Here is a 57,060-nt window from a genome sequence, read left to right as displayed (position 1 = left end):
TCGACAACTTTGGTCTTATCCCTTATTACGCTACCCCTCACTCTGTCCTGTTTCCTTATTCCTGTCAAACTTCTTTCCATAGCTCTTTGGCAGCGTTCCAGCTTTTCTCTGTGGTGTTTGGTGAGTGCCATGTTTGCATCATAAGTATGACCTGGAAGTATACCTGTGTTTGAAGACTTTTCTTTTGTTTGCATACTTAGCTCCTTGGATTTCATGACTTCTTTCAAAGACAGTTTTTTTCCATCCGTTTCCTATTCTTCGCTCTATTTCTTAGTGGTTTGATCTATGTGAGAAATTATCTGTCCCAAAAAATGTAGTCTGACACATACTCGAGTGGTTGTTGTCAATTTTTATAGTTACTGGTACGGAGTTAGTAAGCAGTTTTGTTTTTCTTTGTTCATGCATAGGCCCATTTCATACTTTCATTGTTTAGGGATTCTATCATTTGACTAAGATGCGTGTTTTCCTCAAATAGACTATATCGTCCGCAATCTTAGGTGGTTCAGTTTTGCACCTTGTATATTAAGGCCATATTCTTCCCAATCTAGTTGCGGAAGTATCTCAGGCAGCTGAGAACAATTTTGGTGAGAGAGGATCTCCCTGTCTTACTCCCTCTCGATCTGAATTTTTTTCCCAAGGTTTCTAGTTGGATCCTAGCTTCACCTTCAAGTAAATGTTCTTTATAATATTTATGTAAATTGAAGGTATCCTGCTGCTCTAGGCTATCCCAAATAGCTGTGTGCCTTATGCTGTCGAAAGCCTTGGAGTAATCGATGAATGCATGTATAGGTTCTTGTTATACTCATTATATTTTGTATTACTTGTTTTACTGCGTGTATGTGGTCTAGAGTGGAGTATTTTTGTCTAAAGCCAGCTTGCTCCGTGGTTGGTTTCATCTAGTTTTTTGCTTATTCTTTCCAGGATAACTTTGGAAATACCTTGTAGATATTCGACATCGACTTATGGTCTGTAGTTCCTATATTCCTTATGTCCTTTCTTATATATAGAATGATGTTTGATATTTCCACTGTAGAGGGATTAGACCAGTTGCTAGTATTTCATTGAATAATGAATTTTAGGCAATAGTTCTTCAAAGGTGCCTTTAAAAGTTCATTGTCCTTTGTCTGGACTGGAGCTTTTTCCATCTTCTGACTATATATAGCTTTTTCCACTTCCTTGGGAAGTATTTTTGGTTCATTGGCACTTCTTTGTGTTCTCTATTCACGTCTACCTCGTCTTTTGTTGTTTTTTTGCTTGTTGTCTGAATTTGCATAAAGGTTCTTGTAAAATTTTGTGGCTATTTCTTGTATGTTTTTTCTATTGAATGAGGTACTCTCCATTTTTTTTAGTTTTGGTATCCATTCTTTGTGTGATTCTTTTAGTTCTTTAAGCGCTTTTTTCACTCCTCCTGTTTTGACTATATGTTTTTCTAATGTTTGCACCCTCTTATCTTCCTATCATTTCTTATGTTCTCTTTGATTTCCTTACTTAATTTTGTTATAGATTTGATGTGATCTTTTTTGGGGTGTTTTTGAAATTAATAATTTTCTTAACTCTATGAGTTGCAGCGTTTTATCACTTAGTTTGTACTTGTTTCTTTCTGCTAATGACATCTTTTTCTTGAGTTAATAGTTTTTCTATTTTTCCATATTTAGTGTGAGTATCAATGTTACTTGTTGTTAGTTCATCGGTTGATTCAATTAGAGATTGTTTTTATTTTAGCTAAGATTTCCTTACTGTAGTGTCCTGTAGTGTGCGAGGTGAAATATTTTCTAGATTTCTTTAGTGGTTCTATTCTTATGTTGCTTCTTACCATACGATGATTTGTATTGAAATTGAATTTAGTCACAACCCCTGTATCTGTGAAGCTTTTGGAAGTTTGTTGTCATGTAGTCAATTTCATTTTGGTGTTGCCATCTGGGGAGATCCATGTCCACTTATTCTTTTGGTTTTTTATATAAACTGTTCAAGAGCGTTAGGTTGTGTTGCAGCAAGAATTCGACTAGCAATTCACCATGTGGACTTCTTTTTCCTTGCCCAAAATTTCCAAGACATATTCCTCCTTGCATTGCTTTGCTCCGACTTGAGCATTGAAGTCGCCCATTAAAATTAAATGGTTGTTCAAAAACCTTGTTATTGTTTGTGATAATTCTTTATAAAAAAGTTCAATTTCTGTTTTTGTTGCTTGCTCTGTTGGAGCGTAAATTGTACATTGTCCATAATTTTTTGTATCCCGGTATTTCGATGTTGAGAATGCTATTCGATCAGAGATTCCAATTATCTTTGTATGTATTGTTTCATTGACTTTTGATTATAAATCCCACTCCTCTTTGACCGGCTATTTCACCTTTATGGAATAGTAAGTAGTCGGTGCGTTCCTCTATCTTTTCGCCTAGTCTTCGCATCTCACTGATTCCCAGGATGTCCATTTTATGTCTTCAAGAGCTTTTTCCAGTTCGTGTAGGCTTTCTTCAGTTCTAAGAGTTCTCGTATTTAGGTTGCAATGTTAAGTATTCTGTTTCTTCTTTTTGTTAGGGGTGGTGGTCTTTAGCTCCCGCGGGGACCAGCCGTTGTGGAGACATAATGTTTTTTGTTTTTTTTATTAGATATATATGGTGCTACTATTGTTTGTATCCGATTTTCCGAGGCCATTACTAGTTTTTTGAAGCATTTGTTTGTGAATCTGAACCTGCTCGGTTTACATAGCTCAATATATTATTAGGTCTGCTAATCTCATTTTTGCTATTTTTAAGTATTATTTCTGGATGATTACTCGAGTCTTGGTTTTTATTTACTTTCTTCTGTGCAGATGACTTGGGAGAATCCGAAGTTACTCTTTTCCTCTTCTCTCTATTGTTGCCTTTCTGTTTTAACACTATCAGTTTGTCATATTTTATGTAAGCAATGTTTCCCTTCTTATTCTCTTCTTCTAGTTGAGGTTGTAGCTGTTTTCGCTTTTCTAGGATCTCCTTAGAGTAATCTTCTTTCACATAAATACCTGGCGGGAGGCTTGTCTTGTTTTTTAGAATAATATGTTTTTTCCATCGGGTCGTGATAGAAGCCACCACTGGACGATTCTTGTTTTTGCTTTTTATCCCGATTCTATACACATTACTGATTTCATGGCTGTCCATGTGGACTCCCATATCAACAATGAGGTCTTTAATGTAGTCTACTAGTTCCCCTTCAGATTTTCCCCTCTCTTCCATCCCAAAGAATACCAGGTTATTTTTACGTTTTCTCTATCTACTGCTTAAGTTTTTGTTCCAGTTCTGATATTTTATTTTTGAGGATATTGTTTTCTTCAATAATAGTTTTCATTTTCTCGTCTAGGGCTTCCATGACATTTTTAGTTACCGAATGAGTTATTTTTTCAGTTTGTTTCTCCAATTTCTCATCAAGTTTGTGGAGAAGAAGTTCCATGCTTTTATCCATTTATAGAAAGGTAGTTCGATTTATGTTGTGGTAACTCTAATTAGTGTGGGAGTTTTCTTAAAATTAATGGCAACACTGTACTTTCGCTGTCACTACTCGACGTGAGGTTAGCTTAGCACTGACAGATAGATGGCGGTCGAGACGATAATATTTATTAAAAATGTAGGGTAGGTAGCTTTAGGATAGCTATTTTGCCAAACAGTATTTGCGATTTTCCTGGCGAAGTTTCTTCACTAGCACTTTCAAAGTGATTGTTAATGTTTATTTTGGTGTTATTTAGTTCCTCAACACTGGTTTGACACTTTTAAGCACTATTTTTCGATAAATTTCGACTGAGACAAGTGGCGTACGTGTTAACTGATGAGCCGACGGAAACGAAAAAAGTATGGAGTTACGGGCATTCTAATAATCTGCGATTGTTAAGCAATCGATATCAATGTAAATACATTAAAAAAAACTATAGTATTATACAAAGGAGTCGGTTATGGCGCTTCGCCGGACGCTGTCGCGGCACGCTCGCTTCGCTCGCTCGGCTCGCTTGCTGTAAGATCACAGTACTACCTAACACTCGCCCGTCGCTTAGCTCGTCGTCGAGCCTAAACCAACCTGCCTTAGAGTAAAATTGGTAAGAAATAATAGAAGTATTCCAGATTATGCCAATAGTACATTATACCAACTGAGCTTTATATCGAACAAAGTTATATCCCATGTATGTTATATGTTATGACTGTTAGATTAATAGTTGTTATATGTCAAGTTCATTATATCTGTTGATAATTATATTACATGAGAATATCTCAAATGTTGTTATATCAAAACTGCAAGTCCTTTAATCGTTATATCCAGTGAAAATATTATTATTATATTTAGCCTATAACTGTGTCCCACTGCTGGGCAAAGGCCTCTCCTCTTGACTTCCACATCTCCCTATCCAGGTCATCTCGCCAAAATATATCAAATGTTTTTATATCGATCGTTATGCACCCATGAATGTATTGTACAACAACAAATATTTAAAATTTGACAAGCGTTATTCGGTCTTAGTAATTTTATAATATTGTCTGTTAGGGGCTGTACTTTATGAACTGGAAACGGTAGGTAGTTTGATGTTATGAGATATGTGGAACCCTCTGTGCGCGAGTCCAATTCGCACTTAACCAGTTTTTCATCTACTTAACGCTATAAACGGAAATATCTTTTACTTGAAATTTGATAAATTTAACAAAACCATTATAATGAAACGACATATTTAAGTACTCGATGTTTTTTTTATTATTATGCTCACAATCTAAATAGGTACAGTGTATAGTATTAACTACTGAATAAATTAAACAATTTGTTAATATTATAAAATGTTCTTCATGTGCATTGCCATTTTATAACCAAACATTATAAAACAATGTATGACAAAAACACCACCGATTTTTGTCCTGTTTAAATTTCAAAAAATTACGCTTTTAATATTTTTGTTATTATAATATTGCATTTTATAAATAAGAAATGTATTTTTTATGACAAAAACGAGCTATTTGAGACGAAAAAGTTCCAAACATCACAAATGGTCTGAAAACACTGATCTACATAGAAATATATGTTAGAAATAGAAGTGTAAGATGGCTTCGTATAACATACTTTGCATTTAAATCCCGAAAATAATATTGTTCTTGTATTATACAAGAAATAGTTTTTGATTTTACACACACAATAATATGTGACAGGTTTTAGAACAAACACGAAGTTTATTTTTCTTCAACTCTTAAACTATTATTACTTGCTTAGAATAACTAGTAGTAAATAATTATAGTTATATTATATGCAAATTTATACAATTTATATACACAGAAATCTATATACAAGTACAACGCTAACAGATCTTGATAAAGTTGAAAATGGTAAATTAAAATATTACAAAGATACAATTTATTTTCTAATAAACTAATGGTAAACATCACATAAAAGCGGTATATTTAAAATAATTCTAACTGAAGATTTCGAATTTGTTCTATAAAATATCAAATAACGATCAAGATTAACAGTCTGAAAACACACTTAGACTAGGGAAGTTTCTTGAAGCAAAAATGCAGTATTAACATTTATTTCGGGCAGCAAGGGCCATAGAATAAAATTAAATACAATGGTTTTATTAATCGTTTAAACGATGCCATTTATTTTACTTTCTTCTAGATACGAACGAATATTATCTAAAAAAAATTAAACTTCCCTAGTTTCAATGTCACTTCGTCAATCACCGCAGAAGTCAAGGAAACGAGTGATTTTGAATGTTGCACTTTACCTTGCAGTGAAATTTTATAAAAAAAGATGTTATAGTTGAGAATCTATTACTAATTCTGATTACTTCCTGTGTTTTCCAGTTCATTATAAATTCTGCTCTGACTGAAAACTCAGCATTACTAAATACTATGACGTTGTTGCAACCCGTTAGTCATTTGATATCGGGCAATACACAAAACATCGTAAACAGCGCTGAGGAATACTGAGAGTTGCCAGTAAAAAAGTCACATTTTTTTCAGTCAGGCAACACTAAATCGCGGGCCCTTTGGGCATTACGTGAGGCGACACTAGGGCGAGGGAGGGAGACTGTCATCACTCTCAAGGTACGTCACGTAATTGTCTTCTCCGTTTGGAGGACGAGGCGGAGGCAGTGAAGGCATGTCGTAGCCGTGCATCTGTGAACAAAAATAAGGAATCTTAGTATTTGCCATCTCTGTCGTGCACGTTACAATCAATACAGTAATCATTAAATTCTTTCAGGGAGGGCTTGAGAAGGATGTGGCTTACACCTTCTTCTTAAACATTTGAGGACATTCCTTTGCTTTATATTCGCATGTATAATATGCATTATGGTTATATACATATATATAGTAGTTTATTTATTTATTTATATTGTAGTTGGTTGTGCTACACATTCAAAGGATTATTCGCTGTTATTCTTTTAATTATTTCTTTCCTTAGATATAATGGATCCAGTATAAAAAATCGCAGTAGTTCCTGTCCTGACAAAGCAACTAGTGCCAAATATGGAATATTCCATGATACTCGTATGCGGTGTACTATCGAACAAATTGATTAATGGTAGGTAGGTGTACGCTTTTAATAATCAATCCATACTATACTAATATTATAAATGCGAAAGTGTGTTTGTTTGTGTGTTTATATGTTTGTCCGTCTTTCACGTCAAAACGGTGCGACGGATCAACGTGATTTTGGCATAGGGATAGTTTATGGGCCAGAGAGTGACATAGGCATAGGCTAATTTTTATCCCGGAAAAATGAACAGTTCCCGAGGGAACAGCGCGCTATAACTGAACTTCACGCGGGTGAAGCCGCGGGCAAAAGCTAGTTATGTTATAGTCGTAAGTATAAGTACCTGGTTAACAAGCTGTTGGAATGCCGCACTGTGGTGCGGCGCGCGGTCTAAGTCCGCGTGGAGGGCGAAGTCCGAGAGCGCCTTCCACGGCGGCTGGTAAGCGGTGACCTCGAGCGCCAAGCTGCCGGCTGGCTCGTGCCGCACCGGGGACCCCGCCACTAGAGGCACGCCCATCGACATATAGCCCATGCGACGGCTTTCCTGCAATTAGGGGTAGTTGATGGACTATGTGTCTACAATATGAGGTATGTAAGTACCGCTATTTTAAGGGTGTGGCTCGGCTTGGTTGATATAGCAGCATTTGATATAACTGTAGCATTTAGTAGCTACATTTGCTAGTACTCGATTCACTCAAGAAGTAAACTTTACAGAATCTTAATACCTTTGAACGAGCATTTCTTGTATATATGTATATATATTTCTATGTTATTTAGTATGTAGAGGTTTTCGGGGATGAAACATTGATCTAGCTTGGTCTTATCTCCGGGAAAACGCTTGTTGAGTTTTAGCCCGAGCAAAGCTCGGTCGCCCAGGTGCTTATTTTTAATCATATTTTATATGCTATTTTACTACCATGTCAAATACTAACACTCTTTTCCTTAAGAAATTAAGGTTATTTTAATAATATAAATGTATACCAAAGGATAAATTACCACCTTCTCCTGCTGCATCTGCATTTTCAATTGTATAGTTCGTTTCTTATCCTTACAACGCTTGTTTTGAAACCAGACCCTGATGACCCGAGGGCTGAGTCCCGTCATCTCTACCAGTTGCTCCTTCATGAGAGCGTCGGGCCGAGGGTTAGCTGCATAACAAGTTCTGAAACCAAGAAATAGGTTTTTATGAATATTTTTGAAGACTGGTTTTTATTTATTGATTGTGACATTTTATGTAAACAATAATTGGCAAGTCTGGTGCGAATCACTGTCAACAGAAGTCTATTCTTATTTAGTAAAGGATTATTAGGTTAAATAAATAAATAATCAGATAACAATTCATCTAGTCCCAAACTAAGCAAAAAGGATAACTAAGCAACGGATACACTTAGGTTTTTATTAAACTAAAAAACCAACATATAGTCATACACATTATTGAACAAGAAGAAAACATTATGAAGAATACTAAGCAATGGGTGAACTTACTTTTATAGCTAAAATACTAACGTAAATATTATTAAAGATTTAAGACTCGAAAACAAAAGTTCATATTCTTCATACATTATTATGTCCCGATCAGGAATCGAACCCGAAACAATATTCATAGTTAGGTTCTCTAAGCAATATGTTTAGGGTGTAGTTACAATTATTTTAAAATTGACTGTATTAAAAATGATAATTAAATTCTACCTAAGCGTATGTAATTGTTTTTCATTTAGGACAGTGCGAACTCTTGTAGGCTTCCCATCAGCAGCAGCGGAGGTGCGCGCCCGGCCGCTCTTGTGGGACCCAGACTCACTGCCAGAGTCTGAAATAACAAACATCAATAAAAGTTATAAAAATATCGACACAAATCCTTCAAAATTAAGTATAAATAAATTGTAAATTTCCCTGAATTGGGGAAACCAATATAAACTTGCAACACTGCAACATGTTACACAATGGCGGGAAAGTCTAATAATAAAATTCCTTTGATAACTTTTTATTACTGCTTTATATTGTAGGATGGTGGTAGGTAATAATAAATAAATATTAGTTATTCAATACAAATAGCTGAAATAATCAATTTCTAATTAACTAAAGCCGTTCTAAGTGACAGAGGGGTCAACCAAAGGGTTGGAGTAATTTGAGTCAGTTTCACACCTAGGCTAATCCCGGCCGGTCAGGGGAACTAAGTCCTTTGTAAATTTGTTATTCGTAGACGTGTCAAGGATTAACTGTATTTTAGTGATTCAGAGCTACAGGATTATGTTTTTGGAGGAAGTATTCAGAGCGCGTGCAAGGCGCGTAGATTGTGTAATTTACTTGCTTATGTACAAACTTAGAGGTCACATACATGAACTTTAAGATTTTGATGAATGCCTTCTAAAGTACTAAATTAAAATTAAAACAATCAATAATTATAATTGTCTAGCAGTCTAGACAATAATTTAACCTTGAGGAGCTCCTTTTGGATATCAAATCTAAGATTCATTTGATAAGATGTGCATTGATAAACACAACATAATTATTATTACGGTTGAGAAAACTGAATCATGTAGCAGGGTGGAACCTTAGTGCTACTAATCTTATGTTGACATCCCATACATCTGCCAAAGAAATGATAGCAGAATTGATTATGAAAAGGTTCCACCCTGGTACGTGATTTAGTTTCCTCGGCTATAATGTAAAATAATATACCTACGCATGCTACACATAGTTCGTCGTCATCGTACGGACCGAAAAAATATGGACTAAGTTAGTGGTGAAAGGAAAGCCCAGGCATGTAAAACTACGATACAATTTCCCAGGTTCATTTCAGATCAAAAACGAGTAAGTACCTATATTAGTTATACTTTAGAATATAGAACTGGGAAGGTGGTATCTTCCTTGTTTTATAAACTTTTAATGAAATAGAAAATAAAAGAAAACATGTAAAATATCACTTTCTGAAAGCCTACTAGCGCCACCTAGTATTATGTCTTCTAACACATTCCGTCTGTTGTACACCTTGTACGCGTCTTAGTTCGGATTATCGAGCATAGATGGCAGTTTTTTCAGCTGCTTGGATTGGAAGACGATTTTGAAGCTTTGATAATATTGATTGATTTATTTATTTATTCACCATAAATTTTATGTTTGTACATGAAGATCTTATTTAACATGCAATCAGTAAATGTATCAATGATTGTGATTGTATATTACGAAATTGATTACGAGGGCGATAAAGGTAATAAAAACATTTAATTTCGAAAATAAAGCCACGCTGCGTTTTATGTCAGCCTTGTAATCTAAGGGTTCCGTATTACGACAGAGCAAAACGCCGAAAAAGCTCGTGGGTATTGGTATGGGACCTTTAATATTATTATTTATTATTTTCTACTTTATGTCTAGCTGTACCCGTCCAGTCCTGGGGAACGATATAACGACTAAGGTTAGGTACCTATTCGAAATTTGAAATTCGACTAATATAGTTTTCTAGCGATACATAAAATTTTACCCCTGTATACTTAATAGTATTTTCAAAAAGTTGTTTTTTTTATTAATTTTCTTAATCTGGCAGCTAAGCTAAAATTGGACTGGGCTGGACACGTCTGTCGCATACACCCACAAAGGTGGGCTCGCGCAGTTACTTGGTGGGTGCCGGAGAACGGCCAGCAACCAGCGACATCGAGGCAGACCGAGAAGGAGATGGCGGGACGATCTGGACACGTACGCAAAGGACTGGCCTGACATTGCGTCAGAACGAGAGTTGTGGAGGTCAAGAGGGGAGACCTTTGCCCAGCAGTGGGACACTATACAGGCTTAAAAAAAACTGGCTGCACAACTATTTAAGACTGTTTTGCAATAAAAACAAATATGAAAAATATCAATTCCGAATACCATAACTGAAAAACTTAGTGGGGGTTAGTCTTTTAAAAAATCTGGAAAATCGAAAATATCTCGAAGCAGGAGAATCTTTTATTAAGGTCATTCTTCTATCTGGGGTAAAATACCTTGAATAATATTAAAAACCGTTATAATGGTGTAAGTAGGTAACCACCACGACGAATTATCTACACGACGTAGATATTTTTTTGGAAATTCCTATGGGAATTTACTTGAATCCCGGAATGTCAATTTAGTTATACTGAATCTTATTATTTACACTATTAATACTAATAAAAACGTACAGTCGAGTTGATAAACTAGTGAGAAAATTTGATCAAAAATATCTGAACACGCCGTGAACAATAGAGTCGTTTTCAGATATTTTTGATCAAATTTTTGCTCACAAGTTTATGAACTCGACTGTACTTTATGGTATAATGCACTTTACAACTTTTACAAGTAGGTAAGTTATGAAGGACGAACCCGTCGATACCTTTTTTGAGTGCAGAACCATAATAATCAGTCGAAAAAACAATAATTTAGCAAACACTACACTGTCATGTTCTTAATCTAATTGAGTGGGCAATGAAGTGATAATTTTGATATCCACGCTTTCGATAAAATCTAGGTATCTCTTTCAAATATTATCCAAAAGATCTATAAGGAAAACGCTATTTTGAATGAGCCCCGTTATCAATTTAATGCTATTAAGTACCTATAATTAATTAACAAATAATCAAAACTCAGGTGGCAAAATATTTCACAAACAATTCTTTAAAAGGGGACTCGTCCCTCAGTTGTATTTTAACTTAAATAATAGATAAAAATATATAAAATTGAGAGTCAGTTGCTACACTATTGTGTGTGTTGTGTGTGAGCGTTGCCATTTTTAACACATGTTGCGCTGGTAAGTCTGCATGAGAGCATTAGACCAAGCACAAAAACTAATAATGCGCATTTCCTACTTTTGAGGACTTTATAGTATGAACTTTTTAATAAAAACTGTGTCGTAACGTGCTCCCCCCCCCCTACCGCCCTTTAACGCATCGTAACGTTTTACAAGAAAAATTGTGTTAAGTAAGTACTTAATACTTGAACGCTCCCGAATCTACTGCCTTTATTATTTTTGACAGCATAACATCATGAGGCGGCCTGCTCACACTTGCGAAGAAATTCAATGGTGGTGACGTTTCCAATCCGCACCGGATGCGCAACGGCCCAAGCCCTCTCATTCTCGGAGGAGGCGACCGTCTAAATATTATGATCTACCTATATAGGTACCTGCTGATTAAAAAAAAATCTACTACAATATAATAAGTAAGTACTTATAACATATATAATTGGTATTGGCACGTATTGGGCATCGGTGTGCGATAGCCAGCAGTACCCTTAGTGTAAGTTTTCGGTTACAATATACGTCTCGATCGCGTTCGCGTTAAAATCTCAATTTGTATGGAAACACGAACATCGCAAACGTTCCGCTAGAGGCGCTGTTCGTGTTTGCATACAAATTGAGATTTTAATGCAAACGCGATCGAGACGTAGTTTGTAACCGAAAACTTACACTAAGGGCACAGGGCTACTACGAAACTCGAAACTTCGTTCGTATCGTACCGTCCCTCTCGCTCTCGTATTAAATAGTATAAGTGTTAGAGGACCGCACGACACGAACTTCGAGTTTCGTAGTAAGTAGCCCTGCTGGGCCAGGAGGCAAAGCGTTTTAATAATTAAACAAGTCATTTGTGTCAGAGGGACGCGTCCACGGCGCGTCACACTCGCAATCCCCGATGTGTGAACCAGACTTTATGAATAAAGCAGGCGAGGCTTTCAAGCCTCATACCGTGAGTTCTGGCCCTATACTACGAAGTGCAAAATTCAAAGTTCGTATCTTGCCGTCCCTCTGACACTAATATTATTTTGAATGACAATGAGGGGGACGGTACTATACCAACTTCGATTTTCGAAGTAGCCCCCCCAGTTCTCATCAGTAGATTGGAGTGAATACTTTTCTAACAAGTGAGTACCTATGTTTATTTGTTTGTTTGTTACACTTTAAATTGGTACTCAACTAGTTTCGTTTTTTAAATTTTAGATTTTTAAAATCATGTCAGCTAGGTACCATCAGCCCAATAAGTGGTCTATCAATTTATAAACAAGTTCCTATCAAATGAATACGTCGTTAAAGTCGAACTGGTGAGCGCGAAAACGGTGGCCCTCACCAGATCGTGCCGGCGATCGAACCCGGGACCTCAAGCTTTGTAGTCAGGTTCTCTAACCATTGGGCTATCCGGTTATCAATTTTGTCGGCTAGCGCCATCTAGCGATATCTACTTACATTACAATTACAACAATGCAGTGAAGGTGAAACGGTAAAAATAAAAATACAAAATCCTTAAGAATTTTTTTCCAAAGTGCAATAGCTAATTAAGCAAATAAAAGCGTGTCCAAAAAGAACTAGGATCACTAATATCGTCGATAGTTCGGTGGACTGTGGGAATCGGCCGCGGCGAGATGAAAGAGCGGCGGCACGATTGATCGCGATATCGGCAATCAGTGCGCAGGCGGCTTATCGCCACTTGACGCAGGGCTGCCACTTGACGGAAAAAAACCTGAACCCATCAGTGGCGGGCTGAGGTCTTTCGGGTTGTCCAGGACTCGATCGATAGAACTTGGAGGTATTTGGAGGCCCTTCCGCCCCACTGTCAGAGCGCAACTTTACCCAATACCTACCTATTACCTACCTACATATTATATACCTGCATATTACCTACATATTAGTGTCAGCTATTTTGTATGCCTTATGACGAAGCATAGCGATACCACCCAATTTTATGTAACACCTGTAACTCTAATAACCTATGTTCACAAATAAGATTTTAAGACGACCAGATGGCCTAGTGGTTAGAGAACCTGACTACGAAGCTTGAGGTCCCGGGTTCGATTCCCGTGTCGGGGCAGATATTTGTATGAAAAATACGAATGTTTGTTCTCGGGTCTTGGGTGTTTAATATGTATTTAAGTATGTATCTATCTATATAATTATATTTATCCGTTGCTTAGTACCCATAACACAAGCTTTGCTAAGCTTACTTTGGGACTAGGTCAATTGGTGTGAATTGTCCCGTGATATTTAAGTATTATTTATTTATTAAAAATGATATTGATTGATTGATTGATTCTTTCTGCTAAAGCGCTTATATCTGCAGGCGTTTCTTCGTGTCAATGGTGGCCTTAAAGGTGTTGGTGCGTGCATTTTTGTTACAGCCGCAAACTTTAAAAGTAGTGAAGGCCCTAATAAATATCATTTAATGTTGTTAAAAAAAAGGAGAACGTTTGCTCAACGAATTCCAAAGTATTTCTAAAACGAAAAGCTTTAGGTTGCATTTACTTAGGGTTATCAGAGTTCAGGAAGTTTCTTAACATGTCAAGAATTTTGGTCATTTGCCAGGCACTTATACATACCCGCGACTCCGTCTGCAACAAATCGTTTATCGCCATCCCGCGGGAACTATGCAAATTTCCGGGGTAAAAACTATCCATGTTTTTCCCAGGCTCTCAAAGTATTTTCATACCAAACTTCATTTAAATCAGTTTAGCGGTTTAAACGTGAAAGGTAACAAACAAAAAGCTGGAAAACCCCCGACTTGGTCCCTTCAAAGTTCAATATCTCAAAAACGGCTAAATCTATTTTAATGAAACATGTCTAAGAACCATCGCTAGAAAACCTCCATAGACAGACACACACAAATACACACAGACATACATAGCGGTCAAACTTATAACACCCCTCTTTTTGCGTCGGGGGTGAAAAATGAACACAGAAAGACCAAAGACAAATAAATAAAGGATAGTTCCCATCCCTGACCAACAAATCTGTGGTATCACCAAACCGCACGATAACAAACTAATTACTCGTGTAACGTAATCTCTACCACGCGACACTCATCGACTAATTCATATAGAATTGCCTGGAACTGCGCAGGATTCGTATTTCGCCTTGATTAACTAGAATTCATAGTTCAGTATTAAAAGTAATACTCGTAGTAGTTAGTACAAACACAGCCTAAGAAAAAGCCGGCCAAGAGTGTGTCGGACACGCTCGAAATAGGGTTCCGTAGCCATTACGAAAAATTAAGTAATATTTTTCTATGGATTTCGTATTTTATATGGAATCTTCCAAATTTAGGTATATTTTATACCTTAGGCTGCTTTTTACTCATAAACTACTAATAATTCTCAAGCAAACTTAGCCGTTATAGTTTTCCTTGAATGTTTGATGTACTTACTATCATCCTGTTTGTTTTTTAATTTTTCCACCCACCGGTTTAGTTTTAGGAGGGGGGGCACGCTCGATTTTAATGAAAATTTGCACTTTAAAGTTGAATATTTCGCAAACAAATCACTGAATCGAAAAATCGTCTTAGCAACCCCCTAATGGTGTTAATATACCTATCCAACGATACCCAACACTATAGGGTTGGATGAGAAAAAAAAACCACCCCCACTTTACGTCTATGGGAGGTATACCCTAAAAAAAATTTTTTTTGAATTTTTAATTATACCATTTTTTCGGCATTTTAGGCATATATCCGTGCAAAATTACAACTTTCTAGCATTGATAGTCCCTGAGCAAAGCCGCGGACGGACAGACAGACAGACAGACAGACAGACAGCCAGACAGACAGACAGACAGACAAACAGACAGACAGACAGACATGGCGAAACTATAAGGGTTCCGTTTTTGCCATTTTGGAACCGGAACCCTAAAAACTCAGGTGCTTTTGAGATAAAGACGAAGACTTGAGCCCTGAGCACACTTTTAGATCCACCACAGTTTACATATGGTAGGTACTATATGCTCGAAAAGTCACGTGCTAAATATAGATTCCAACTTCGCATTATTAAGAAACTATTATTACTACTACTCGTATCTATCTACTATTATCTTACAATCATTTCCAACATAATAATGAAGTTTTGTATTCCTAGTTTGCGGAAGTTCCATACCAACCACTCTAAACGGGTTTAAAGTTAATCAATTTAGATGGTGAATTTCTAAAAAAACTTTTCTTATTCCTTATGTACATCATAACATAAACAGATTCTGTACCTATGTAGAATTCCAGCTTCTAGGACTAGAGAAATATTTGGAATATTTGATTGGGCTGGGCATTGATGAGTCAGTCAGTCAGAACTTTTCCATTGTATACAGGTATGTGTTAATTTTATAAAAAGTGTTTTCAACTATGTCAAACGCACCCCCATTAGATAGCCATGAAAAACATCGGGGGGCCATATACATATAATAAAAGACAATTTGAAAATAATCTGGTCAGGATCGTATTATCCAATCCGATCCCCCATAAATTATCTATTTTTATTGCACAATAATGGTATTATGTATGTTTGTATGTATGTTTAGACGACCAGATGGCCTAGTGGTTAGAGAACCTGACAACGAAGCTTGAGGTCCCGGGTTCGATTCCCGTGTCGGGGCAGATATTTGTATGAAAATACGAATGTTTGTTCTCGGGTCTTGGGTGTTTACTATGTATTTAAGTATGTATCTATCTATATAATTATATTTATCCGTTGCTTAGTACCCATAACACAAGCTTTGCTAAGCTTACTTTGGGACTAGGTCAATCGGTGTGAATTGTCCTGTGATATTTATTTATTATTTATTTATGTGATGTGTTCAGATATATTAACTAAGATAACTATAGCCCAAGCCCTCTTGTTCTGAGAGGAGGCCTGTGCCCAGCAGTGGGACGTATATAGGCTGGGATGATGATGATGATGATGTGTTCAGATGGTAGGACCTTGTGCAAGGTCCGTTCGGATTGCTACCACCATCTTGCTCGCTAATCCTGACGTGAAGCAGCAGTGCTTACACTGTTGTGTTTCGGCATGGAGAGCAAGGCAGCCGGTGAAATTACTGGCACTTGAGGTATCCTATCTTAGGCCTCTAGGTTAGCAACGCATCTGCAATCCCCCTGGTGTTGCAGATATCTATGGGCGGTGGTGATCTCTTACCATCAGGAGACCCACTTGCTCGTTTGCCATCTAGTCGAATAAAAAAAAACATAATACATGATCCATTGCCGCGATCTACGTCCCACAGTTGAGACAGTGAGAAGACATATCCTATCTACATGATTACTGGAAGAAATAAAAAAAAAACCATAACTACTTAACTGTTCAGTTTCTTGCTTCGTTTCTTTTCAGTTGTCAGTTCCGGTAGCTCTGCTCTGGTAGAATCAGACATGTAAAGGAGCCCACGGGGCCTATTTTCTAAATATATTTTTATTTTTCACACCAGAAGAGCACCGAAATCACTAATAGCTTCAAGGGAACCCCATACGCGTACAAAAAGGAAGATATGGCACGGTTAAAGATTCTTAATAGTTCGAACTAACCACTCCACTTACCCGTTTACCGATGGATATACCAGTGCAAGTTTTTAGAAAAACTGTTTTATGGCAGACTTTAATTCGCCCGTCTTCGGAGATAGACCTCCTCTCTTATTCTCCACACATGACGATCCATTGCCAATGCATCCATCCACCTGCCTGCCGGCAGATTTCGTCCCTCCAGCTCATGGGTGATTTCCTTTACTGCGAGTATTTGCGTGGGGTCTCCACTCGAGTGTTCGTCTTGCCAAACCTTTGCAGTAGTTAATGTTTCTTGTAGTTTAGACAAAAAAGGTTCTACTCACCGGACATGGACTCCTGGAGAGGATGCGAATTGTTGTTGCTTAGTGTCGTGTTGTTGTTGCTTTCGGCGCCACTTCCTCCGCTAGTGTTCGCTGTCTGTAAACGGACGCCGTTTTAACCCCGTCCACTTCCTTTACAGGCAATTATTTAGTATTGAAAAGCCAAAGCCAACTAATTTTTAGGCATTGTATTTTAAATCAAGTATCGTAAGTAAACAAAAGATTACTTTGCTTCAAGTACCTATTCCATTAGAAGTTTTTATACTACGTGTTTGAAAATTTTGGAGCAAACATCTAAGAGAGTAATGGGCCTATAGTTATTTTGGTGCATCGGTTGGTCCACTTTTATGAATAGGATTGACCGTAACCGTCGTCTTCCGTGCGGTAAAGTGCCGGAACCGATGCTAAGGTTAAAGAAAACTGTCACATACAATAACAGGGACTTAAAATAGATTGGGGATACTGGCCTATAGTGTACTAATATTGTTATGCTTTAGTTTGCTAATATAAAGGGCTTACCATATACATACCTTTTCTAGTACATCGTGGTCTTCTCTACAATATAACGCGCCTCCCTCTCTCAACGCAAATTCGTCTCCTGCAAATAACCCAAAAATAAAACTACCTTCTCTTCCTTGAGTTTTCGAAATTCATTTGCGGAATTACATTTGAAATTTACCACGAGATTTACGGTGAAGGAAAACATCGTAAGGAAACCTACAACCTGCGAAGTAATTCAATGGTGTGTGTCATTCTGAGAGGTGGGCTGTGCCCAGCAGTAGGACGTATATTATATGGGCTGAGATGAATATGCGCCACTGCTAGGAAATGGCCTCCCATGTTATTTATTTGATATTTATTTATTTAATCTTTAGTGTGTAGAACTTTAAAGGCTATAATATAGATGGCGCCACTAACCAGGTATGAGTTGCCTCGCGCATGCGCAGCAGCGGAAACAATCAATGTGGTAGATCTTCGTCTTGGCGCGCATCACGAAGTCGTTCTTGCTAAACGATGAGCCGCACTTGTCGCACTTGGTGCCGAATAACCTGTGGGAAGGAGACGGCACGTTTTGATCGAGTCTGTCGTTGCATGGCAGAAGATATATCGATGGACTAAACTAGAAGCATGTATCTGCGACTGTTAGGTACCTACTATCGAATTATTTGAGTCTTGCTTGAACCACCGTAATACTAATATAAGTTTCAAAAACTTAGTTCGTGTATGAGTACGCAAGGATCGTGAGTTCGAATCCGCCTACCTCCTCTGAGTTTTCGAAATTCATGTTCGAAAAGAAATTTGTAATTTACCACGAGCTTTACGGTGAAAGAAAAACGTGAGGAAACCTGCACAAATCTGGAAAGCAATACGTGTGGAATTCTCGATCCGCACTTGGTCCGCGTGGGAACTACGGCCCAAGCCCTTTCGATCTGAGAGGAGTCGTGCCCAACAGAGGGTCGTATAAAGGCTTGCTTATAGGCTCGCTGGGCTGATATGGTCTAGAAATAATGAAATTTCCTAATATCCTGCGTTAGCAAAAAGCCCATAGCGATAAGGCCGCCTATTGCTGATAATGATGATGAGTCCAAAAACGGAAGCGGTCAAATACGCAGGCGCACTCGTCCTCCCTCTCCTTGGTTCAGTGGAACGGTAAACCGCTACGACTGAAGGAGAGTTCAGATGATGTGTCTGACCGATGGCAACTATACGCCCTCTACCATCGCCCTAGGCCATCCACCTTGCCTTGCTGAATCGCCGAGTCCGCCAAGCCTCTTTGCATATCTGCGCGAGGTAGCCTTCCTCGCCGAATCAGACTTTCAAGCTGCGCGGGAGGGGACCGCTCACTCACAAACAGTCGCCACAAGCTGCCTGTGATGACTAACTGCACTGTCGTCGCCTATTGTTAACCTTGTAATGTACCATCAACCAAATAAGTGGTCTATCAATTTTTAAACAAGTTCCTATTTAATGGATATGTCGCTAAAGTCGAACTTAGACACGTCTATTGGCATTATTGTTTTATGACATGCAAACTATTTCGAAAACACAAACCAAAAAAAGAGACCAGCGCTGGGAATCACACCCAGGTCCTCAGCATTACGTGCTGCGTGCTATACCGCTACACCACCACTGGAGACGAGTACAGACACAAATTCCTCCTATGCACCACATAGCTTGTTTGTTTCTTATTTAGTCACTTAAGCAGCGACATTAGCGACATCTATGCTTTAGCCCTCATCGAGAAACTTTCAGCACCCCATCGGAACTAACCGCTCACCCGGACAAGAGATGTCGCTATTAAGCAATCAAATTAAGATTGGTTTTTGGAGTCTTTTTGTATTTTTTATTTCAACTCCAAATTTTGTTACTTTTACAGTCATCCCGTAAAATTCACATTGAAAATACAAACTGAAACATAGATGCACAGAAAAACCAGAAAAAGAGACTAGCGCTGGGAATCGAACCCAGGTCCTCGGCATTCCGTGCTACGTGCTATACCCAGCGCTGGTCACTTTTTCTGGTTTTTCTGTGCATCTATGTTTCAGTTTGTATTTTCTATGTGGATTTTACGGGATGACCGTAAAAGTAACAAAATTTGGAATTGGAGTAAAAAATACAAAAATACTCCAAAAACCAATCTTAATGCAAACGATTATCAACTTCAGGGTGGTAGACCACATATTTTGCTGATGGTACTTTCTTTCTGTATCGCCTACTATTTCTGGTGTACAATAAAGAGTCATTGTATTGTATTGTATCCCCACTACTTTTTTTACCCTCTTTTACTTAATAAAATGGTCCCAAATCTTTTTGTCTTTAGATCCCAGCATAGTCTAGACGGCTCCTACCGCCCTGAATTCAAACTGCCTCGAACCCACCCCACACCTAGTGTATTCAGTGAGTAAGGAACCCCAAAACCTCTAAGCACATTTTGAGCCGAGGTTATTGACCGGCACTTAGCGAATGAGGCGCGCCCCTGGCAATCTGACTAAAAGCATTGCTAGGGTTGTACATAGGGAGTGTTGGAGCGACTAAGGGCATATAATATTTGGCGCCATTTCATTGAAGTGACAGGTGATAATAGGTGACATTACAATACGTTATTTGAGAAATCCTGAATTAGCCATCATTCTGTATATTATTATTATCCCAGTAATATTATAAATGTGAAAGTTTGTAAGTCTGTTTGTTTGTTTGTTACTTTATCACGTCTAAGCCGCTGAACCGATTCAGCTAAATAAATAAATATCATGGGACACCTGACACCAAATTTACCTACTATGGTTACTAGGCAACGGAAAAACATACTTATATACATATTAAATATCCAAGACCCGAGAACATACATTCGTTTTATTCATACAAATATCAGCCCCGGCCGGGAATCGAACCCGGGACCTCAAGCTTCGTAGTCAGGTTCTCTAACCACTTGGCCATCCGGTTATCTAAGATGAAATTCGGTATAGGTACAGATAGTTTGTGTCCCGGGGAAGGACATACTTAGTATAGTTTTAATCCCGGAAAATTGCATAGTTCCCGCGGGATAGCGATAAACTTATTCTGCGCGGACGGAGTCGCGGGTAACGGCTAGTAAACATATAGATAAACAGTGGAAAGAAAAATTAATTCTGTTGAAAATTTATTTTTTTCACCTAACCTAACCTTAGGTTACAATACAATTATGTTACCTAAGATTAGGTTTCGTTTAATAATCTGATTCACTGAATAAACTGACTTTTACAATTACAAAAATACCTGAATATCACCTAGTTTTATAGTTTTCTAACAAAACTATTAAGATTGGTTTTTTGGAATCTTTTTGTATTTTTTATTTCAATTACAATTTTTTTTATTACTTTTACAGTCATCCCGTAAAACCCACCACCACTGGACAAAACACTGGGTCCAGTGGTGGTGTAGTGGTATAGCACGTGGCACGGAATGCCGAGGACCTGGGTTCGATTCCCAGCACTGGTCTTATTTTTCTGGTTTTACTATGCATCTATATTTCAGTTTGTATTTTCGATAACAAAACTATAGCAACCAGATGATTTTGATGACATCAATAGTGCCATAGACAATCCAATGTTTTTTTATGTACTTGATTTCTTAGGCATTTAATATTTTTGTCACACCTGCCCTTATTTCGTCAACCCTAGCGCCGAATGTCGGGTGGAGAGGAGCGCAAAAGAGTTCTGAATGTTTCCGAATAAAATGTATCTCTAGCTACATTTAGGTAGATATTATATTTCAGTTCCAATTCGCGCTTGAATTCGCCGTTATCGTAAGGTTTTTGCTGAAATCGAAAAAGGCAGACGCAGTCACTTTATTTGCTTGTTGAAAATAATTTACGCATTTCTACAATAAATAAAATACAACACTAAACCATACAATATTGTCCCTTTTTTGAAAACCACATAGTTTTTTTATCAAACAAAAAAATCGGACTACCGAACCAGATTCGAACCCGCCTCTCCTGGCTGTAGGTACATACACACTAAATGTTGCTACCAACTGCATCTTAGGGCTCCAAAAATAAAAATAATCTTATGTAATCAGTTTCGGCTGTGATGAAGATTTCAGACACTTTTTTTCTTTTTTTTTAGCGTTTGGTCTACCTACTAAACTTTTATAGAGGAAATAGTAAGACAATAACGTGAAATATTTTAAAGCAAGACAAAATACAGTTAATCAAACAACCCGCCTTGCGTCAAAAAATCAAAGCATAAACAAACACTAAGTATGTATTTTATATCTACTTATTATAAATTAATTTTGTGATTCTGAAATTTTATGTCGATCTAGCTCTTTTTTTTCTAACTTATTGAATTACTATGAAGTCGGAATATTTATATAACTTGTAATTTGATCCTGTGCCTATTATTATTCTAATGTCAACTGTCATAATATGTCAGTTCATCCGCCTCCGCGACACAGCTGCTAAATGTGACCACACACATTGCGAGAGATAGCATAAAATGTTATGTTAAGATCACTTGTAGTCATACGTATATCTCATGCTTCTATGATTAATGACAAACAAATTATTATAGGCTAGTGTAGGTACTTAGGTACTAAAAATTGTTAATAGTCGCGTGTAATATGGTTTTTCCTACTCACAATCAAGAGCACAATTATTATTGATTCTGATAGTTTAAAAAAAAAAATATCCCCAAAAAAATTTCACTTTTGCGACGTTTTTTTCATACACTCAGTATGGGCCGTGGCAAAACTGATTCCTAAAATCATCATCATCGTCCCAGCCTATATACGTCCCACAGCTGGGCACAGGCCTCCTCTCAGAACAAGAGGGCTTGGGCCATAGTTCCCACGCGGGCCCAGTGCGGATTGGAAACTTCGCACGCATCATTGAATCGCTTCGCAGGTTTGTGCAGGTTTACTCACGATGTTTTCCTTCACCGCAAAGCTCGTGGTAAATTTCAAATGTAATTCCGCACATGAAATTCATAAAATGTTGTACTTATGAAAAAACTTTTTTTTGAAAACGCCTAGTAACAGAAAATATTGGATAGGAACGGTATTTTTTCCTTTCCTCTGTCAATTAAACTAAAAATGGTGGAAGTTTCGCGTGAAGTCACGCAGTGCGGCACACTTGAGCACGCATTTGACATTTTAACTTTTTTTCCTCTTTCTCACCTTTCGAGAAGCGGGATTTAATCTGTTTTTGATTTTAGTTCAAAATAAGCTTACATGACTCTATTCTGAAACTCATGTACCTAATGTACAGTCAACTCCATTCATATCTGCCACTGCCACAGCAGTGCGTGAAAATATATCTGTGCCCTTAGTGTAAGTTTTCATTTACAAAATACGTCTCGATCGCGTTCGCGTAAAATCTCAAGTTGTATGGAAACACGAACATCGCAAACGTTCCGCTAGAGGCGCTGTTCGTATTTGCATACAAATTGAGATTTTAACGCGAACGCGATCGAGACGTATTTTGTAACCGAAAACTTACACTAAGGGCACTGTTCGTGTTTGCACCAATTGAGATTTTAACGCGAACGCGATCGAGACGTATTTTGTAACAGAAAACGTACACTAAGGGCACTGATAATGTCCTAATGCAGCTTACTGTACATTGAAAATATCTAGATATTACATATTATTATTTTTCTTTCCTCATTGCAAATTGTGATAAGTTCACCTAAATGGTATATACTTAATTAATTGCCAAATATGAGGCAATTGCCTAAAAGTCTTACGAAATCTGACTTCCTTTGAAAGTGAATGGTCGCTTTGTAACTAGAGTGAAAATCAAGTGTAATAAGTAAGAGAAGGGAATTCAATTTATATGATTATTGAGTTGCAAAAAGCAAAATTACTTACTGACTTTGTACGGAAACAGCGCGTGAAAATATTGAGCATTTTATTTGTTTTGTCGTTGTTGGTTAGTTAAGTTAATAATGTATAAGATCCATCGCTAGAAAACCAGCTCTCAAATAAAAAAAACCGTATTCAAATCGGTCCACCCGTTTAAGAGCTACGGTGCCACAGACAGACAAACAGACACAAAGACACACAGACACAAAGACACACAGACACACATAGCGGTCAAACTTATGACACCCTCTTTTTGCGTCGGGGGTTAAAAAAGAGTGAAACTTTTGAATCGGTGTACAGTGGGCGGCAACGGTTTATCATTATTATATCAGTGAGTTTTCATTGCCCAATGGACTCATCTTCCCAGGCTGCTGGGCACTGGCTTTCTCCCGGAATCTATTGCGCGACTACTCAATTATGTTGATGTCTGTTTCCATACCCGATACCTACACGATGTTATGGGGTCCGGCTGCACGCTCGCTTTGCCTAATTTGCACAAGCACGTTTTGGACGTCATATAGTTTTTATGCCAATTTGTGCACAAGCTGCGTGGAGACGGACTTATAGATTAAGAAACTAAAGAGAAGTCCTTACTGTATCTATCTAATACCTTTAAACGAGCAATTTTTTATATATATATTTCGGGGATCGCGGAAACGGCTCCAACGATTTTGATGACGAATTTGGTATGTGGGAGTTTTTGGGGATGACAAATCGATCTAGCTGGGTCTTATCTCTGGGAAAAAGCTCATTATCAAGTTTTATTCCGAGGAAAGCTCGGTCGCCCAAGTAGGTCAAGGGCAAGGTTACAAAAATATGTATACACGACTTTATGCACTTAACGTTAAGGCCGTGTATACATATTTTTGCAACTTTGGCTGTGCTGGATTTTTGTACAGAAATGATATGGAACTTTTAGAATATTATGGAACGTCAAATTGTTTGTACTGTCACCGGCATTAATATCCTGCCACATCGGAGCATGCAAAAATATCTGACACGTCCTACCGGCCCTAGAAATAATAATAATAATAATGATTTATTTCAGGAAACTATAATAGGCGCGCGAATCCTGTATCTCGGTAGTCTGCGAGTGCGGATTAAATACGGCGCGGAATAAGTCATATCAGATATTTACGCACGCTTTGCTGTGTCAGATATTTCAGATATTGGTGTTGGTAACTGTACGCGGTAGCTCGTAGTCGTAGTAGAAATGGTGTGAAACTTCTGTATGATCATTCAGAGTTTGAGGTTTAAATGTTTTAGAGATAAAACTAAAACAACGCTACTACAACCTTGTAGGCCTACTGCCAACGTTATTTATAATAGCAAAGGTAATAGACTAGTTTAGTATTCCGTGGTAAACCGGTGTGATGCAGCTTCTCGTGCCGAAAAATGTTCAAAATACTAATATCACTCGTAAATATTTGAATCTCAAATCCAACTCCACCGGCCGTCAATCACACCGCCGGCGCCACTTTTTAAACAACACCAAAGATGAATTCACTAAAATAACCGCATCTTGTTTACCTTTTCACCCTTCCATCTCTCGGTAAAATATAGAATTACACATCAACAACATTATATTGTCTGTGGTATTACGCATTTACAAACATACGCGGCCCTGTTACCACGAGATAAGGTGTCAAATAGAACGTGTAAATTTAGGGATGAGTTTCACGCTCGCAGAATAATATTTGTCGTCTATACTCTGATGTGCCGAAGAGAAAACAAACTGGGTTTGACTGAGCATTATGTATTTTGGCGCCAAAACAAACGTCAGTTTGACAGCGCGGCGGGCGGCGGGAACCCGATATGCCTATGGTATGTTTGTTCCCGTTTACACCGGCCGGATAAGCGGGTTTTCGATTACGTTTTTTATCTTGTATTTTCTGTAAATAAGGTTGTTAATGCAAGTTTGGTTTGCCGCATCAACTTTAGTCATTATTAGAGTTAGCTGTCGTCATAATCATAATTGCGTTCAGTATTACTGTAGTATTATTGTAGTTTAAATTACATGACAGACAATCCTTTTTATCTAAGTTCCAGTTAAGATTAGATAAATTCCATTCATTTACTAGAGTTTTGTTTGTTTTTTCCTTAAATCAATCGGTAACGGACAATTAAAGAGAATACAGGAAGTACTTCACCGGTAAACGAATAAATAAATCGATTTGTTAATTAGTATGTTTCCGTTGTTTACTCGAGTCCGTCACTCGATACGGGGCATAGACTATAGAGTAAACAACTGTTTCCGTCCATCGCTACTCTGCGGAAGGGTTGAATTCAAAAATATTTTCGCAGTCCCTCTGTTGTCTGTTCTGTGTCTCGTCTCCAAGGTTAGATCTTGCTAAAACATTATTTAAGGGCTAAAATTTTATTGGAAAACCCTGATTCATCATCATCATCGTCATCTTAGCCTAATATTATACTGAGCACAGGTCTCCTCTCGCGAAAAAGCCGTGGTGGCTGAGTCGTTTGACCTATAGCCTCTCAAGCAGAGGATAGTGCGTTCAAACCCCGACTCGCACCTCTGAGTTTTTCGAAATTCATGTGCGTAATTACATTTGAAATTAACCACGAGATTTACGGTGTAGGAAAACATCGTGAGGAAACCTGCACAAACCTGCGAAGCAATTCAATGGCGTGTGAATGGTGTGTGTGTGGCGTGTGTGATCCGAACTGGGCCCGCATGGGAACTACGGCCCAAGCCCTCTCATCCTGAGAGGAGGCCTGTGCCCAGCAGTGGGACGTACGCTGGCATGATAACGGAGCGTGCAAAACTATCTGACACGCACGTCCTATCGGCCACAGAAATAGAGGCATAAGTCAGATATTTATGCACGCATGTGTCAGATATTGGTGCTGGTGATCGTACAGAAAGAAAATATTGCAAATGCACAATAAACCTATTGCTTACCTTAGAAAATCTCTATGTGTATACTTGTGTTTCTGTACTGTTACTGTATTGGTGTGCAATAAAGAGTTATTGTATTGTATTGTATTGTAAACGGATTTGAAGACCTTTGTACAATCACCAGCATTAATATCTGCCACAGCAGAGCGTGCAAAAATGTCTGACACGTCCTTCCGGCCCTAGGAATAGAGTCGTATCAAATATTTATGCACGCTTGTTGTGTCAGATTTTGGTGCTGGTAACTGTACTAGCTTCTGTGCTAGAACTGTGTGTTGTCTGGAAGTCAATTAGATAATCAACGTTACTTTTCGCTGCTTTAATTTAATACTGACACAACTGAAAATTCCATGGTAATTCCATTAAAATAAGTGACGTGAAAGTTCAATTTTAACGCCCTTTTTGTTAGGGTTCCGGAGCCAAAATGGCAAAAACGGAACCCTTATAGTTTCGCCATGTCTGTCTGTCTGTCTGTCCGTCCGCGGCTTTGCTCAGGGACTATCAATGCTAGAAAGCTGTAATTTTGCACGAATATATATGAAAACTATGCCGACAAAACGTACAATTAAAAATTCAAAAAATATTTTTTAGGGTACCTCCCATAGACGTAAAGGGGGTGTTTTTTTTTTCTCATCCTACCCTATAGTGTGCGGTATCGTTGGATAGGTCTTTTAAAACTGTTAGGGGTTTGCTATGAGTCAATTTTTCGATTCAGTGATTTGTTTGCGAAATATTCACCTTTAAAGTGCAAATTTTCATAAAATCGAGCGTCCCCCCTCTAAAATCTAAACCGGTGGATGGAAAAATTTGAAAAAATTCAGGATGGTAGTAAGTATATCAAACTTGCAAGGAAAACTATAACGGTTAAGTTTTCTGAGAATTATTAGTAGTTTATGAGTAAATAGCAGCCTAAGGTATAAATATACCTAAACTTGGAAGATTCCGTATAAAATACGAAATCCTTAGAAAAATGTTACTTAATTTTTTCGTAATGGCTACGGAACCCTATTCTGGGCGTGTCCGACACGCTCTTGGCCGGTTTTATTTTGGATTGTGTCATTATCAATCTAAAGCAGTGTTTTGCAAATATACAGATCGATTTATTTAATTTAAGGTAACGGTAGCTAAAGTTAACAGTAGTCAAAGGGTTGAAACTGTGCCCCCTAGGTTCCCGTCTGTAAATAGCGAACGCTGCAACGTGATACTGCGCGCGCGCATCGGGTTACGCTAATTGCGGGGCGCGGGAGTCAAGCTGAGTGACGTGGGGAGGATGCTGAGGATGTTGTTTCCTCACGGATCTAGTTAGAAAGGTACTGAAGTACTCTTGTATAGGATGATGGCTGAGGTAATGTTGCTGAGGTTAAGGTTAAGCTTACTTAACTACGAAAAAAACGGCCAAGAGCGTGTCGGACACGCCCAAAATAGGAATTTTCATAACCTAGGCTGCTATTTACTTTTAAACTACTCATAATTTTCAAGCAAACTTAACCGTTATAGTTTTCCTTATAACTATCATTTTCCACCCACCGGTTTAGAGTTTAGAGGAGAAGGGAGGGGGGGGGGGCACTCGATTTAATGAAAATTGCCTTTAAAGTTGAATATTTCGCAAACAAATCATTGAATCAAAAAATCGTCTTTGCAACCCCGTAATGGTTTTAAAATACTTATCTAACCCCCACTATAAGGTTGGATGAGAAAAAAATCACCCCCACTTTTCGTCTATGGGAGGTACGTTTTTTTTTTAAATTTTAATTGTACCATTTTTGTCGGCATAGTTTTCATATATGTCCGTGAAAAATTACAGCTTTCCAGCATTGATAGTCCTTGAGCAAAAGCCGCGGACGGACGTATAGACAGACATGGCGAAACTATAAAACTACACCCTGTCACCCACATTTCAGGGGTATATGGGAGTGGTATGTCAAAACACAGCAGTTTATTACCAGTGAAGAATATTGTGACGCCATCTCATTCGTCATTACATTAAGGCCAATGAGTAGTTTTATTCGGCATCGACTAGAGACCCTCATTAAACCAATCGTGATACCGACAGCAATTAAATAATTTATACATAGTGCAATTGGATTTGTCTTCCTGTATTAGTTGGTGTTTGCCGTCAGCCGCAGAATAAGAATAAGAGAATAGAAACATTCTTTGAATTAAAACTATCGGGAGACGCAGTCATAGCAGACGTAGTCAATTGGGTATTAAAATAGATAGACAAATCACGGTTGGCTTTTCGTTCGAGCTCAAATTGAGAAGGAGCACGGGTTCGCTCGAAACATGTCGGGTTGATTGGTTTAATTTTATGATTTTCGTCTCGTGATCATGGCACATGCAACTGTGCCGAAATATCGAGTTTCTCTAAAATCAAGGTATGCGGAACAGAACCCGAATTTAAATCATAAAACTATTATGGTCACCCAGTTATACAATAAAATAACCCTCCTTCGGGCAGTCGGGTAATAAAGCTTATTACTATTTCTATTTCTTTAGGTACTATGGCCAGCAAAAGTCCACGTAAACGTAAGGTGTCCATCCACTTATGCAGGCCATTGTACGTACGTAACTCTTTCCCATTTGGTAGACCTTTGAGTAGATCCTCACCTAGTATAGTCCCTTTTGCAATACGTCTTCCCGTCCCTCACGAAGCAGGTGCAGCTCTCGTCCAGGAACTGCCGACACTCCTGGCACTTGAGGCAGGCGGCGTGCCACTCCAGGTCCGGCGCCACCCGCAGGATGTACTGGTCGTGGATTTGACCGCCGCAGCCCACGCAGAGAGAGAGCCGCAGTTTTTCTGTGGAAAAGAAAGAATATTAAGCTTGCCTTCGAAATTCCAAAAGCTGGTGGTCCAAAAAATGGTTGTTTGATATGAAATGTGTACTTATATCTATATCAGAATTATATTATAACTCGTGGTGGCGTAAGGTTTGACCTATTGCCTCTCAAGCAGAAGGTGGTGGGTTCAAACCCAGGCTCGCACCACTGAGCTATTCTGAATTTATGTGCGAAATTACATTTGATATTTTAATATACCACGAGCTTTACGGGGAAGGAAAACATTGTAAGGAAACCTGCACAAACCGGCAAAGAAATTTAATGGTGTGTGTGTGTGTGAAGTTCCCAACCCGCACTGAGCCTGCGTGTCAGATATTTTTGCACGCTCATCTGTAGATTTTAATGCAGGTTTTGCTTTAACCTCGTATGCCCCCTCCCCTCAAATTTTGTAGACCAAATTTTGAAACTTAATGCAAATAAAAAACAATTGACTGCTTTGGCGTGTGTTACTAAACTACTAATTTTGAACGCCGAGTCTTTTTTAACAGCTTATACGGTGTCCCACTGCTGGGCAAAGACCTCCCCTTTCTCCTTCCACTCGTCCCTGGCTTCTGCAAAATATTGCTAGTCCGGCTGGAATCGCTCCAAATCGTCCCGCCACCACCTCTACCTTTGTGTCTTACAAGGTTGAAACTAAAATCCTATAAATACCTGCACAAAAACAACAAAATTGTACAAAAACGTAATAAAAACATGAATAACAAAGAAATATGAATAGATAATGTGGATCGATAATTTAGGTGGGCGGGGCGGCCACGCCTTCGCCGCTGTTGCCGTCCCGCTCTGGCGTGCTATATGAAACATTTTTATTGAATGGGCTATAGTAGGTATACTGTGTAGCTTTTGAATTGATACTTGGTTCAGGATATTTGGAGAAATAAAGATTACCTATCTGCTTTTGGAGAAACTATCCTAGTAATATTATAAATGCAAAAGTTTGTGAGTATGTTTGTTCACCTTCCTCCTTGGACGACCGGATAGCCCAGTGGTTAGAGAACCTGACTACGAAGCTTGAGGTCCCGGGTTCGATATTTCTATGAATAATACGAATGTTTGTTTGCGGGTCTTGGATGTTTAATTTGTATTTAACTATGTAATTATCTATCTATAGTCTGTTTTTAGGGTTCCGGAGCCAAAATGGCATAAACGGAACCCTTATAGTTTCGCCATGTCTGTCTGTCTGTCTGTCCGTCCGCGACTTTACTCAGGGACTATCAAAGCTAGAAAGCTGTAATTTTGCACGGATATATATGTAAGCTATGCCGACAAAATACTACAATATTTTTTTTTTTATAAATATTCTAGGTTAGGTACCTCCATAGACGTAAAGTGGGGGTGATTTTTTTTCTCATCCCACCCTATAGTGTGTGGTATCGCTGGACTGGTCTTTTAAAACCATTAGGGGTTTGCTAAGACGATTTTTCGATTCAGTGATTTGTTTGCGAAATATTCAACTTTAAGTGAAAATTTTCATTAAAATTTAGCGCTCCCCCCTCTAAAATCTAAACCGGTGGGTGGAAAAATTTGAAAAAATTCAGGATGGTATTAAGTATATCAAACTTTTAAGGAAAACTATAACGGCTAAGTTTGCTTGAGAATGATTAGTAGTTTATGAGTCAATAGCAGCCTAAGTAGGTATAAAATAAATAAAATAAGAAATCCTTAGAAAAATATTACTTACTTTCTTCGTAATAGCTACGGAACCCTATTTTGGGCGTGTCCGACACGCTCTTGGCCGGTTTTTTCTAACATGATTCAAATGACAGATGCCAAACTGACGTAACTAGAGTCCTTCTTTCTGTAAAAAAGGTTGCCTGGAAGAGATCGCTCTTAAGCGATAAGGCTGCCTATTGCTCACCTTGTAATATTTTTTCTGTGTATCTGTTTTCTGTATCGCTTACTATGTCTGGTGTACAATAAAGAGTCTTTGTATTGTATGTATTGTATTGTATTGTATTGTATTGTAACTATGTCCCTCCTACTGTTACGCAAACTATCGATACTTTTGCTGTACCTAGTGCTGAAAGTGGCAATAGCATTATTTGTTGATTTAAACGTTACGCTATCAAACTGAAAGTCTTATTTGAAAAAATTAACAACATTAGCAGTGTCACTTTCTGACTCTGATGACCAATCTTGCAAATTAATAATAAGTTCGTTTATTTTACCGCTTTTATTTTTACCGATAACCCTCACCTCTAGCAATTGCGGCTTATTGAAACAACATTGCAAAGGCGTAGGTACATTAAAAAAAATAGTAGATTGTTGTACAACAAGAGCATAAAACGAGCCATTTTACCCGAGGCGTTCATATAGCCACCCGAGCCGGTACGGCGAGGGTAGATAGACACGTCGAGGGGAAAATGAATGGGTTTAATGCTCGAGTTATACCTACACTCTGCTTTTCACTTCGATGCGAGGAAATGAAATAGCAACAGTGGAAACCATGATTCACTTTCTATGTCCCTTTTATTTTTTATGCATTATTATAATAATTATTTTACTGATTTATTATGATTGATTTGAATGATTTTTAGTTTTATATAAATTAAAAATTATCTAAAAAATCAACAGAAACTTTTTTGTTTGTGGCTGTTGACACCTGATTACCTTGGTCTTAAGTTGGTCTTAGACGAAGAATTAATTTTATGCACTAGAGCATAAAAAGTCATTCTATGTCGCCTAGATACAGCATAAATAAATACGAACTTTACGAGCATGAGAAGTGAAATAGTAGATTGTAAAACGAGAGCATAAAACGAGCCATTTTACCCAAGACGTTGAAAATGGGTTTAATGCTCGAGTTTTACACTCTGCTTTTCACTTCGATGGCGAGGAAATGAAAAAGCAAATGTTCTACGTTCTACGTTTATTAGATTGATTGTTTCCCCGAAAACCCCTATACTTAAACCAAACTTCATCGAAATCGTTATATTCATTTATCAAACAGCGTACAATATTTACCCGGCCCATAGTCCAAACATATGTAAAAAAAACCTTAATTTTCGTTCTTATCCTCTCTGGCAGTTTGCAAATATTGTAATGCGAGGTTGTTGACTCCAGGACGAACAATGTGAGCGGCGAGTTCACCGAGGTGCGCGGGAGTGCGGCGTGACGGGACGGCCGCAAGCGAGATGGCACAAAAAACAAAATAAAAAAAAAGTAAAAAAAATCTTCAGGATAATTTTACTGGTTTTTTTTTTAATTTCAAATGATAGAATGTGTTGCAACATAATTGTCGCAATAAATGTAATGTAATGTTTGTTATTATAATGTATTGTTTTTCATTACTTTTTCTCTGAATCCATTAATTAAAATAAACCTAACCTAAACCTAACCTTAACCTAACCTATAGAGTTCTACCAGATAACCATTAAATAATTTCTAAAAAAAAATATGATTTCGACGGGAAAAAATATAACAAATATTACATTATGTGTTTTTGCGATAATTATGAGAGCAGATACGTACCACTCTATTTTTTACTAATGGATGCAGCCTAGGTCGGTATGCAGTGGCGGGCGAGAGACTATGAGACTGCAGACGTGTTAGCCACAACATCGCAAGCTAAGCAATCCTGCGTCGCCACATCTCTCTTTTTCTCTGTCGGTCCCTTGACTATTTTAGTAAGCTGCTCCCATCCACTTAATGGTTAACTGATAAAGATCCCATAAAAGTATAAGTTCGCCTTGTACATGTATCTCAACGTTTGTTAATAATATTTATTTCTTTATTTTTGTGCAATAAAGAGCTTACTTCCATATAGGTACAAGTTTTTCGCTGAATGTAGTTTTAAGCAGCGCTGGGTGCATGCTGCCATGTGTCCAGCATTCGCTGAGATTGGTACCCATTGCCGGAACGTAGGTAGCTGCTGGGTTATTTATTTCCAATTTTTTTTTTATCATGTAATGAATTTGACTAATAACTGAACTAAGTATGTAATTATGATGTGGCAATAAATGTTTTTTTATTTTATTTTTATTTTAAAAGGATTCCAGCGGACGTCTTACGGTTGATTTCATGATGATGATAGTGTATCCGTATCAAATTTCAATTTAATTCAATTATTAGAAGTTGGTGACATATGACTTGCAAGAAGTAATTTTAATAAAACAGCTTTTATTTAACTTAATAAAACCTTCTGACGCACATTGACATTGCTTCAGAACGAGAGTTTTGGAGGTCAAGAAAAGGTTTTGCCCAGCAGTGGGACACTATACAGGCTACTTAATAAAAAAAACTTTGTTGATAAGCTTGGTTCCGTCTGAGACAAGCCGGTCCATCGTAAACCCGGCTGCAGTTGCAATAAAATGCTAAAAGTCCGCTAATTATTATTTTATTAATTAAACTTTATTTGAGGACGAGTGCATTGTTTTTAAGACAAGCATTAAAGGATGCAATAAAGCTACCATTTTAGAGGTAACGGGGTTTTGTGAAGGTTAAGTTAAAACAACAGCTTTGAATATAGGTACTCTGTAAAACAATGATTTTATTGAATACTGTGTATTAAATTTACTTAGTTTCAATATATTTTTTAATATTTGTTAGTTTACTGACTGATTTGGGATCAAAATATTTGGGTTAGAAGTATAAATATAAAAAAAAAGATAAAAGAAAAAATATTTTTAAAAACGAGCTTTTATTTATACTCTGAAAAAAGTTAACTTGGCAAGTCTCTTTTCTTATTTTAACCAACCTGCCCGTCTAAGATTTTCACGGGTTTATTCGTTAATAAAATTCAGTATCGCATTTCTATCATCACTGTTGCAAAAAAAAACTTTATGTAATTTTAACGTTATGTTAAGTACGCTTTTAAACGATAACAAAACTAATAAACTAACATCAGATGTCATTAGACTCAAAAGCATGTAACTATGTACTATACATAACTATATATTCTTTGTTATTCGCCGTCTAGCTATATATGTCTAATATAAAGCAAACATAATGTATTAATGAATCGATAAAAGTTTCATGATTCATTAACTTTAATGATTTACGCGGAGCCGCGAACGGTGGAGGCGGTTTAATGATGTTTTGTTTCGTGTCGTCGTTATCGTTAATTAGTTGTTTATAACACACGTTATGTTAGTGGCCACTTGACCAGTCCACTGTTGGCCACACACGGCTGTGTAATGAGAAGTTTTTACGACGAGGCATTCGCATTCGATTTTAGCCAATTATCCTCTCGATATTGTTATGTAAAGTTAGATAAAGTAGGTAGGTAAGGTAGACGTCCGAGCGCTCGACGCGCTAATGACCAATAGACGACACCCTGCTGTCATCTCTATTGCTAATGACATTTATAATATTAAAGATGCGAACCATTGGGACAGTGACGAGCACTGGTACGTTTACCTTATGTGAGTAAAATTATAATGATCGATATATTACGTGTTAACTAACTGTTGCTCGCGACTTCGTGCGCGTAGAATTCGTTTATCGCTATCCCGCGGGAACTGCAATTGTCTGGGATAAAACTATCCTATGTCCTTCCCCGGAACACAAACTATATGTAATACCGAATTTTATCCAAATCGGTTCAATGGTTTAGAGGTGATGAAGTAACAAACAGACTTACAAACTTTCGCATTTATAATATTAGTGGGATAATGTTTCAGTTTCTTATAGCGCAATTTTTTTACATAGTTGAGATTCCTAAAGGTTGCTATTTATTTAAATAAAAAATATAATCTCCTAGCAGAAAAAATATTTTAAACGTAAACAATAAAAATTATAAAATTTCAAAATTTCAGTTGCGAACTATAAGAAGGTATTTTAAGCGATAGAGGCAGTAAACAAAGGTATATGACTTTTGAACAATTATATCTTCTGCTCCAAGGAATTGCAGACATGCATGAGTTTGATATTTTAACTTCAACTTGATACTTTCATATTTCACGATTTTTCCTAAGAAAAAAGGCCAAGATGGATGTACCTAAAACTATATGGATGGAAACGTCACTTTATTTGTACGTATATGTATTTACGCCACCACGACATACAAGAGGTGCCACGCTTCTTCACCCGTTAGTAGATATTATCAGCTAATTATTTAAATACATGCAAGGAACACGGTTAATGCAATTAAAACGTTTTTGCTTAGTTTTTACACGAAGATAAACGCGTCAGTTTTTTGTTGTTAAAATTAATATTTATGCTGTTCTGTTAAATGGTGTTTGCATTCAACATTGTTTTGACTGATTCATCATCACCATCACCTGCCGGAAGACGTCTCATCATCATCATCTCAGCCGTAGGACGTCCACTTGGACAGCCTCCAGTTGCTTCGGAAGCGGCCTGAATCCACCGCGAACCCGCGGCTAACGTCTCCGACGCTCGCGATCGCAATCAAATGACAGATTTCCCATACATACCTAAGCTGTAATTTTTGGTAGACAATACAGCCTCAAATTACTCGGCCATCTTGTTGGTGGACATCCTACGGTGCGAGCAATGGCCTCCCGCAACGTACATGAACGACTATTAACTCTCGCGATGTCGTGTGTTGCGTACCTCTAAATCGATTCTATCGATATAACTATAGCAACACCAGCTAAAAAAATAATAATTTTTAATACGTTTTTATTGTTGGCAATACTCGTACACGTTGGGAATACACGGCTGCGATCAATCTCTGCTCTTTAATTAATTTACAACTGCTTCACCGACTCCAGCAGTAGTGCCTCAAATCCCCATGAAACAGTTCACCGTTCAGTCGGTCCACCTAAAGAGAGCTTTGCCAACGCTGCGTATGTTGTTTCATGGAAACAAATTCAGGTATCTTTTTATACTGTAAAACTGTGATCGAAGATGGTTGATTTAATATACTAATGCAATAAAATAAAAAACATCATCATATAAGCCTATATACGTCCCACTGTTGGGCACAAGCCTTGCTCTTCTCAGAATGAAGGGGCTTGGGCCGTAGTTCCCACGCAGGCCCAGTGCGGATTGTGAACGTCACACATACCAATTAATCGCTTGTGCAAGTTTTCTCACGATGTTTTCCTTCACCGTAAAGCTCAAGGTAAATTTCGATTGGATTTTCGCACATGAATTTGGAAAAACTTAAAGAGTGCGAGCCCGGGTTCGGACACGGTCTCTGCTTGAGAGGACATCAGTTTAACCACTAAGCTATAGCGGTCTTTTTTAACCGACTTCAAAAAAGTTCCAATGTTTGAATATTTTTTTATATAAGTAAATTTAAAGAAAAGAAAAATAAATAAAATAACCTAACCATAAAAATTTCATTTTTAATACAAGCTTTGTTGTTGACTGTACTTGCATTGTCACCCAAACTACATTTGCATGAACTAAAATAATTTCCTTGCTCACCCGCGACCTTACGATAGCTAAGCTTATGCAAAATATGAGATCCCTTTTTAGGGATAAGCTCGCCTTTGTTCTCCTCTCTGTGTATTTGTATTTTTATTTTTATGTGCAATAAAGAGTTTACATACATACATACATATGCGTGTTCATGCAGTTCCTCCACCTCCACACTGTAAGAACACACACAAATCACACAAACCCATCTATCACCACCACCACACTACACTGACGCGTTTCGAACTCAAACAGAGCTCATCTTCAGAGTGACACAACCGTACACCATGCTACCAGTTGTTAGACTAAAGAACCACAACCACCGTTTTAACTTGTCACTGTAACTCCCCAAGTACCCACATACGTTTCATGAAACAATACCAAACTACCCTCTAAATATTAATAAATTTTTTAACCGTCCTTCAAAAACTACCTTGATTTTTATTTATTTACTGTCAAGGCATGTTTATTAACTACCATTGCTGAAATTAGATCCAAGCCGTAGCAAGGGAGATGAAACTAAATTTACCTGCTCATTAATAATAGACCCATACTGTTGTATCTAATTATCTCCATGCATTCTAAAACATCGAGACGAAACCCTTGCCACAATAATGTAACACTTCATACGAATCTGAGTCCGATAAAGAACACAGACAGTAAATAAATAAAAATCAAGGTAGTTTTGAAGGACGGTTAAAAAATTTATTAATATTTAGAGGGTAGTTTTGTTTTGTTTCATAAACGTATGTGGGTACTTGGGAGTTACAGTGACAAGTTAAAACGGTGGTTGTGGTTCGTTAGTCTAACAACTGGTAGCATGGTGTACGGTTGTGTCACTCTGAAGATGAGCTCTGGTTGAGTTCGAAACGCGTCAGTGTAGTGTGGTGGTGGTGATAGATGGGTTTGTGTGATTTGTGTGTGTTCTTACAGTGTGGAGGTGGAGGAACTGCATGAACACGCATATTTTGCATAAGCTTAGCTATCGTAAGGTCGCGGTGAGCAAGGAAATTATTTTAGTTCATTGATATGGACCTCCGCAAAGTAACGCCTGATTCAATAAATTACATTTGCATACCAAATTTCAAGTCGATGCTATTAACCGTTGAAGAGTTCCGTCCTGCGGAGACGATCCTGGCTGGAGTACCAGGATGTCACTACTAGATTATTGTGTTGTCACGTGATTTACATAATTAAGCCAAATTTCAAGTCAATCCGACTACTGAAAGTTGGTCAAATTTAACTTGCAAGATTTGACTACAGACAACGGGACAGGTGAAACTAAATAAAAGCTTGTAAAAAAGAAAGAATTTTAAGAAAGTGGAGGCCTTTGCCCAGCACCGAGGACATACTACAGGCTAGGTACATTAAAAAAAAAGTAAATTCATAGTACATTATTTACTAGGTACTTACTATAGCATTAGCAAGACGGACAAGAATACTGTCTTGATTTGACATTTAATTTAACGAGTTCTATACGAGTATTTGTATAAGTAATAAACCATATCCAAATATTTATAGCTTAGCGTCCCACTCTCCCACTCTCGCGCACATCGTAACTGGCCAGAATTTAAAATAATGTCGTTCTATTTATAAAACTTTAACAGTTGTCAATTAATTACTTATTCTATTTTTTGTTGTACTTTTATGATAGTGCGAGATCTGATTGCAAATTTACCCACCTCATTGAATACCATATTTTTTTTACATCAATCTGATCCGTGATTGACCCTAACCTCACCAGAGGAAAAGTGCGGTTCAGTAACAGCCTATTTAGTTTAGCCTTGAAGAGCCCTAGGCTGTAATATCACGGGGACAATTATAGGCCTTTAACTAGCCCAAAATAAGGTAAAAATACAATAAAATGCAATACAATAAGTACAATAACTCTTTATTACACACCAACACATAGTAAGCACTACAGAAAACACAGAAATTTTCTGAGGTAAGCAATAGGCGGCCTTATCGCTTCAGAGCGATCTCTTCTAGACAACCTTTACAATGGAATGGATGGAGAAGTAAAGAATTAATTTTAGCAGGTGGTGAAATATATAGTTTACCTTAGTTTTCTTGGCCGATTGGCGTGGTTGCTAGACAGCCATCCCTGCCAGAAGGGCAGAAGATGACGTAGGCAAATTTCTAATTAGATCCTGCACTATGAGACCTGTTTAACATTTCAAGATTTGTTTAGCAATACACAGCTGTCCGACTAGATTTACAAAATAAGATTTATGTCTCCCATTTTTTTTAAGCTCGTAAGTTATTTTATTACATTTGTTTAGTAATTGTTTGTGTTTGTAATTTCGATAATTTAAATTTATTGTTTAGAATAAAGTCAAAGTCAAAGTCAAAATATCTTTATTTAATTTAGGCTATAACAAGCACTTATGAATGTCAAAAAAAAAATCTACCACCGGTTCGGAAAAACCTCTGTTGAGAAGAATCCGGCAAGAAACTCAACAAGGTATATTTTTTTCAAACAGATTTACAATATTATTAAATGATAAGTATACATCACAAGTATTTAACACAACTTTATTTTTAACACAGTAGGTTCGCTATTTGAAGGATCGCTAATGCGGATCCGAATTATTTCCAAATATCCCTGTCCATGATATAATCATTAACTTTATAATACGCCTTAAACCGCTTTACGCCGCGGAATAAGTTTAAAATTAATCCAAAATATTTCAGGAGATGGTTAGGTTTTTTTTTTGCAAAACTGACCTGTGATTGAATAAATTTTTTATTGATTATAATAATAATTTGATTGAACCGTTGTTTTTACAACGATTTGTTTTTACAACAAATACCTATATTTATTGGAATTTTAGATGCAGTGTAGTCAAATTTTTGACGCTGGTATCTCATGAATAAAACGAATCCAAACACCCTCTGAAATATTAAAATCAATTTAGGTTAGGAACGATTATTCGAAACCCATCGATTTAAAAAAAATTGTTAGCCAAAATGTGTAGGTATGCCAAAATATATATGTCTCAAATTAACTTTTCGTATAATAACACAAAAAAATACAGCTAAATCAAAAATCAAAATCCATATAGATACTTTAAGTGTTACTCCGACAGTTCGTTACTTTCCATTCTTTTACAAAATATCTCTTACTTATTACGTAACAGAAAAATTACTATCGCTTTCAAACTGTGCCAACAAAATGGCGAGGTGTCAAATAAAATACAATTACTATCGATAAGATTGTTGTTGAAGGTAAAGAACTTACTTAATTCGCTTACCACATTTTTTGACAACTTATGTACCTATATGGTGTTAAAAAAAATCCTGTATCATAAATTAAGCCACATTTAAGCACTGATTACTAACTACAGCTGATTTACAACAGCTAGACTAAGATATTTAAAAAAATTTTTATCCGCGAAACTTCGAAAATTTTGCTATGGCTATCCCACGAGAACAATGTCATTTTGCGAGTTAAAAACTATCCTATACTTGGTTTGAATAGGTATTTAATTAAATGTAAACAAAACAACGTCAATTGGTGTCTTAAATATTGAAATTCTCCCATTGAACTATCTAAATATTTACTAGTCACTAGTCTAGTTTCTATTACAATGATAGATAAGTAAAATGTTAAAAATCCTTGAATGTAACAAATCTGGCAGCTGAAGTTTGTTTATATTTAGTTAATTAGTCGGGTCTCAAACCTTTTTTATTCCAAATTTTATTTAAGGGCATTATTACAGTAATAACAAACATCATCAGTCGCGGCGAACTCGTTGCGTGACCGTCATCGCCTTCACGCAAAACACGCTCGCTACTCGCAAGTGTGATAAGGGCCTAAATCGATTTAGCGGTTTAGGTGTGAAGAAGTAACAGATATACATATTGACTTTCACATTTAATATTCATATTAGTACTTAATTAAGGATTTATTGATTCATCCGCTACTTTGCAGACGTTACGTTACATTAATGAACTAAACAAACTGTCATTACAACCGACAACGTCATTACTTGATAACTATGATTACCTAGCGCGTCGCTGTGACGTCCCGCGGTGATCTATAGATCCTTTGTAGATCTCTGTAGATCCTTTAGATCTGTGTGCGTGAGGTTGGCTTTAAACGCATGCGTTAGAATTTATTGTGTCAATAATGGAGTGACCGCCGCAGCCGTGTCGCGCGGTAGGGTTGGCACCTGACAGGTTTTTAACGATAATTTGTAATGATTAATTGTATGTATAAGCCATTAGCCTAGTGGTGAAACAGAGGAAGTTCTTAGTTCAGGTAAGTGTATAAATTATTTGTTCCCTTAACTTTTTTATTATTATTATATTTAGCCCACGACTGTGTCCCACAGCTGGGCACAGGCTCTTCTTGACTTCCTCATCTCCCTATCCTTTATAACTCCCTAAGCCTTAACATCTATAATCTTTTTCTTTTGTAAGAGAAATAAGATGTTTATTAACTCCCTTATTCATAACAAAAAACTTAACAGGCCTATGTTAACTAACAAATGCTTTGTCCCTTTCTAAAATACAAATGTCGAAATGACAGATAAGGACAAACGAATTTTAGCGGCATTTTAACTAAAATAGGTTTGATTGTCGTTTATGAATACTTTTTTTTTACTTTTTTTTTTTTTGGGGTTAGACTTTACGCGCACGTGTAATAAATACTTTATGTTGGATCTCAGTTGATTTCAAATTACGGGACTTTTCCTTTATATTTTAATGGGTATTCCCAAAAATTACAGCATGGTTTTCATTGACGTTGCATTATAGTACCAACCGTTTGAAGTTTCATGTCTAGAGTCACGGTTGAAATTTCGAGATTTTATCCCCTTCTTATGGAATTAAGTATATATAAAAATAGCTTATATGTTATTGCAAACGTCCATCTGTCTAAGTACTTTAATTTCATCTAAATCCGTCCAACCGTTTACCGTCCAACGAACTAAAAAACATACCTACATACACACACATACTCACAAATTTTCGCATTTCATATTCATACTGTATAGATTCAGGCGTTACTTTGCGGAGGTCTATGTTAAAATAAATGGAATATCTATTTTGCTCCTCCGCCAAGTAGTGAGGCCAAGTCGTGCGAAACAGCTACGTTTGAGTTGGAAAAAAAATGTTTTTTCATGCAATTTAACCCGCACTCCCTCCGCATAAAAAACATAAATAACCAACGCAAACGTAACTGAACCCACCACCAAGAGAACCACCACCACCAAACCATAAAACGTGTTTCGCTTCTCTCCGAAGCATCATCAGCGGTTGTTGACCCTACGCTGCTTGGTCGAAGAAATTGGTGGGTTAAATTGCATGAAAAAACTTTTTTCACACCTCTCCTTCAGAAAAGTAACTTTTCCTCCCTGACGAGAGGGAGCAAAGTGCAACTTTTCTGTTCAAGGCTTTTCTAAGTGTTTTATTGCAAATGTCAATTTTTGAAGTTGATAATTGTAAAGCCACGCTATTTTCTATGCTGGTTGTTCTTTAATAATATTCAGATTTTTTTTCAAGTTTCTTAATGCTCGTTGTGAAAAGTTGTATGAGCCACTCGGGAGCAAAATTATTTTCATCTTGGGCGTTAACACTTGAATCCCTCATTACGCTCAGGATTCTTCTTTAGAATCCCTCGCTACGCTCAGGATTCTATTGTAGAATCCTTCGCTACATTCTGGATTCAATGTACGCCCTCGCCGTAAATACACCATTTTGCTCCCTTGTGACACAAATAACTATTTCCAACTCAAACGTAGCTGTTTCGCACGACCTGGCCTCTCAACTTGGCGGGTAGCAAAACTGATATTCCATTAATTTATTTTTTCATATTCATATTCGTTTATTCATTGTAAAGTCATGTACATAGTTATAAAAGGTATTTCAGTTATTATCGGTCAGTCAATGAAGCCCTGCAAGGGCACGCAATAATAATAATTAGGTACGAAAAATTAAAGTAGGTACTAATTAAATTAGATTATTACAATGCTAAAAATTATTAGATATAATATGCTAAATTTTAACTCATTTATCTACACCCATATAGTAAATCCTCAATTATGCGTTCAAAAACCATAGGTAATGACCAGCCTTACGACATTAGATTCTATTATGGACAGTTGGAGCAGGGGGGGGAGGCGCCACTACCATGTGCAGCAGCAGGTCGTCGCGCGCGCTCGCAGCGGCGCAGCTCGTGGGGCAGACATACCTACCTAGTTAGAGTCAATGCAGGTTCTATGGTTCGCGGAACACATGATAGAGGATATAATATATGGATATAGATAAAATATTGTATGCAACTGTACGTAAATAGGCCTTAAAACACTCATGTGACCCGTTTCATAAACCCACACTCGTGTTTTAAGGACCCTACGATACAGTTGCATAAAATAGTAGTATAAGATTAGTACGATAATTATTATCTTGTCCCTACTTATTGTACTGGCAACCCTGCCTCCAATAATCGAATCGGTGGCGGCGCGCGCGCACAAAGAGCCGCTATCGCTGCGCAAGCGCTTCGGCCGGTGCCAGCAGGTGAGGTAATTACTTAGTAGGTACTTGTGCCGATTCGGGCGTCTTATGCCAAGCCTAAGGGTGGGCGACTAACCTATGCCAAATTAGCCTAAGGGTGGGTGGGCGACTTAGGCCCTTTTGGCCTTTGGGCCCATTGTCCACTAGACATGGGTGATCTCGACGATACTACGGTATCGGAATCGACTACACTTATCGACTCCAACTTCTTTATTGTATCCGGTACTTTCGAGCGATCATTAACTTGTTTGTTGCAAAGGCTAAGCGATTTCGGTCCGACCCGACTGAATCGGTTCTGTTCCAATCTCAGTACTGAACTGATCCGGACGGAGTCGGATTTTGACGAATCAGTACCTACTTGTATTTGTATACCTACTCGAGTACAGATTCGTCATAATAACGCTTTGGAGTCTGTGAGTCACTTCGGATTGGATTTACTACCGGCGTACCTGACCGGCTGGAAGCAATAGGGGCGAGATTGTTCTCTGGTCTGTGTTCATTGCGTGGGCGAGACATTCGTCGCACTTTGGTCACCTGGCAGCACACGCAATGAACTGTGAAAACGTTCGCCCGCCGCCTGTCCCGCTAACCGTTGGTATCCACGTCGCGGTAGACACAAGGATAGAACATCCCTCCGCAAGGACAGCGGTTCAACCCGACTAGAAGATCCCACACATAGAGTTACCTATATTTACCATAATAAATCGACGCCGTGGAAGCCTAGTGGTTTGCCCTGACCTTTTAAGTCAAGCCGCGGGTTCAAACCAAGGCTCGCACCTCTGCTTTTTTCTTAATTTATCTGCGGAATCACCGAATCGCACATCAAATTCATAACGAATTTTTGTGGTGAAGGATAACATCTCGATTCTCGAGGGAACCTACATACAATACACCTGCGAATCAATTTAAATGGTATGTGTGTGAAGTTCTCGATTCGCACTGGGCTACTTGTAAACTACAGCACAATTCCTTTTATTCTGAGAGGAAGCTTGTGCCCACCGTGGGACATATTTAGCCCAGAGATAGTACCAGAAGAGAGCTGTTTTTTTAAATTTGAAATTGTTTTTCTATCAAACAAGAGCTGCAAACAAGTCAGAGGTATTTTTTCGTGGCTCCTATACCACGCACCGTCAAAAGCGCCGCGTGAGCTCAAAAAAGACCTGTCCTTTTTTGTTTTTAAAAGGTTTTTTAATGGGCAAAGATCGGGACGTGTCACGGAGACGCTGGGTCATTTATGGTCGGTATTACGACGCAAACAGCCCCTGTCAATATCCGGCAATGCTAAGTAGCAGAGGATTTTTGGGACATGTTTGGAAACTGGTAGATGCTAGAAGGTTTTTGCAGTTAAATTGAAGTTTGCTGTTTCATTTTGGCTATCAAAATGTTAAGTTACAAATAAATTAATAGAAAATGCCATGCGAGTTAACAACGCATGTAAAACTTTTTATACCACTACCTACATAAAATTTTAATTAGGTAATAAAATAAGTTTTTGAAAAAAATGTACTTCTGACAGTTCTTTTTGTAACCGTACTTGACACATCATTCAAACTTTCATACCAAATTTCATGTCAATTCGATCCCTAGAAGTGGGCGAAATTGGTCTTGCAAGATTTGACCCGAATCACCCCTAACAAACAAACATGGCAGTCTTTGAACTGCGGGCGACTAACTCACACAGTTGATGTCTTCATCGATTTAATAGACAATAAATATTATATCGATTTTATAGCAATTTTAAAGCTATCAAATTAGACTCAATTTGAACAAAGTCGAAAGCAGGGTCGCACGGAATAACGTCACTAGGTACTTTTCAATAAGTTTCTATTAAAAAAAAGCCAAGTGCGAGTCGGACTCGCGCGCCGAGGGTTCCGTATAAATATTTTTATTATATGATGTAACAAAATTTACGGTTTTCACAATTTTTCCTTTATCTTTTTTATAAGACGTTGCTTCGTACCAAATATTAAGATTCTGAGTTCTCGGGAAGTACCCTGTAAGGCTTTGATACCCTTGTGAGTTTCGAAAATTTTCGGAAATTTGCGACATAAACGGCTGTATCTTTTGATTGCGTTGGCTTAGAAGTTTGATTTTTTCACAACTCCAAGGGACAGTGGACTTGAGTATTTGATATCAATTTCAGCTTGATACCTCTACGCGTTCCTGAGAAAAATGGTCTTGACAGACGGACGGACGGACAACAAAGTGATCCTATAAGGATTCCGTTTTTTCCTTTCGAGGTACGGAACCCTAAAAACGAGCTTTTTCGCTGGTTGTAAGTACTTTTTGTTGACTCTACTTGTGCTGTCATCCAACTGGCATACGTTTCCTTCAAGTCAATCCGACCTCTAGAAGTGGGTCAAACTGAACTTGCAAGATTTGCCCCAACCAATACAAGTATGCTTGTAAAAAAAAATACAGTAAAGTCAGCTGCATTAATATCTGCCACAGCGGAGCGTGCAAAAATATCTGACACATCCTACTAACCCTGGAAATAGAGTCGTATCAGATATTTATGCGCGCTTTCGTCAGATATTAGTCAAAATTAATCATTTTTCTGAGTGAAAACCTCACAAACGTTATTTCAAGTGTTCATTTTGTTGACTTATTACACGTAAGGTAATTGTAATATAACCCATAACCGAATAGTTATCAGATAACACTAATGATTTCAAACCCTGGTAGAAAGTCACCCTGGTTTATAATAACTTTACCCGCACTTACAAGCATGGAATGACGAATCAATCGCACGCGCAGTAATCTCCCATCTGACACAAAGTCGCCATCTACTGGATGTGGATACAGACGTGATGCGCGACTTATCTGATGGACGGTGGAGCCAGGAAACACACTCATTACACGTTTGAAGATAATTACAATTAAAACTAGCTTCATAAAAGGAAAAAAATAATCCTACGAATAATAATCCATACTTCCATACTAATATTATAAATGCGAAAGTGTGTTTGTGTGTTTGTCCGTCTTTCACGCCGTAACGGAGCGACAGATCGACGTGATTTTTGGCATAGAGATAGTTTATGGGCCGAGAGTGATATTACTCCTACTTTTTATCCCGGGAAAATGCGCAGTTCCCGTGGGAACAGCGCGCGATAACCGAATACCACGCGGGCGGAGCCGCGGGCAAAAGCTCTGTTTGTTACTTAATCACGTCTAAACCGCTGAACCAATTTAGATGAAATTCGGTATACAGATAGTTTGAGTTCCAGGGAAGGACATAGGATAGTTTTTATCCCGGAAAATTTCATATTTCCATCGGGATAGTGAAAATCGAATTCTACGCGGACGGAGTAGTGGACAGGCTAGTGGGTACATAATTGAATAGTTCGTGTTGAGTACTTGAGTTGTATTCAGTGGGTTGGGTATTAAAAAAAACTTATCCAAGGAATGTGTATGCCAAATCATGTCTCAAGTCCACAACTTGATAAGATCCAATTATACTATTCGATATTTATTAGTGATGTTTTCGTCTATTCTTTGTCTTTCTTCTTTCTTCGGGGCTGTTGTAGCTGGGGGGATATTGTATCTGAGCCATCTGCAGAGCTACTACGAAACTCGAAACTCGAAGTTCGTGTCGTGCGGTCCCTCTGACACTTATACTATTAAATACGAGAGCGAGAGGGACGGTACGATACGAACCTCGAGTTTCAAGTTTCGTAGTAGCCCTGCTGATGGCGTCCTTACGCCATATTCGCCATGTTCATGTGTGTTGTATGAAGACAGTCTTCTGGCAAACAGAACGTGAAATGGCCGAGAAGAACATGGCGTCGTAAGGACGCCATCAGACGGCTCAGATCCAATATCCCCCCAGCTACAATAGCCCCGGGTCAAAGTCAAAGTCAAGTCAAAATATCTTTATTCAATTTAGGCTATAACAAGCTCTTATGAATGTCAAAAAAATCTACCACCGGTTCGGAAAAGCCTCTGTTGAGAAGAATCCAGCAAGAAACTCAACGAGGTCTATTTTTTTTTAAAACAGATTTACAATTAAATACCTTCATCACGTCACCTTACCTGATGCATTTTTCTGTGTAACAAAACCACTAGGCTACCATGGCTTTTTAATCGCTCTTTTAATAGCCCTCAACTGCACAGTAGCCTGTACTAGTTTATCGATGGATTGATAAAATTGCAGAGTGACTTGTAAGAATTCCGTTCTCACGAGACTAATCTAGCCTTTAATTTTTTATTCCATTATTACTCCACTGAAGGCAAAGGCTATCCTTTCTCTCTGCCACGAAAATGTCATCCATAGTCAGAGGGCCTACTCCGAAATTTGAAAATTGAAGTTCGTATCGTACCGTCCCTCTCACTCCCGTATTAAATAGGTAGTATAAGCGTCAGAGGACGGAATGACACGAATTTCGAATTTCGTAGTAGCCCCGCAGGATCTGACTAAAACTGCCAAAAAGGGGGGGAAATAAATGACATTCGGGCAGTAATTAAACTAATTTGGAGAATTAACATAAATCTACTTGTAGCTAAGATCGAATCAAAAAGGTGCTAGAATATATAGCCACTAAAATTCTCTTTATTTTGCGCGCTTTTACCAATAATGTAGCAATCCCAGAAATGCTCGAGTTTATCAGCAAATAAACAGTAAGTATTGTAAATTTTCGCCGTAATTATTACCTTTTTTTGTAACACGTACGGAAAGGAAAAAGTGTGACATGGATGCCTTATTTCGACAGTGTAAAAACTCCGCCAAGTTCTCGAGCCCGCATATCCTAAAAGCGAAGCATCTTTATCTCCAAAAGCTCCTCTAGTTAATAAAAGCCTGCAACCTGTTAACGGGCGCAAACATATCCCAACAATACGCTATTTTCGTCCCAGACTCTATTTACCCCATATTTACCCTTCCTATTACCGCCCAAGGGCCTTTAGTTCGTACCGCGGTAGGACCTGCTAATTCCAAACCTCCATCCTTAACAAACAAGTTTTAAACTAACAATAACTCATACGGGTCAGAATTCCATCAAAAAGTGATCTTGGATTCATATGAGTGTATAAGCGATTCCGGTCTTTATCGGCAGTGTTAAGTCGGCCGTTTTGTTTGTCGACTGGTTAGAGTCGGAGTTGTGTTTTGTTTCGCTTTTTACCTACAGAGCGGATAGAGATGGCTGAACGGTAATTGATTGAGTAATAAGTGTCTAATTTATTGAGACTGGGTGGAGGCAAATGCAGGGGATTAATTAAAGAAAACAATGTAGTCTGAGAAGCTGAATGAACGACTGACTGACTGACATAACAACGCACAGCCCAAGCTACATACATCTACTACATCTGTGTCCCATGATCGCTACAATATTGTCGTCTTCAAATCGTGGGTGAGTGGGCATTTATTGGGCAAGCGTGCTCCATCTTAGTACACATCTTTGCTTACCACCACGCGTGTTTGTTGTCAAACGCAATCCTATTTCTGCGTGCAAAAATAACTGACACTGGTCTACTGGCCCTAGAAATAGAGTCGTATCAGATACCGTGAACTGCTTCAACTTTGCCCTCTGGCCCCAACATTGCCTGAGTTGATTTAGAGTCGATAACTTAGCACTCTTATAGGTTTTAAACTTTTATCTACACGGGAATTATTATTACGCGGGGATAAAAGTTTTAAAACCTTAAGGTGGCTAAGTTATCGACTCTAAATAGAATCAGGCAATGTTGGGGCCAGAGGGCAAAGTTGAAGCAGTTTACGGTATAATGCACGCTTTGTTGACGCCTGGCCCTACGAAGTCCAAAATTCGAACGTCGTATCTTGCCGTCCCGCTGACGCTTATATTATTGAATACGAGAATGAGAGGGACGGCAAGATATGAACTTCAATTTCATAAAAAATAATAATACGAAGGCATAAATACAGCGTCAAATATACATCGACCTTAGTTAGTGGCATAAAATGTATGGATATTTTTGAAATGTTGGTAACCTATATATATTTATGCCCTTGACTGCAATACGAACTTTGAATTTTATAGTAGGGCCCAAGATATTGGGTGCTGGTGACTGTCCGTCAAAACATGTCGATCCTTATCCAGCCGCGACTTAGCGCTGCCCGGTAGGACGTCGGATTAGCGGGAGGAGATAAGATGCTGGCAGCACACCGGGCTTTACTGAGCTTATTGAGGACGCTTGTTTGTTTTTCAAATGGTTTATAAAAAGAAGGTACGCTTGGGCAAGTAGGTACATTCGAAGCTAAATCACGTACCTAAGAGTAGAACCTTTTCGTTACAAATTACATGTTGATATTCAATGTCTGCCGCATAAATCATCGTAAAATTTCAATGCAGTTCAGTGAGGGCTATCGTTTTTTGTCTTTCTAGATGGCGCCACTGTTGCGTGAGGTTTTAAGTGTGGCTTTCAAAGTCTTAAAATATTGCGGGCGGGAAAACAAAGTTTAGATTAAAATCATATTTAATACACCTTAAAACCGTACCATAAAAATATTGAGCAACCACAGTGTTGCGTAGTCCCGTTTTGTTCGGAAAAAAAGGGACAAAGTTTCCGAAAGACAAAACTATCTCAAAATACAGACATTCATTGCCCCGGAAAGCATATTTGCCATAATTAATTTCAGGTAATGCAAAATATTCACAAAATTATTCTAACTATAGATAAATCCGCGTGGCTCACCCAAAAACTGTGAGATCTGATGATATTTCGGAGACCTCACGCTACACTAGTGCCTCTAGCGGCGAATTCATACGCGATAGCCCTCATTTCATCGACTGTGCAGTCAAACGCAAAGATATCGAAAAGGCCAAAGTTACAAAAATATGTATACACGGCTGTTTTTGCAAATTTGGCCGTGTCTATATCTTTGCACTGACTGTACTTACGTAAGCACGAACTAGCAAAAAACCAAAAAAAAATTCGAAACTTGCTTTTGCCTGCATATGCAGGTGGAAGGACCTTGTGCAAGGTCCGCCCGGATTGCTACCACGATCTTGCTCGCTAATCCTGCCGTGAAGCAGCAGTGCTTGCACTGTTGTGTTTCGGCGTGGAGAGCAAGACAACCGGTGAAATTACTGGCACGTGAGGTATCCCATCTTAGACCTCTAGGTTGGCAACGCGTCTGCAATACCCCTGGTGTTGCAGATGTTTATGGGCGGTGGTGATCTCTTACCATCAGGAGACCTACTTGCTCGTTTGCCATCCAGTCGAATAAAAAAAAATTAATAAACTATCCTATGTCGTTCCCAGGATCTTGATTCCATTTTAAAGCAGAGTTTCCACCAATAATGAGGGAAACGAGGATGTGTTTTTCATGGACCAATAGAAACGCTTCATTTAGAAAGAAAGAAAGGTTTATTTTGGCTCCATAAGTACCACCTAAAACTAAGACTAAAACTAGCACTAAAACTATGTTACTTGGTGACACGGCAGGATACCAAATTTACACATCCTTGATTCTTTTGCCGTTTTTTGCTAATGTCTAATGTTGTATAGATAATGGTACGGAACCCTTCGTTCACAAGTCCGAGTCGCACTTGGCCGGTGTTTTACATTGCTGGTTCTGATGATAGAGCAGACAGACTTTTGGTCTTGTTAGAATAGAACTTGCCCTTTGTTGTTGGGTCAAATCATGCAAGTTTCTTTTAACCTTCTAGTGGTGGGTTGGACTTGAAATTTGGTATACATGTTCGAGTTGGATGACAATGCAAGTCAAGAAAAAATTGGTACCTACAGTCAGCAAAAAAAAGCTTTAATGTTTTAATGTTTATTTGGGTACAAACGGTACAATATGGCTGATTACAAATGAAAACTTAGCTAATACACCAACCAGTAAAGTTACCACAGGTTAATATTACATATTACTAACCTTGTATTCTATTTTTTTACTATTAATTTTTGCTAAAATTTTACTTATAGGTACTCTGTTTACTTTATAAATAGCTCATGAAAATAATATATCCCACTTATATTAGGTAGGTATAATATAAATGCGAAAGTTTATGTGTGTGTGTGTGTGTGTGTGTGTGTGTGTATGCTTGTTACTCCTTCACGCTAAAACGGCTGGCCGGATTTGGATGAAATTTGATATGTAGTGATAGTGTAGATAGCTGGACATCTGAAATAACATATAGGCTACATTTTCGGGGTAGGGTTAAAATCTCGAAATAACAACCGTTGGGCTTAGTCACGAAATTTGGCATAGTGGCTAATGCAATGTCAATGAAAACCACGTTGTAATTTTCGGGAATTCCCGCGGGAATTTTGTAAAATCCCGAAATGGCAATTCAACTGCTGTATCTAATGATTTACGCGAGCGAAGCCGCGGTAGACTCTAGTATGTAATAAATTATGTAGCAATAAATTATTCCCGCTCAGTGTGCCCCAGCGATTCAAAAAGGTACAAAACCCGCCCAGTAGCCGTCGGCTTTATGATGGAGCGAGGGGCAAAAAGTTAATCTGAATACGTATTGACTGGATCAATGGTTTGATACTATGTTGCCCTGAGCAGCTTAGCTCATGGTTCCGACAGGTTAATAATAAAAATAAAACAAATTTGAACCGATTTCCAAAAAAAACTCGCCAAGTTTATGTCGAGTACCGAAGGTTACATATAAATTAATAGTTAGGTATGTAATATCTCGCGGCAGGTCACCCATGCGTTGGACGGACCAAGTTAAAGCTGAACTCAACGGTCCACTCCACGAGTGTTCGAGAAGGGCTGCAGTACGGGACGAATGGCGACGGATTGTACAGCTTGCCACCACCCCTGATGTGACGACCACGACCACTCTGCCAAGAGTGTGACGACCAAGAAGAAGAATCTACAATCTCAGCCATTGACCAAGCGAATTAGCTCGTTGAATTGGCAATGGGCAGGCCATATAGCACGGAGAACAGATGGCCGTTGGGGCCGAAACGTTCTAGAGTGGAGACCGCGGATCGGCAAACGCAGCGTAGGACGTCCACCAACGAGATGGACGGATGACCTGGTAAGGCCGCGGTTCACGGTGGATGCAAGCTGCTGCCAATTGAAGCAATAGGAGGTCTATGGGGGAGGCCTAAGTCCAACAGTGGACGTCCTACGGCTGAGATGATGATCTACTATCTATGAATATATAGTCTTAGCAGAGCCTTTGAGATTTTGAGACTTTTCTTAATGGTTGTGTTATATATAAAAGCTACTCAGACCCAATTTCATAATGTAAACGTAAAGTAGGTGCCTAATTCTAAATAATTACTTAAAGAGATGAGATCTGTACCGATTTTTTTTCTATGTCCAGATAGACATCGGCGGACCGTGATGATGATAGAACATCGGACCTATAGAAGGCTCAGTAAAAATTAACCAACCATTTGATTAACAAACAGAGTTCCAATTAAAATAACTATGCCACCTGTGAAAGTCGATCTGAACTAATAAACGTCTCTACGTACCGTTAAATTAATATTTAAAACAGTATTTGCTGTTTGCTTCTATACAAATTCCTTCACACTTGGATACGTGACAGACCGACAGACAAACGTTCTCACGATTAGCAAATAATCGTATTAGATATCGATGTTTTTTAATTGATCCGAGACGCGTGAGAATATAGTGTGGAAATTATGGAAAATGGTACAGGTATGTGGTGTAGAAAGTGCCTTAGACTGTTAGCACCAGAGATGAGCGAGTGTGCTTAGAGGAATGTGTTTTTCATGAACCAATAGAAAAGCTTCATTTTCCTAGCCTCGCTCCGCTCAGTTGTTTCGATTTGAGCTGTGCTGTGCGAGGATAAAGACTGTCCACGATAAAATCCGTCCGGGCATGCCTGATCAGTGCCCTTAGTGTAAGTTATCGGTTACAAAAAATACGTCTCGATCGCGTTCGCGTTAAAATTCTCAATTTGTATGGAAACACGAACATCGCAAACGTACCGCTAGAGGCGCTGTTCATGTTTGCATACAAATTGAGATTTTAATTATTATTTTGTAACCGAAAACTTACACTAAGGGCACTGGTGTATCTTTGTAATGAATACTAATTTTCAAGCAGATTTTTGTAATAGTCAGTGGTTATGAAACTACTTAATAATTGTTATGTTAGAGCGACTGTGAGTTTTAGCTTTATGTATTTCACTGTGCCTAAATTACTTTGTATCTTCACTCGTTTTCAACTTCAATGCCACAATTGTATTTATATTTTCACAAGCTGTTTTACGCTCATTAGGATATTATCTTTCCAATAAAAATCACTATGTTTTCTACTTGGGGGAGTCGTGAAAACTTTCTAATCCAAGCATCAAAAGTAGTTTTTATATTAGAGGCATTTTTCTGTCAAAAAGGCAAATTCACCAAAAACACCTCGATCTGAAGTCAATTCGAAAAATATTAGCTGCCGTGAATAAGACATGGTTATAAGCTATGAAGTGGACTGTCCAATTTAAAAAAATATATAAACTTTACAAAGTTCAATATTTCAAAACGGCTGAACTGATTTTGATGAAACATACCTGAGAACCATCGCTAGAAAACCTGCTTTCAATAAAAAAACCGCATTCAAATCGGTCCACCCGTTTAAGAGCTACCACGTGCGACGTGCCACAGACAGACAGACGGACACACACAGCGGCCAAACTTATAACTCCCCTCGTTTTGTGTCGGGGGTTAAAAACACATTCTTCCCAACACATCCTCATATTTGGTGGAAACGTAGCCAGGCTAAGTTTCCATTAGAGCTATACGATACGCGAGATATAGAAGCGGTGTACAAAGTAAAATCCAATAGCAAAGCTACACTGAACAAGGCTGAGAAAATAAACCTCTACACCTTTACACCTCAGCAGGGTTCCTACGAAACTCGAAACTCGAAGTTCGTGTCGTGCGGTCCCTCTGACACTTATACTATTTAATACGAGAGCGAGAGGGACGGTACGATACGAACTTCGAGTTTCGTAGTAGCCCTGCAGGACTTTTTTTGCTTACAAGTGTTTTATTAATCCTTCGCTGCAAAAAAGCTTTAGGTACCTAGGTAAGAACAACTGTCAAAAAAAAAGTATGCACAAGAACTTCGACAAAGTGACTTTTCTTAGCAAACCAGAGCTGCTTACGACACTATTTACGCTTTCCCGGAGGCCTACAACTTTCCCCTGAATGAGAAGTGGTTCCGTAGCACCGGACACTGAATTTACGCGGCCTAACCCCTTTACCTTAACCCTCACACAAACAACCTAAACCCAAACTCCACGTTATCGACTGTCCCCCATAAAAGACCTATAATGTCTTCGAAAAAAAAAACAAAAGAAATGTTCCGAACGTTATCTCTGGTCGGCGCCAGTGGCAGAGAGCAGAGCTTTTTTTTGAAGCAAAAATCCCGTCGCGCTGGACTGGTAATTGACAGAATTTACGCAGCCGATAAGACGGTTTATATTGTTATAACCCGTTTGGCTTAGGGAATGAGTGAACGCCTTTCGGTTTCTAAAGATTTCGAGCGTTGGTTTTTGAACGGACGGAAGGTTTAGGTAAAAGGGAAAGGCGATTTGATTTTTGAAATTGGAACGTTCTTCACTTTTTAACTTATTTCTCTATGTCTAATGACCAGATCTGTAGATAGATATAATTTAATATTGTAATAAAAATAAATTGAGTAGGATTGGAAAATATTTTGCGAATTACACGAAAAAAAAGTAAAAATACAATATAATAACAATAATATTACAGAATAAAATGTTCTATGTTGCAGCTGGTGTCCCTATGATTATTATTTGCCTTTATACATTTTCTTCGAATCGAATTATTCTCTTCGATTAAAGGATAATAAATACTCATATAATTGGAAGAATAAATAGTAACTTTAAAAACTGCAGACCTCATCATGATCAAAATACAAATCGAACATCAACAGAAGAAGAATAATCTAATAGGGCAAAAACTGCAAAATACAATAAACCGCCCACTAAACCAAAAACGATTAAAATAAAACACCCTGCATACTCCCGCCCATTTGACAGCTGTCAAATTAAACTGACAGCTTCATAACTTCTTTTAAGGCGATGACAATGTTTTTTTCGGCCAGTTGCAAAATACTTTGTGCCGAGGTGACGTGGTTCGCTATTATGTTGGTATTTGTGATGTTAGGCTGATAAGGGTGGCGCCTTGGTCCCTGCACGTGCCATGGACATGCGTCAACTCTACCTGCTAATTTGTCTTTGTTTCCTATTAGTTTTTACGAGTGTATGGGTCAGTTCTGACAATTTCACTTCAAGACATTTTCTAATAAATTGCTACGTAAGGTAAATGTCACAGTAAGTTAAACTTTAGTGTGTTATTTATGATTGTGACTCATTTTGTTATTATGAATCATCGTTATAACAAGTTTTGGTATAGGATAATTAGCACTGTGTAATAAATACATGAGAATGTAGTATGCCATCCTTACAATAAGTTCTTTCATTGCATACCTACCTATTATCATGTAGTGAACACAGTTTGTCAAATTTTCCAAATTTCAACAACTTACCATTTTCTCCAGTAGGTAGATACCCAGTCAAGAGAAAAATGAATAGTGCTACAAAATCACGTTCTTTTTGAGTTGAGAAACCCAAAAATTGTTTACGAATTGATATTTTACGGTAAAATTAATCCACTAATAAATTCCCACGGAGCATAATGTTAGTAGGTACCTATACTAGTAATAACATAATATTATTATAAAGATAAGAAAGTTAAAGGACATGCCTAATAGGAATAAAATAATTGGATAAGCCTTGAATGAATTCATTTAATACACATAATTTTATAGATAAACTTAAAAGGTCAGCTGACTTATTAAAAATAACTGTTTCCGCTGTGTCACAAGCTAAATCCACTACATTAATTTACACTGGTTAATATTACAGAGTTGAATTTTGTTTCTGTGTTCGTTTGTTAATGAAGAGCTAATTGTAAATATTAATTGTAGACATTTTAGTTTTCAAACTGTAACTAAACGAAGATTTTAGTGCTGTGAACCGATATCAAAATACATTTTAATTGCCTGTATAATATAAAACAAAATAAAGTAACAAACTAAAATTTTAGTTTCTTAAAATACAAAGCTCATAATACGGGACTTAGTATTAATAAGTCACCATTTTGCGAATAAATGTTGTTGCAAAATTTATAAAAATGAACATTAATTTAAAACTGTATCAAAATAAATAGTACCGTAATACGTAAAGAAAATATTCAATTTACTCTATTTACATATATTACTTAAGAGCAAAATCTGTAATTTTTTAGGTTTTTGAAGGTTAATATATCTTTTAATAATTCATTTATGAAAAAAAGAAAAGCATAGAACATTGTAAATAGCGGCCATAATTTTTTGGAAAAATTGCTCTACTGGCATTATCCAGGAAGAAAACAGGGGACTTTTCTTCTCTTAAATCATATAAACGCACAATACAGACAGTACAAACTAACATATTTATTTTGAAAGCATAACCATCGTCAGTTGTTTTAAAATCCGATGAAATACCTATCAGCCTACCAGGAAAAAAATGATTTTATTTATATGTATATGTAAATAGTTTATTAAGATAACTTTAAATTAATAACTTTTAAATAATAAATAGGTCACCAACCCAAACAATAGTCGAAAGTGATGTCATTGTCAAATGAAATCCGATTCCTTTTTCAAACGGGATTAACTTCCCCAATCAAAAGTCAACTTATCTTTAAGTATTAAGAAAAGAATTTCCGTGATTGTTTTGAAAAAAAAGCAGGCGCCATCATTTTTGTCGCCAAGGCTTGGCGTCGAACATCCGGAGTTTTTTTAATCTCGGTCAGTCCATGGCGTTAAAATTTTTTTCGTTTCGAGTGTAGTTGCCCTAATGATTTTATTGTGTACTTGTCTTGGCTGACGTTTGGTTTTTTAGGTAGCATAAGGATCTACTTAGAGACTTAGAGAAGAGAGAGTGTTGTTTCTAAAATGATCCAAAAACAGTTATAGATCGAAGAAGCCAATATACACTTTCAAAGTAATATTTTTGAAAGCTTTTAATTAACTAGCCTGTTGGTTAGGGCCAAATTTCGAGAATCGAATAAGTATATCTCACTGCCTGTGGACGGATTAATTTGAGAT

General features: G+C 37.9%; 3 protein-coding genes across 3 annotated transcripts in view; 1 reads left to right on the top strand and 2 right to left on the bottom strand.

The window, feature by feature from the left end:
- Nucleotides 1-2,654: 2,654 nt before the first annotated feature.
- LOC141440158 (uncharacterized) lies at nucleotides 2,655-3,435 on the bottom strand. The gene is given in 2 exon segments (XM_074104621.1): nucleotides 2,655-3,237; nucleotides 3,239-3,435. Coding segments are annotated over 2 exon segments (780 nt in total).
- Nucleotides 3,436-4,697: 1,262 nt separating this feature from the next.
- LOC141440354 (insulin gene enhancer protein ISL-1-like) lies at nucleotides 4,698-28,994 on the bottom strand. Its single transcript, XM_074104861.1, has 8 exons — nucleotides 28,911-28,994; nucleotides 17,963-18,093; nucleotides 17,575-17,642; nucleotides 17,048-17,141; nucleotides 8,170-8,287; nucleotides 7,480-7,642; nucleotides 6,824-7,024; nucleotides 4,698-6,122 (listed from the first exon to the last, which is right to left on the bottom strand). The coding sequence occupies exons 2-8, from the start codon at nucleotides 18,033-18,035 to the stop codon at nucleotides 6,015-6,017; spliced, it is 825 nt and encodes a 274-aa protein (XP_073960962.1). The 5' UTR covers nucleotides 18,036-18,093; nucleotides 28,911-28,994; the 3' UTR covers nucleotides 4,698-6,014.
- A 19,129-nt stretch (nucleotides 28,995-48,123) lies between these two features.
- Nucleotides 48,124-57,060, top strand: part of LOC141440157 (insulin gene enhancer protein ISL-1-like) — a 27,899-nt gene continuing 18,962 nt past the window's right edge. The window contains 1 exon segment of the mRNA XM_074104620.1: nucleotides 48,124-48,134. Within this exon segment, the coding sequence (XP_073960721.1) occupies nucleotides 48,124-48,134 (11 nt within the window).

The sequence above is a fragment of the Choristoneura fumiferana genome, chromosome 22, assembly GCF_025370935.1.
Source record: "Choristoneura fumiferana chromosome 22, NRCan_CFum_1, whole genome shotgun sequence".
Taxonomy (NCBI): Eukaryota; Metazoa; Arthropoda; class Insecta; order Lepidoptera; family Tortricidae; genus Choristoneura; species Choristoneura fumiferana.
This window is presented reverse-complemented; position numbering and strand designations above follow the sequence as displayed.

What these genes read in the sequence shown, in the direction of transcription:
- LOC141440354 (XM_074104861.1), bottom strand. Translation starts at nt 18,035, where the DNA reads ATGCGCGCCAAGACGAAGATCTACCACATTGATTGTTTCCGCTGCTGC. An exon ending in TCTCCAGGAGTCCATGTCCG is followed by an intron (nt 8,288 to 17,047) that starts GTGAGTAGAACC and finishes TTGTTATTTCAG; the next exon opens with ACTCTGGCAGTGAGTCTGGG. An exon ending in TCCAACAGCTTGTTAACCAG is followed by an intron (nt 6,123 to 6,823) that starts GTACTTATACTT and finishes TTTTGTTCACAG; the next exon opens with ATGCACGGCTACGACATGCC.